This window comes from Ranitomeya variabilis, chromosome 4, assembly GCF_051348905.1.
Source record: "Ranitomeya variabilis isolate aRanVar5 chromosome 4, aRanVar5.hap1, whole genome shotgun sequence".
Taxonomy (NCBI): Eukaryota; Metazoa; Chordata; class Amphibia; order Anura; family Dendrobatidae; genus Ranitomeya; species Ranitomeya variabilis.
Genome location: NC_135235.1, coordinates 65,767,366 through 65,839,454, shown reverse-complemented (window position 1 = coordinate 65,839,454; position 72,089 = coordinate 65,767,366). Strand labels below are relative to the sequence as shown.

General features: G+C 42.9%; 1 protein-coding gene across 2 annotated transcripts; it reads left to right on the top strand.

The window, feature by feature from the left end:
* Window positions 1-21,721: 21,721 nt before the first annotated feature.
* Window positions 21,722-40,799, top strand: SFXN3 (sideroflexin 3). 2 transcript variants are annotated; one of them, XM_077258630.1, is made up of 11 exons: window positions 21,722-21,843; window positions 28,004-28,170; window positions 29,503-29,673; window positions 32,953-33,051; window positions 34,196-34,271; window positions 35,162-35,247; window positions 36,777-36,904; window positions 38,173-38,222; window positions 38,815-38,864; window positions 39,296-39,343; window positions 40,696-40,799. In XM_077258630.1, the coding sequence occupies exons 2-11, from the start codon at window positions 28,007-28,009 to the stop codon at window positions 40,790-40,792; spliced, it is 969 nt and encodes a 322-aa protein (XP_077114745.1). In that variant the 5' UTR covers window positions 21,722-21,843; window positions 28,004-28,006; the 3' UTR covers window positions 40,793-40,799. The 2 variants fall into 2 exon arrangements, with proteins under 2 accessions (XP_077114745.1, XP_077114746.1); XM_077258631.1 differs by lacking the exon at window positions 21,722-21,843 and adding an exon at window positions 23,623-23,641.
* The last annotated feature ends 31,290 nt before the right edge of the window (window positions 40,800-72,089 follow it).

Below are 72,089 nucleotides of genomic sequence, written 5' to 3'. Positions count from 1 at the left end.
CAATACTGCGGTTTATTCATAGCCAATGGTGTAGAGTCAATTCCCTTCAGAGGAATAGGAACTTCCAGAGGCTCCAGACTAAAACCGCAGCGTTTAGCAAATGACCAATCCATAAGACCCAGGGCAGCGCCCGAATCCACATAGGCATCAACGGAAATGGAAGACAGTGAAAAAATCAGAGTCACAGACAAAATGAACTTAGGCTGCAGAGTACCAATGGCAAAAGATTTATCAAGCTTTTTTGTGCGTTTAGAGCATGCTGATATAACATGAGCTGAATCACCACAATAAAAACACAATCCATTTTTCCGCCTATAATTTTGCCGTTCACTTCTGGACTGAATTCTATCACATTGCATAGTCTCAGGTGCCTGTTCAGAAGACACCGCCAACTGGTGCACGGGTTTGCGCTCCCGCAAACGCCGATCAATCTGTATGGCCATAGCCATAGACTCATTCAGACCTGTAGGCGTAGGGAACCCCACCATAATATCCTTAATGGCCTCAGAAAGACCATTTCTGAAGTTTGCAGCCAGGGCGCACTCATTCCACTGAGTAAGCACCGACCATTTCCGAAATTTTTGACAATATATTTCCGCTTCATCATGCCCCTGAGAGAGGGCTAACAAAGCCTTTTCAGCCTGAATCTCCAGGTTGGGTTCCTCATAGAGCAATCCCAATGCCAGAAAAAACGCATCCACACTGAGCAATGCAGGATCCCCTGGTGCCAATGCAAATGCCCAATTCTGAGGGTCGCCCCGCAGGAAAGATATTACAATCCTGACCTGTTGAGCAGGGTCTCCAGAGGAGCGAGATTTTAAAGAAAGAAACAATTTACAATTGTTCCTGAAATTCAGGAAGGTAGATCTATCTCCAGAGAAGAACTCTGGAATAGGAATTCTAGGTTCAGACATGGGAGTGTGAACAACAAAATCCTGTATGTTTTGAACTTTTGCCGCGAGATTACTCAGGCTGGAAGCCAAACTCTGGACATCCATGTTAAACAGCTAAGATCAGAGCCATTCAAGGGTTAAGAGGAGGTAAGAAGCAGCTAGACAGCAATTAAGGGCTAGGCAGCAAAACTCTGAAGGGGAAAAAAAAAAAAAAAAAAAAAAATTTCCCTTAAACACTTCTTATTCTCCTGCTTCAGCCCAAACAATTAACACTTTGTGGGCCGGCTATACTGTCATGAATCCCAATGGCTAAGGATAGCACAGGACAAGCAAGGTACAAATATATAACGGACGAGCTCTAGGGTGATGGAACCTGGGCTGACCGCTGCCCTACGCCTGACAAACGCAACTAGAGATAGCCAGGGAGCGTGCCTACTTTGGTTCTAGACGCCACGCACCAGCCTAAGAGCTAACTAGTACTGCAGAGAAAATAAAGACCTCACTTGCCTCCAGAGGAACGAACCCCAAAAGGTATAGTTGCCCCCCACATGTATTGACGGTGAAATGAGAGGAAGGCACACACATAGAGATGATATATATAGGTTTAGCAAATAGAGGCCCGCTGTAAACTAGAAAGCAGAACGATACAAAAGGGGTCTGAGCGGTCAGCAAAAAACCCTAATCAAAAAACCATCCTGAGATTACAAGAACCCATGTGCCAACTCATGGCACATGGGGAGAACCTCAGTCCACTAGAGCTACCAGCTAGCATAGAGACATAATAAGCAAGCTGGACAAAAAAACAAACAACTGAAAATCAGCACTTAGCTTATCCTGAAAGATCTGGGAGCAGGTAGGCAGGAACAAAACAGAGCACATCTGAATACATTGATAGCCGGCAAGGAAATGACAGAAAGGCCAGGTAAAATAGGAAACACCCAGCCTCTGATGGACAGGTGGAAACCAAAGGCCGCAACCCACCAAAGTCACCCAGTACCAGCAGTAACCACCAGAGGGAGCCCACAAACAGAATCCACAACAAGTACCCCCCCTTGAGGAGGGGTCACCGAACCCTCACCAAGACCCCCAGGGCGATCAGGATGAGCAGCGTGAAAGGCACGAACCAAATCGGCCGCATGAACATCAGAGGCGACAACCCAGGAATTATCCTCCTGACCATAGCCCTTCCACTTAACCAGATACTGAAGCCTCCGTCTAGAGATACGAGAATCCAAGATCTTCTCCACCACGTACTCCAACTCGCCCTTAACCAACACCGGAGCAGGAGGCTCAACAGCAGGAACCACAGGCACCACGTACCGCCGTAACAAAGACCTATGGAACACATTATGAATGGCAAACGACACCGGAAGGTCCAAACGAAAAGACACCGGGTTAAGGACTTCCAAAATGTTATAAGGACCGATAAAGCGAGGCTTGAACTTAGGAGAGGAGACCTTCAGAGGAACATACCGAGAAGACAACCAAACCAAATCCCCAACACGAAGTCGGGGACCCACACCGCGGCGGCGGTTGGCAAAACGCTGAGCCTTCTCCTGTGACAATTTCAAATTGTCCACCACATGGTTCCAAATCCGCTGCAACCTATCCACCACGGAATCCACCCCAGGACAGTCAGAAGGCTCAACCTGACCCGAGGAAAAACGAGGATGAAAACCAGAATTGCAGAAAAAGGGCGAAACCAAAGTAGCAGAACTAGCCCGATTATTAAGGGCAAACTCGGCCAGTGGCAAAAAGGTCACCCAATCATCCTGATCAGCAGAAACAAAACATCTTAAATACGTTTCCAACGTCTGATTAGCTCGCTCGGTTTGGCCATTAGTCTGAGGATGAAAGGCCGACAAAAAAGACAAATCAATACCCATCTTAGCACAAAAGGATCGCCAGAATCTGGACACAAACTGGGATCCTCTGTCAGACACGATATTCTCAGGAATGCCATGCAAACGAACCACATTCTGAAAGAACAAAGGAACCAAATCGGAGGAGGAAGGCAACTTAGGCAAGGGCACCAAATGGACCATCTTGGAAAAACGATCACACACCACCCAGACGACAGACATTCCCTGAGATACTGGAAGATCTGAAATGAAATCCATGGAAATGTGCGTCCAAGGCCTCTTCGGGATAGGCAAGGGCAAAAGCAACCCGCTGGCACGAGAACAGCAAGGCTTAGCCCGAGCACAAATCCCACAGGACTGCACAAAGGAACGCACATCCTGTGACAAGGAAGGCCACCAAAAGGACCTAGCCACCAAATCTCTGGTACCAAAAATCCCAGGATGCCCCGCCAACACCGAAGAATGAACCTCGGAAATAACTCTGCTGGTCCATCTATCAGGGACAAACAGTCTCTCTGGTGGGCAATGATCAGGTCTATCAGCCTGAAATTTCTGCAGCACTCGTCGCAAATCTGGGGAAATAGCAGACAAAATAACTCCCTCTCTGAGAATACCAGCCGGTTCTGAGACTCCCGGAGAGTCAGGCACAAAACTCCTAGAAAGAGCATCAGCCTTCACGTTCTTCGAACCAGGCAGGTACGAGACCGCAAAGTCAAAATGGGAGAAAAACAACGACCAACGAGCCTGTCTAGGATTCAGGCGCTTGGCAGACTCGAGATACATCAGATTTTTGTGATCAGTCAAGACCACCACACGATGCTTAGCTCCCTCGAGCCAATGTCGCCACTCCTCAAATGCCCACTTCATAGCCAACAACTCCCGATTACCGACATCATAGTTCCGCTCAGCAGGCGAAAATTTCCTTGAAAAAAAAGCACATGACTTCAACACAGAGCCATCAGAGCTTCTCTGCGACAAAACAGCCCCTGCACCAATCTCAGAAGCATCAACTTCAACCTGAAAGGGAAGTGAGACATCTGGCTGGCACAAGACTGGCGCTGAAGTAAACCGGCGCTTCAGCTCCCGAAAGGCCTCCACGGCCGCAGGAGACCAATTAGTAACATCAGAACCTTTCTTGGTCATATCCGTCAAAGGTTTAACTACGCTAGAAAAATTAGCGATAAAACGACGGTAAAAATTAGCAAAGCCCAAGAATTTCTGAAGACTCTTAACCAGGGCCGGACTGGGACTAAAATTCAGCCCTGGCATTTGAAGTGACACAGGCCCACTTGTCACATGGTGACTGTATAATATCTTTGTACACTTGTAGGCAGGGCCGGTTTTAGGCAAAGTGGGGCCCTAGGCAAAGTTTAAAATGGGTCCCCAAATGCTAACATATTGCACATCACACAGAAGCCTTTCTGTTGTATTTACGTGCGCTGAGTTCAGGCCGCTAAACGAGTTTGATCGACAATACTGAAGTTGTTCAACGCTTGTTTCCCGGCCTCTTTCCACCAGCTGAGGAATAATGATGAGACAGAACGATCACTAATAGATCACTAACAGATCACCATACAGTATCATGTTTTCAGCAGCACATCTACAGTTTACACTGGCAATGTGCTGCTGACAACAAGGCTTTTTGTTCCAGCAAAAACAATCCGAATATGCAGCATTTTACTTGTTTAGTAAAATACACCCCATAGTCCTCCATATATTATAATGTGCTCCATAGTCCTCCATATAGTATAATACACTCCCTATAGTCCTCCATATATTAAAATACACTGCTCAGTCCTCCACATAGTATAATACACTCCTCATAGTCCTCCATATAGCATAATACAATCCTCATAGTCCTCCATATAGCATAATACAATCCTCATAGTGCTCCATATAGTATAATGCACCGCCACAGTCATCCATGTAGTACAATTCACTTCCCATAGTATAATGCACCCCATAGTTCTTCATATAGTATAACGTATTCCCCATAGTCCTCGATACAGTATAATGCAGCCCACATATAGTATAATGCAGCCACCCCAGAGTATAATGCAGCCACCCCAGAGTATAATGCAGCCACCCCAGAGTATAATGCAGCCACCCCAGAGTATAATGCAGCCACCCCACAGAGTATAATGCAGCCACCCCAGAGTATGTAACCCCCATAGAATATAATACAGCCCACCTCCCCATAATATATAATGTAGCCCCCCATAGAATATAATGCAGCCCCCCATAGTATATAACGCAGCCTCCCCCATAGAATATAATATACCCCCACAATAGTATATAACACAGCCACATAGTACATAACATGGCCTCCCCCATAGAATATAATATACTCCCCATAGTATATAGCAAAGCCCGCATATTATATAGCACAAACCGCATAGTATACAGCACAGCCTGCATACTATAGCACAGCTCGCGTAGTAGATAACACAGCCCACACAGCAGTATTCAGCACAGACCACACAGTAGTATACAGCACAGACCACACAGTAGTATACAGCACAGCCCACGTAGAAGTATACAGCACAGTCCACACAGTAGTATACAGCACAGCCCACAGAGTAATATATACAGCACAGCCCACAAAGTAATATATACAGCACAGCCCACAGAGAACTATATACAGCACAGCCCACAGAGAACTATATACAGCACAGCCCACAGAGAACTATATAAAGCACAGCCCAGAGTACTATATACAGCACAGCCCAGAGTACTATATAAAGCACAGCCCAGAGAGTACTATATACAGCACAGCCCAGAGAGTACTATATACAGCACAGCCCAGAGAGTACTATATACAGCACAGCCCACAGAGTACTATATACAGCACAGCCCACAGAGTACTATACACAGCACAGCCCACAGAGTACTATATACAGCACAGCCCACAGAGTACTATATACAGCACAGCCCAGAGAGTACTATATACAGCACAGCCCACAAAGTAATATATACAGCACAGCCCACAGAGAACTATATACAGCACAGCCCACAGAGAACTATATACAGCACAGCCCACAGAGAACTATATAAAGCACAGCCCAGAGTACTATATACAGCACAGCCCAGAGTACTATATAAAGCACAGCCCAGAGAGTACTATATACAGCACAGCCCAGAGAGTACTATATACAGCACAGCCCAGAGAGTACTATATACAGCACAGCCCAGAGAGTACTATATACAGCACAGCCCACAGAGTACTATACACAGCACAGCCCACAGAGTACTATATACAGCACAGCCCACAGAGTACTATATACAGCACAGCCCACAGAGTACTATATACAGCACAGCCCACAGAGTACTATATACAGCACAGCCCACAGAGTACTATATACAGCACAGCCCACAGAGAACTATATACAGCACACAGTAGTATACAGCACAGAGCACAGCCCACAGAGAACTATATACAGCCCACAGTGGTATACAGCACAGAGCACAGCCCACAGAGAACTATATACAGCCCACAGTAGTATACAGCACAGAGCACAGCCCACAGAGAACTATATACAGCACAGAGCACAGCCCACAGAGAACTATATACAGCCCACAGTAGCATACAGCACAGAGCACAGCCCATAGATAACTATATACAGCCCACAGTAGTATACAGCACAGAGCACAGCCCACAGAGTACTATATACAGCCCACAGTAATATACAGCACAGAGCACAGCCCAGAGAACTATATATAGCACACAGTAGTATACAGCACAGAGCACAGCCCACAGAGTACTATATATAGCACAGAGCACACAGTAGTATACAGCACAGAGCACAGCCCACAGAGAGCTATATACAGCCCACAGTAGTATACAGCACAGAGCACAGCCCACAGAGAGCTATATACAGCCCACAGCAGTATACAGCAGAGCACAGCCCACAGAGTACTATATACAGCCCACAGTAGTATACAGCACAGAGCACAGCCCACAGAGTACTATATACAGCCCACAGTAGTATACAGCACAGAGCACAGCCAACAGAGTACTATATACAGGCCACAGTAGTATACAGCACAGAGCACAGCCCACAGAGTACTATATACAGCCCACAGTAGTATACAGCACAGAGCACAGCCCACAGAGTACTATATACAGCCCACAGTAGTATACAGCACAGAGCACAGCCCACAGAGTACTATATACAGCCCACAGTAGTATACAGCACAGAGCACAGCCCACAGAGTACTATATATAGCACACAGCCCACGGTAGTATACAGCACAGAGCACAGCCCACAGAGTACTATATATAGCACAGAGCACACAGTAGTATACAGCACAGAGCACAGCCCACAGAGAGCTATATACAGCCCACAGTAGTATACAGCACAGAGCACAGCCCACAGAGAACTATATACAGCCCACAGTAGTATACAGCACAGAGCACAGCCCACAGAGAACTATATACAGCCCACAGCAGTATACAGCACAGAGCACAGCCCACAGAGAACTATATACAGCCCACAGTAGTATACAGCACAGAGCACAGCCCACAGAGAACTATATACAGCCCACAGCAGTATACAGCACAGAGCACAGCCCACAGAGTACTATATACAGCCCACAGTAGTATACAGCACAGAGCACAGCCCACAGAGAACTATATACAGCCCACAGCAGTATACAGCACAGAGCACAGCCCACAGAGAACTATATACAGCCCACAGCAGTATACAGCACAGAGCACAGCCCACAGAGTACTATATACAGCCCACAGTAGTATACAGCACAGAGCACAGCCCACAGAGTACTATATATAGCACAGAGCACACAGTAGTATACAGCAGAGCACAGCCCACAGAGAACTATATACAGCCCACAGCAGTATACAGCACAGAGCACAGCCCACAGAGAACTATATACAGCCCACAGTAGTATACAGCACAGAGCACAGCCCACAGAGTACTATATATAGCACACAGCCCACGGTAGTATACAGCACAGAGCACAGCCCACAGAGTACTATATATAGCACAGAGCACACAGTAGTATACAGCACAGAGCACAGCCCACAGAGAGCTATATACAGCCCACAGTAGTATACAGCACAGAGCACAGCCCACAGAGTACTATATATAGCACACAGCCCACGGTAGTATACAGCACAGAGCACAGCCCACAGAGAACTATATATAGCACAGAGCACAGTAGTATACAGCACAGAGCACAGCCCACAGAGAACTATATACAGCCCACAGCAGTATACAGCACAGAGCACAGCCCACAGAGAACTATATATAGCACAGAGCACACAGTAGTATACAGCACAGAGCACAGCCCACAGAGAACTATATACAGCCCACAGTAGTATACAGCACAGAGCACAGCCCACAGAGAGCTATATACAGCCCACAGTAGTATACAGCACAGAGCACAGCCCACAGAGAACTATATACAGCCCACAGTAGTATACAGCACAGAGCACAGCCCACAGAGAGCTATATACAGCCCACAGTAGTATACAGCACAGAGCACAGCCCACAGAGAGCTATATACAGCCCACAGTAGTATACAGCACAGAGCACAGCCCACAGAGAGCTATATACAGCCCACAGTAGTATACAGCACAGAGCACAGCCCACAGAGAACTATATACAGCCCACAGCAGTATACAGCACAGAGCACAGCCCACAGAGTACTATATACAGCCCACAGTAGTATACAGCACAGAGCACAGCCCACAGAGAGCTATATACAGCCCACAGTAGTATACAGCACAGAGCACAGCCCACAGAGAGCTATATACAGCCCACAGTAGTATACAGCACAGAGCACAGCCCACAGAGAACTATATACAGCCCACAGTAGTATACAGCACAGAGCACAGCCCACAGAGAACTATATACAGCCCACAGCAGTATACAGCACAGAGCACAGCCCACAGAGAACTATATACAGCCCACAGTAGTATACAGCACAGAGCACAGCCCACAGAGAACTATATACAGCCCACAGTAGTATACAGCACAGAGCACAGCCCACAGAGAACTATATACAGCCCACAGTAATATACAGCACAGAGCACAGCCCAGAGAACTATATATAGCACACAGTAGTATACAGCACAGAGCACAGCCCACAGAGTACTATATATAGCACAGAGCACACAGTAGTATACAGCACAGAGCACAGCCCACAGAGAGCTATATACAGCCCACAGTAGTATACAGCACAGAGCACAGCCCACAGAGAGCTATATACAGCCCACAGCAGTATACAGCAGAGCACAGCCCACAGAGTACTATATACAGCCCACAGTAGTATACAGCACAGAGCACAGCCCACAGAGTACTATATACAGCCCACAGTAGTATACAGCACAGAGCACAGCCAACAGAGTACTATATACAGCCCACAGTAGTATACAGCACAGAGCACAGCCCACAGAGTACTATATACAGCCCACAGTAGTATACAGCACAGAGCACAGCCCACAGAGTACTATATACAGCCCACAGTAGTATACAGCACAGAGCACAGCCCACAGAGTACTATATACAGCCCACAGTAGTATACAGCACAGAGCACAGCCCACAGAGTACTATATATAGCACACAGCCCACGGTAGTATACAGCACAGAGCACAGCCCACAGAGTACTATATATAGCACAGAGCACACAGTAGTATACAGCACAGAGCACAGCCCACAGAGAACTATATACAGCCCACAGCAGTATACAGCACAGAGCACAGCCCACAGAGAACTATATATAGCACAGAGCACACAGTAGTATACAGCACAGAGCACAGCCCACAGAGAACTATATACAGCCCACAGTAGTATACAGCACAGAGCACAGCCCACAGAGAGCTATATACAGCCCACAGTAGTATACAGCACAGAGCACAGCCCACAGAGAACTATATACAGCCCACAGTAGTATACAGCACAGAGCACAGCCCACAGAGAGCTATATACAGCCCACAGTAGTATACAGCACAGAGCACAGCCCACAGAGAGCTATATACAGCCCACAGTAGTATACAGCACAGAGCACAGCCCACAGAGAGCTATATACAGCCCACAGTAGTATACAGTACAGAGCACAGCCCACAGAGAACTATATACAGCCCACAGCAGTATACAGCACAGAGCACAGCCCACAGAGTACTATATACAGCCCACAGTAGTATACAGCACAGAGCACAGCCCACAGAGAGCTATATACAGCCCACAGTAGTATACAGCACAGAGCACAGCCCACAGAGAGCTATATACAGCCCACAGTAGTATACAGCACAGAGCACAGCCCACAGAGAACTATATACAGCCCACAGTAGTATACAGCACAGAGCACAGCCCACAGAGAACTATATACAGCCCACAGCAGTATACAGCACAGAGCACAGCCCACAGAGAACTATATACAGCCCACAGTAGTATACAGCACAGAGCACAGCCCACAGAGAACTATATACAGCCCACAGTAGTATACAGCACAGAGCACAGCCCACAGAGAACTATATACAGCCCACAGTAATATACAGCACAGAGCACAGCCCAGAGAACTATATATAGCACACAGTAGTATACAGCACAGAGCACAGCCCACAGAGTACTATATATAGCACAGAGCACACAGTAGTATACAGCACAGAGCACAGCCCACAGAGAGCTATATACAGCCCACAGTAGTATACAGCACAGAGCACAGCCCACAGAGAGCTATATACAGCCCACAGCAGTATACAGCAGAGCACAGCCCACAGAGTACTATATACAGCCCACAGTAGTATACAGCACAGAGCACAGCCCACAGAGTACTATATACAGCCCACAGTAGTATACAGCACAGAGCACAGCCAACAGAGTACTATATACAGCCCACAGTAGTATACAGCACAGAGCACAGCCCACAGAGTACTATATACAGCCCACAGTAGTATACAGCACAGAGCACAGCCCACAGAGTACTATATACAGCCCACAGTAGTATACAGCACAGAGCACAGCCCACAGAGTACTATATACAGCCCACAGTAGTATACAGCAGAGAGCACAGCCCACAGAGTACTATATATAGCACACAGCCCACGGTAGTATACAGCACAGAGCACAGCCCACAGAGTACTATATATAGCACAGAGCACACAGTAGTATACAGCACAGAGCACAGCCCACAGAGAGCTATATACAGCCCACAGTAGTATACAGCACAGAGCACAGCCCACAGAGAACTATATACAGCCCACAGTAGTATACAGCACAGAGCACAGCCCACAGAGAACTATATACAGCCCACAGCAGTATACAGCACAGAGCACAGCCCACAGAGAACTATATACAGCCCACAGTAGTATACAGCACAGAGCACAGCCCACAGAGAACTATATACAGCCCACAGCAGTATACAGCACAGAGCACAGCCCACAGAGTACTATATACAGCCCACAGTAGTATACAGCACAGAGCACAGCCCACAGAGTACTATATATAGCACAGAGCACACAGTAGTATACAGCAGAGCACAGCCCACAGAGAACTATATACAGCCCACAGCAGTATACAGCACAGAGCACAGCCCACAGAGAACTATATACAGCCCACAGTAGTATACAGCACAGAGCACAGCCCACAGAGTACTATATATAGCACACAGCCCACGGTAGTATACAGCACAGAGCACAGCCCACAGAGTACTATATATAGCACAGAGCACACAGTAGTATACAGCACAGAGCACAGCCCACAGAGAGCTATATACAGCCCACAGTAGTATACAGCACAGAGCACAGCCCACAGAGTACTATATATAGCACACAGCCCACGGTAGTATACAGCACAGAGCACAGCCCACAGAGAACTATATATAGCACAGAGCACACAGTAGTATACAGCACAGAGCACAGCCCACAGAGAACTATATACAGCCCACAGCAGTATACAGCACAGAGCACAGCCCACAGAGAACTATATATAGCACAGAGCACACAGTAGTATACAGCACAGAGCACAGCCCACAGAGAACTATATACAGCCCACAGTAGTATACAGCACAGAGCACAGCCCACAGAGAGCTATATACAGCCCACAGTAGTATACAGCACAGAGCACAGCCCACAGAGAACTATATACAGCCCACAGTAGTATACAGCACAGAGCACAGCCCACAGAGAGCTATATACAGCCCACAGTAGTATACAGCACAGAGCACAGCCCACAGAGAGCTATATACAGCCCACAGTAGTATACAGCACAGCCCACAGAGAGCTATATACAGCCCACAGTAGTATACAGCACAGAGCACAGCCCACAGAGAACTATATACAGCCCACAGCAGTATACAGCACAGAGCACAGCCCACAGAGTACTATATACAGCCCACAGTAGTATACAGCACAGAGCACAGCCCACAGAGAGCTATATACAGCCCACAGTAGTATACAGCACAGAGCACAGCCCACAGAGAGCTATATACAGCCCACAGTAGTATACAGCACAGAGCACAGCCCACAGAGAACTATATACAGCCCACAGTAGTATACAGCACAGAGCACAGCCCACAGAGAACTATATACAGCCCACAGCAGTATACAGCACAGAGCACAGCCCACAGAGAACTATATACAGCCCACATCTCTTCTCTTCCTCCCCTCACCTCCCCCGAGAATGGCCCCACAGTCCAGAAAAAAAAAAAAACTCTCCTCACCTCTCCTCGTGCCCAGCGTTGCTTCCTGGTTCCTGCTCCTGTCTCAGCAGCTGCAGTCTGCCCGGGACACAGCAGGTGCGCGATGATATGACATCATCGCGCACCCGCAGTGTCAGAGGCAGAGCGGGGAATGATGGGAGAGGAGCGTCTGTAGACGCTCTCTCCTCCATCATTGCATTCAACTGTACCGGCGTCTATACGCCGGTATAGTTGAATGCGACGGCGGGGGCGGCGGATTGAGCGGCCCACCACTGGCACCGGCCCTTCTGGCATTTGCCAGAAGTGCCCTATGGCCAGTCCGGCCCTGCTCTTAACAGACGTGGGCTGAGTCCAGTCATGAATGGCTCGGACCTTGACTGGGTCCATCTCCACCGTAGAAGGGGAAAAAATAAAACCCAAAAAGGAAACCTTCTGTACTCCAAAGAGACATTTTGAGCCCTTCACAAATAAAGCATTATCACGCAGAACCTGAAACACCATCCTGACCTGCTTCACATGGGAATCCCAATCATCAGAAAAAAACAGAATATCATCCAGATAAACAATCATAAATTTATCCAGATACTTCTGGAAGATGTCATGCATGAAGGACTGAAACACAGAAGGAGCATTAGAAAGTCCAAAAGGCATCACCAAGTACTCAAAATGGCCTTCGGGCGTATTAAATGCTGTTTTCCATTCATCTCCCTGTTTAATACGCACAAGGTTATACGCACCACGAAGATCTATCTTGGTGAACCAACTGGCACCCTTAATCCGAGCAAACAAATCAGACAATAATGGCAAAGGATACTGAAATTTGACTGTGATTTTATTTAGAAGACGATAATCTATACAAGGTCTCAAAGACCCGTCTTTCTTGGCCACAAAAAAAAATCCTGCACCAAGAGGGGAAGAGGATGGGCGAATATGTCCCTTCTCCAAAGACTCCTTTATATAACTCCGCATCGCGGCATGCTCTGGCACAGATAAATTAAAGAGTCGTCCCTTAGGAAATTTACTACCAGGAATCAAATCTATAGCACAATCACAGTCCCTATGAGGAGGAAGGGCACTGGACCTGGGCTCATTAAATACATCCTGATAGTCTGACAAAAACTCAGGGATCTCAGAAGGAGTAGAAGAAGCAATAGACACCAACGGAGAATCGCCATGAATCCCCTGACAACCCCAACTTGACACAGTCATAGCTTTCCAATCTAAAACTGGATTATGGGCCTGTAACCATGGCAGACCCAAAACGACAACATCATGCATTTTATGCAGTACAAGAAAACTAATCACCTCCTGATGTACAGGAGTCATGCACATGGTCACTTGCGTCCAATACTGAGGTTTATTCTCTGCCAATGGCGTAGCATCAATTCCTCTAAGAGGAATAGGAATTTCCAAAGGCTCCAGGACAAAACCACAGCGCCTGGCAAACGACTAGTCCATCAGACTCAGGGCAGCACCAGAATCCACAAAAGCCATAACTGAGTAAGAAGATAATGAACAAATTAAAGTCACAGACAAAATAAATTTAGGCTGCAAAGTACCAATGGCGACAGGATTAACGACTTTTTTTAAGCGTTTAGAGCATGCTGAGATAACATGTGTAGAATCACCACAGTAAAAACACAACCCATTTTGACGTCTATGATTTTGCCGTTCGGCTCTGGTCTGAATTCTGTCACATTGCATAGAGTCAGGTGTCTGTTCAGACAGCACCGCCAGAGGATTAGCAGATTTGCGCTCCCGCAAACGCCGATCAATCTGAATGGCCAGAGCCATAGAATCACTCAGACTTGTAGGGATGGGAAAACCCACCATCACATTCTTAATGGCTTCAGAAAGATCATCTCTGAAATTTGCGGCCAGGGCACACTCATTCCATTGAGTAAGCACGGACCATTTCCGAAATTTTTGACAATACACCTCAGCTTCATCCTGACCCTGAGAGATAGCCAGCAACACCTTTTCTGCCTGATTTTGAAGATTAGGCTCCTCATAAAGCAATCCAAGCGCCAGAAAAAACGCATCTACATTCACCAATGCAGGATCTCCTGGCGCCAGTGAGAAGGTCCAATCTTGAGGGTCGCCACGCAAGAAGGAGATAACAATTTTAACTTGCTGAGTAGAATCACCAGAGGAACGAGGTCTCAAAGACAGAAACAATTTACAATTATTCCTAAAATTCGAAAACTTAGATCTATCTCCAAAGAATAGCTCAGGAATAGGTATCTTTGGCTCAGACATAGGACTACGAATAACAAAATCCTGAATGCCTTGCAACCTTGCAGCAAGCTGATCCACACTAGTAATCAGAGTCTGAACATCCATGTCTGCAGCAGAGCTCCAAGCCACTCAGAGAATAAGGGAAAAAAAAAAAAAAAAAAAAGTACTCAGACTTCTTTTTAATCCCGCTTCTGCAATGCATTAAATATTTCCTTTTGGCCTGGTATACTGTTATGATCCTAGTGGGAGAGGATCTCTGGTATTCTGGCTAAGTCTGCAAAAACATAGAACCAGCTCTAGGGAGGTGGAAACTGGGTTGACCGCATACCTGATCCTAACACACAACTAGCAGTAGCCGGTGAACGTGCCTACGTTGTTCCTAGACGTCTCGAGCCAGCCGGAGAACTGACTACCCCTAAAGAGAAAACAAGACCTCACTTGCCTCTAGGGAAATTAACCCCAAAGATATAGAAAGCCCCCAACAAATAATAACGGTGAGGTAAGAGGAAAACACAAACATAGAGATGAACTAGATTCAGCAAAGTGAGGCCCACTAATATAGATAGGCAGAAAATAGAAAGTGAACTATGCGGTCAGCAGAAAACCCTGCAAAAACATCCACGCTGAATATTCAAGAACCCCCGCACCGACTAACGGTGTGAGGGGAGAATATCAGCCCCCTAGAGCTTCCAGCAAGCTAGAAAATCACATTTTGGGCAAGCTGGACAAAAAACACTGATAATGCAAATGATCCAAAGTATGCAAACAGAACTTAGCTTTTCTTGCTTGAGACAGATGGCAAGGAATCAGGAGGAGACCAATTTGGACTGAATACATCGATACCAGGCACAAGACTGAGTTTCCAGGAAAGCTAAATAGGAAAACACCCACAGCTTAATGAAACAGCTGAGTCCAAGCCTGAGGAAAGACAAGACTCATACCATACCGCTTGTGACCACTAGAGGGAGCCCAGAAACATAGTTCACAACAGGTCCTGTGTTTGGCTCCATCCATCTTCCCATCAATTTTAAGCATCTTCCCTGTCCCTGCTGAAAAAAAGCAGGCCCAAACCATGATGCTGCCACCACGTTTGACAGTGGGGATGGTGTGTTCAGGGTGATGAGCTGTGTTGCCTTTATGCCAAAGACATCATTCGGCATTGTTGCCAAAAAGTTCGATTTTGGTTTCATCTGACCAGAGCACCTTCTTCCACATGTTTGGTGTGTCTCCCAGGTGGCTTGTTGCAAACTTTAAACAACATTTTTTATGGATATCTTTGAGAAATGGCTTTCTTTGTGCCACTCTTCCATAAAGGCCAGAGTTGTGCAGTGTATGACTGATTGTTGTCCTATGGACAGACTGTCCCACCTCAGCTGTAGATCTCTGCAGTTCATCCAGAGTGATCATGGGCCTCTTGGCTGCATCTCTGATCAGTCTTCTCCTTGTTTGAGATGAAAGTTTAGAGGAACAGTGGGGTCTTGGTAGATTTGCAGTGGTATGATACTCCTTCCATTTCAATATGATTGCTTGCACAGTGCTCTTTGGGATGTTTAAAGTTTTGGAAATCATTTTGTATCCAAATCCGTCTTTAAACTTCTCCACAACAGTATCACGGACCTGCCTGTTGTGTTCCTTAGTCTTCCTGATGCTCTCTGTGCTTCAAACAGAACCCTGAGGCTATCACAGAGCAGGTGCATTTATACGGAGACTTGATTACACACAGGTGGATTATATTTATCATCATTAGGCATTTAGGACAACATTGGATCATTCAGGGATCCACAATGAACTTCTGGAGTGAGTTTGCTGCACTAAAAGTAAAGGGGCCCAAGAATATTGCATGCCCCACTTTTCAGTTTTTGAATTTCCACAAAAATTCAAAATAACCAATAAATTTCATTCAACTTCACAATTGTGCTCCACTTGTTGTTGATTCTCCACCAAACTAAAATTTACATTTGGTATCTTTATGTTTGAAGCATGATATGTGGGAAAAGCTTGAAAAGTTCCAGGGAACCGTATACCTTTGCAAGGCACTGTATGATTTATATGTTTGGGAACAGCCTAGCATGAGAAGGGGAAAAGTCATATAAAAAGGGGAGCACTTCCTGGTTAGATTAGTTGAGTTGAGAGATTGATAAATTATTAGTAAGAGTTCAAGGCCAGAGTGCTGGAGGTCACAAGACGTACGCATTGTTCTGGCAGAATGAGAACATCATCAGGCCGCAGTGACTTATGATTTATTCACATTGCGGGGCTGGGATTCACAGGCAGGGCGGCCGCGCAGGCGCAGTCAGCTGGGCTGCATATCAGGAAAGACGGCCAGCGCTCACTGCGCCTGCCCAAAGCAGGAGAAAAGAGCGCAGGCGCCGGCTCATTTCAAAACAGTAGTGAGGAGGCGGCGCCCGGCGCCAAGAAGATGTGAGTGGCAGCTGTGTGCTGTCTGAAGCAGGGGGGAAATGCCGGCCCACTTGACTGAGGACCAGGTATTTCAGACAAATTATAAAACTGATTATTTCTCTAGTTACAGCACCCAAAACTAAAGGAGCCACCTTGTCAGAATGCAGCATTACTGCTGCACAAGGTGGCTCTTTTAGTTTGAAACGACTGGGAGGGGGGGGGGCTTTTGACAGGTTCCCTTTAAGTGAATAATGCCACCATACACTGACTGAATAATACCACCATACACTGAATAATACCACCATACAATGACTGAGTAATACCACCATACACTGACTGAATAATGCCACCATACACTGAATAATACCACCATACACTGACTGAATAATACCACCATACACTGAATAATACCACCATACACTGAATAATACCACCATACACTGACTGGATAATACCACAATACACTGAATAATACCACCATACAATGACTGAATAATACCATCATGCATCAACTGAATAATACCACCATACACTGACTGAATAATACCACCATACACTGACTGAGTAAAACAACCATTCACTACCTGAATAATACCACTATACACTTACTGAATAATACCACCATACACTGACTGAATAATACCACCAGGGTTGCCACTAGGAATTTCTGGGGCCCCATACTGGCAAAATTTTCAGACTTGAGACTCCGCCCAGGCTCCACCCCAGCCCCGCCTCCACCCCTCGAACTGTCCACAGTCCCACTGCTCTCTCTTGGAAAAACTCCACTTCTCACCAATCACACATTAACAGTTTCCATCACCAGATCACACACATAGCCAGCAGCTTTTGTTTTGGCCAAAAGATTTTTTAAATCTGCCATGATGACAACGTAGACTCTTTTGGCCGGGCCCTACTCTACTCTAACCTGTACCGCCACACCAGGTCCAGACCACATATTACCACCAGTGACGGAACAATATCACATACAAAGGACAAATACCACCGCACCATATCCACACCACATTTTACCACCACATGGTGACCAACTACGTACAAGGAATAAATACCAACACAACATGACCAGACCACATATTACCACCACACAGTGACCGAATAATAGCACATACAAGGAACAAATACCACCACACCATGACCAGACCACATATTACCACCACATAGTGACCAAGTAATAGCACATACAAGGAACAAATACTGCCACACCATCACTTTCAGTCCCCATCACCCCTGCATCATCATTTGCAGTCCCCATCACCCTCACATCATTTGCAGTCCCCATTACCATCACATCATCATTTACAGTCCCCATCACCCCCACGTCATCATTTGCAGTCCCCTATCATTTCATCATCTGCAGTCTCGCTCCCCCCACCTCACCCATTTAAAAAAACAAAAACTTTTTTTATACTTACCTCAGTCGTTCCCGGGGCGTCTAGTGTTTTCAACAGTGAAGCAGCAGCTAGAATGTATGGGCTGCTGAGAGGACCTGAAAGGAGTCCATACATTCTAGCACACTCACTACTGAGATTGCTAGAATGTGTGGGCTGTAGTCAGGACCTGCAGGGAGCCCATACATTCTAGCTACAGCCGAGCAGGAGCTGTGCAGCCGACTAGGTAAGACAGCTGTGGACAGCTCCAAAAAGGCTCCCGGGCCCCAGCGCCGACGTGTGCGCCGCACTGCACAGTATTTTAGTGCACAATGGGGCCCGATCAGTAGCAGCACAACAGTGGGGCCCCGGATCTGCAGGCCCCTCTGTGTACTGCTGCTGACCGGGCCCCATACAGCAGTAAGGGCAGTAATGCCCTGATGGCGGCCATGAATACCACCATACACTGACTGAACAATACCACCATACATTGACTGAATAATACCACCAAACACTGACTGAATAAAACAACCATTCACTACCTGAATAATACCACCATACACTGGATAATACCAACATACAGTGAATAATACCACCATACACTGACTGGATAATACCACCATACACTGACTGGATAATACCACCATACACTGACTGGATAATACCACCATACACTGGATAATACCACCATACAGTGAATAATACCACCATACACTGACTGAATAATACCACCATACACTGACTGGATAATACCACCATACACTGGATAATACCACCATACACTGGATAATACCACCATACACTGACTGAATAATACCACCATACACTGACTGGATTATACCACCATACACTAAATTGGTTTTATTTATTTTTTACGCCATTCATCGTGCGGTATAAGTGATTAGGCGACTTTATTCTTCAGGTCGGTGCGATTACAGTGATACCAGATTTATATCAGATTTTTATGTTTGGCAGCTGTCACACACTGAAAGACAGTTTTAATTGCAAAAAATAATTTTTGCATCACCATATTATGAGAGCTATAATTTTTCCATATTTCGTCCAACAGAGTCATGTTATGGCTTATTTTTTGCGGGACGAGTTGACGGTTTTATTGGTACCATTTTCAGACACATGACATTTTTTGATTGCTTTCTATTCTGAGTTTTAGGAGGCAGAATGAACAAAAAACAACAATTTAGGAATTTTTTGGGTGGTGCGCTTTATGTCATTCCGCGTGTGGTAAAATTGATAAGGCACTTTTATTCTTCGGGTCCATACGATTACAGCGATACCTCAGTTATATCTTTTTTATGTTTTGGGACTTTTACACAATAAAAACTTTTTTAGAGAAAAAATAATTACTTTTGCATCACTTTATTCTGAGTACTCTTTTTTTTATTTTATATCTTCATACGATGACGTCCTCTTCTTGTTTTCCTGCTTCGGCTCCGGCGCAGGAGTGCTTTAAGTGCCATGTTGAGGGCAGAGCGAAGTACTGCAGTGCGCAGGTGCCGGGAAAGGTTAAGAGAGGCCCAGCGCCTGCACACTGCAGTACTTTGCTCTGCCCTCAACACCCATCGGACCCGGACCACCCGCCCAGGTGAGTATAATCTAACCTTTATTTCTCATCTTTCAGGATACATCGCGGGCTTATCTACAGCATTACAGAATACTGTAGATAAGCACCTGATAACGGTGGGCTTAGCTCAGATACGATTTTTGGGGGTGACAGGTTCCCTTTAAAAACGCCAGTGGGGGGGAGTGACAGGTTCCCTTTAAAGGGAACCTGTCAGCAGGATTCTGCACGGTAAGGCCGGGATCACACACAGCGAGATACGGCCGAGTTTAACAGGTTAAAACCCAGCTCTGGCACCGGCACTCTAGAGCGGAGCGTGCGGCCGCACAGCAATACATGGAGCTGCATGCTCCGCTTCGGAGTGCCGGTGCCAGAGCTGGGTTTTAACCTGCGAGACTTGGCCGTATATCGCTGTAGTGTGACTCCGGCCTAACTTACACAGTGTCAGGTCAGCGCTGTTGTACTGATTAGGCCGGGGTCACACTTGCGAGTGTGATGGGAGAAACTCGCACGAATCTCTCGCATCAATATCAGGCGCTGCTGCCGGCACTGGGACCAGAGCGTACGGCCGCATGTATTTGAACATTTTCACTTTTCCCCCAGACCTCCATCATCCAGCTCTGCTACATCCCACCATCCAGCTCTGCTACATCCCATCATGCAGCTCTGCTACGTCCCATCATGCAGCTCTGCTACGTCCCATCATGCAGCTCTGCTACGTCCCATCATGCAGCTCTGCTACGTCCCATCATGCAGCTCTGCTACATCCCACCATCCAGCTCTGCTACGTCCCATCGTGCATCTCTGCTATGTCCCATCATCCAGCTCTGCTACATCCCACCATCCAGCTCTGCTACGTCCCATCATGCAGCTCTGCTACATCCCATCATGCAGCTCTGCTACATCCCATCATGCAGCTCTACTACATCCCATCATGCAGCTCTGCTACGTCCCATCATGCAGCTCTGCTACGTCCCATCATGCAGCTCTGCTATATACCATCATGCAGCTCTACTACATCCCATCATGCAGCTCTGCTACGTCCCATCATGCAGCTCTGCTACGTCCCATCATGCAGCTCTGCTATATACCATCATGCAGCTCTACTACATCCCATCATGCAGCTCTGCTACGTCCCATCATGCAGCTCTGCTACGACCCATCATGCAGCTCTGCTATATACCATCATGCAGCTCTACTACATCCCATCATGCAGCTCTGCTACGTCCCATCATTCAGCTCTGCTATATACCATCATGCAGCTCTACTACATCCCATCATGCAGCTCTGCTACATCCCATCATTCAGCTCCGCTACATCCCATCATGCAGCTCCGCTACATCCCATCATGCAGCTCTGCTACATCCCATCATGCAGCTCTGCTACATCCCATCATTCAGCTCCGCTACATCCCATCATGCAGCTCTGCTACATCCCATCATGCAGCTCTGCTACATCCCATCATGCAGCTCTGCTACGTCCCATCTTCCTGTCACGCTGTTATTCCGCACAGGGGGAATATTTCGCATTCTTCTCACGTGACACAACAGACTCCCCATATGACGGCAGTGACCGGCCTCCGCCAGCTCCTCTGAGCGGTTATTCTTAGCCTGAGCCCCCGCCCACCGTGCCTGCTCCCCACCCCCCCTGCTCTTCTGTGGTTACAGCAGCCAATCACAGGCCGCCCTCCCGCCTGTGTGCGCGGCATGATCCGTGCATTGGCCGCCTCCCCTCCCCTGTACACTACAAGCCTATGACGTCACGGAGAGGGCGCTGCGATCACTGGATGCTGGGAGCACTGACTTCTGAGCAAGGACGTAGGAAGCGTAAGTGACTGCACCCCCCCCCGTGCACACCGTGACTATATGACTGTAACCCCCCCTGCACACCGTGATTGCACCCCCTTGTGCATACCGTGACTGTAACCCCCCCCTTCATGCACACCGGGGTCTGCTGGCACAGAGCAGTCATATCCTGTAGAAATATTACCATTAGCCTCACTGGTGGATAGCGGCAGCATTGTCTCTACATAGCTGGCAGAGAAAGGGTTACAGGGCAGCAGCGCGGAGTATAGGATCGGGGAACAGGGGGGCGGAGGGTGCAGCAGTGTTATCTCTGCTAAACCGGCACCACTGACCCTTCCCAGACCCCGGGATTATAGGGCGGCTGTATGCTACAGGAGTAATGTATAATGTGCGGATCCATCTGTCCAACTAGGAAGGTGGAATGTTCCATGGGAGCGATCTATCTATTATCTATCTATTATCTATCTATTATCTATCTATTATCTATCTATTATCTATCTATTATCTATCTATCTATCTATCTATCATCTATGTATCTATTATCTATCTATTAGCTATCTATCTATCTATCTATCTATAGATCTATCTATCTATCTGTCTATCTATTATCTATCTATCTATAGATCTATCTATTATCTATCTCTCTATTATCTATTATCTATCTATCATCTATGTATCTATTATCTATCTATTAGCTATCTATCTATCTATCTATAGATCTATCTATTTATCTGTTTATCTATCTATATCTATCTATCTATCTATCTATCTATCACCTATGTATCTATTATCTATCTATCTATCTATCTATCTATCTATCTATCTATCTATCACCTATGTATCTATTATCTATCTATCCGTGTATCTATTATCTATCACCTATGTATCTATCTAGCTATCTATTAGCTATCTTTCTATCTGTTCCATATGTATCTATCTGTCCTTGGCCGGTGCCGCACTACTGACCCTGCGGGGACACATCCTGATGCGTCTCGTGTGCCCTTAGAGGATATTTCCAGGTGATAGATTGCTATTACGGGTGATATAGTCCTTCTACATGGGGTCACCACTTGGGGGCATTATTTCCTTTTAGGCAGTAGTTGGATTGGGCTTGGTCAGGGTGGGTTAGGGTCACAGTGATACTGGAGTCTGCACGATTAGTATCTGTCTATTGGGGGATTAGAATACATTTGGGATTAGGGTGTGTCTACATTTGCAAACCCTGACCCCTATCCATAGTGGCACATTGGCTGAGAATGTATTATGTAACTATATATATATATTACACACTGCATATTAGTAACCGGTGGGATTTTCTCCGGCGTGCTCGCCGTCGTATGCTCGCCATCGTACATTTTGGGTGGGGTCCTGGCACTGCTGCCAATTAATCGGAACGAAAAGAAACCAGTTCTCCATGAGAAAATCTTCTCGGTCCCGGATCCTGTGTAATGTGCTCAGTGTAGCACACGATGCGTTATCTGGCCTATAGGTGAAGATATTGGAGCTTTATAGCATTTCCGCATATATTTCAATTTTATTTTTTGTATATTTCAATATTACAGCAGTAAGAGAATAATATTATGGTCTTCCTGCCTTTGATCTTTTGTATATTTTGTAAACATAGGATTTTCAGTGCTAGTGAGGGAGGTGACGCCTCCATATACCGGCGCAGACGGCAGATTCACCGCTGCAGTTGTCATGGAGACGACACAGGACATAGTGAGCGGCTACCATTAATACCGTACAGGGCACTGCTCTTCGCCTGTCAAATGCTTCTCATTGTACACGGAAAGCAGAAAGAGAATGAAAGAGTTAATGAGTAATCGCTCCCTTTAATTTGGCTTTATATGGAGGTTACAACGGAAAGTTTGAGTGTAAAGTATCTGGGCATAGTCCCAAAAGGCTGGGCTGGTAGGAGACGGAGCTCTGGAAAAAATGATGAATTTGGCTTTTTGTAGAAGGGTTAAAGATTTAGGCTTTTTGTAAAGCTCATAGATATAAAGGTTGGGGATTCAGATTCCAGCATTCAGCAGAATTACCAACACTCAGACATTGTGGGAGGATGAATTGTTTTCCTTGTGACATACAGTAATGTTTGATTACTCATCACAACATGGAGGATTACAGGAATGAAGGGAAAAGGAGTAAAATAAAGAGGTCACACAGTACAGCAGTAAAGGGAACCCATCCTCAGATTGATGCCGCCTGAATCTTCTGACAAGTTCCCTTACTTTGATAATCGAAACGGCGCCATCTGTTGTAAACAGTCCCTCCACGGAATAATCCTGCAGCTGTTGTACACTCCAAAGAAACATTACCTATTGGAACCCCAACATTTTAACGCCACCAGTCCATGCCATTCAGAGATTATATCATCCTCAGCAGTCACAGTGATATTTATGACAAGTGCCTGCTGCTGCCAGTGATTGGCTGCAACAGTCACGTGAATGAACATAATGGTGCATTATGTGGTTTTCACTGTAATGGGAAGCACGGTAGAAATCGTGGTGGACAAAGAGCCTGTGCAAGAACAATATATTGGCCATTTGCAGTCTAATAAGTCATCATAATTCACAATTACAGCTTGGTGAGTGGTAGTGGCCCCCTTACCTCTTGGTCCCCTGTGCACAGGTCGCACCATAGGTATGTTCTCCCCTGGTAGGACTCAGACTCCTCAGTTTCCATGACTTTGTCTCCATGACTCTGACTCTCTCATACCAGGGCTGTGGAGTCGGTAAGCCAAACCTCTGACTCCCAACTCCTCAATTTCCATGATACTGACTCCAACTCCGACTCTACCAAAATGGGCTCTGACTCCGACTCCACAACCCTGTTTAGTAGCATGAGCACGGTGTATACCCACCCCCCACCATTGAGTGGCATCTCTTCCTGTGCAGAGTGTAGGCAGAACGCCGTCCATCATTGTCGCACGGATTAGGCAGAGCTCATCATTGAGAGGATTAGCAGAGCTGCAGCAGATATAATGAGGATTTTCTGAAAACTACAGCAATTAGCACAGTCAGTGACACATGTAATGCTGCCCTTAGATTGGGAACCATAACCCTGGTGGCCTGGCACCTTCCTAGGTGCACCGGGCGGGTACTCATGCCGACCTTGTCTCCAGCCGCAGTTCCCAGCTGTAGATTATGGATTCTCATCTTCAGTTATTTTTAGAAAACAATTGATTAATAACGCTGAATGAGATGGGAAGTTGCATGGATGCAAAGCTGCTTTTCTCTCCTGCAGTCAGTTTAGTGATTATCCGGTGTTGAGATCTTGCAGTATTAGATTTATATCTCGGGAGCTTTTAGACAAGCAGTGTGAATCCATAAAGCAAGCGCCCTATGGATACCTGGACCTTTCCTGGAGATGGTCGTATATACAGTAATAGAACATATATTTTTTATTGCTTTCAGCATTGCACTATTTCACATAACTATAATAACTGGCGCAGCGAATATAATCTGGCCCTGACTGCTATGATAGTATAGCTGTGTGGCTATGTCACTGAGATGAATGCGCAGGACGAGGTGTGGCAGGGTGCGTGTCCACGGTTCGTAATGACGGCGCTTTGGACGGAGCGGAAAACCAGCTCCGCCCAAAGCGCTGCCCCCTTCTGTACGCGCGGTGATTCCGGATGTGTTCATTGCACACATCCAGAATCTACATAGGGCCCTGTGATTTAGGCTATTTTCACACTAGCGTCGGGCTCGGCCCGTCGCTGTGCGTCGGGCCAACGTTCCCGATGCTAGCGTTGTCTCCGCCGCACAACGGGGGCAGCGGATGCATTTTTCCAGCGCATCCGCTGCCCCATTGTGAGGTGCGGGGAGGTGGGGGCGGAGTTTCGGCCGCACATGCGCGGTCGGAAAAAACGTTTACGCGGCCCTGCACTTAGCAACCCGATGTTTACCCTGGTTACCCGGGGACCTCGGCATAGTTGGTCGCTGGAGAGCGGTCTGTGTGACAGCTCTCCAGCAACCAAACAGCGACGCTGCAGCGATCGGCATCGTTGTCTGTATCTCTGCAGCGTCGCTTAATGTGAAGGTACCTTAAGACTTCAGATTTCTGTTTGTGGCGCTGTTGTTGCCTAATGGCATCCTGTGATAATCTAATGACTTTTGCATCAGGGGACTCATGTGCTTGACGCCTACACTTATATGCATTGTTTTGTCCCAGGGATGCTGTTGCTCTTCAAGAGTCTCATTTGTCCGTTGTTGTCTTCGACGTTGTGCCTTTGCTGCTTTCCTTTCATTGTCATTGGCGTACTTTTTAGGAGGAGCCATGTTGGCGTTGATATTCGCTTTTTAAAGGGGTTTTCCCATGAGCGAAAGTTAATTTTAAAAATTGTCTGTGTGTGACCGTGTACAGAACATACCACAGCTCCTGGGCAGGGGAGGAAGCAAAAAGACAATACTGACATTACAGCAGGAGATCGCAGAGGATACATTTTGTGAGGTAAAATGTTGTTTAAAAACAGTCAGTGAAATATTTTACCTCACAAAATGAATCCTCTGTGATCCCCTGCTGTAATGTGCATGCCGGAGGTCACTGGAGCGGAAGTTGCTGGCGCCTGCACAGAAGATCCATGAATACAATGCCAATAGAAGGGAGGAAAAGGTATGGATTGTGGAGGTAGTGCAGGGCACAGGCGCGGGATTGCGGGGCCACTACTGCACATCACAGGACACTTGGACATTTATAAAGGCTCTGTTTGCATAAAAAGCTCAAAGTCTTCAGTAAATACCTAGGAGACCTCCTATGGTCAGAAACATCTTTTTCACAGCAAATTTTTTTGTCGCAAATCACATTTTTGGGAAAAATTAGGCGAATCTTGTAAACTCGAATTTCAAAATGATCCAATCATCTCTAATAAATACAGAATATGCAGTCTATGGTATTCTGCGTACATGTTTGCACCTTTGATATCCTGCATGGCATTTTCACATTTTGTCCAAAATACAGCATATTCCCAAAGCTGGTGTGGAATATAGTTCTTCATAGGACACTCATATGAAACACTTCTGAATTTGCATCTTATTTGCAAAATCTGCTGACAGGTTCCCTTTAAATTAAAATTCCTGGGTAAGAATGACGCCTTAACTGTGGGTTTGTTTAGGAAGAACAGCTCTGGAGCACAGTAGGAATAAAGAGATATTCTTGCACCTATGCAAAGTACATTTTATTACTTAGGCAGATACTGTATATACTCGAGTATAAGCCAACCCCCCTAATTTTGCCACAAAAAACTGGGAAAACTTATTGACTCGAGTATAAGCCTAGGGTGGAAAATACAGCAGCTACCGGTGAATTTCAAAAATAAATATAGATACTCCATACCGTTCATTATTGCCCCAAAGGAGGTTCCATATAAAGCTGTGCCATATAAAATGCTCCATACCGTTGATTATTGCCCCTGCCCCATAGATGCTCCATATATAGCTGTGCCATATAAAATGCTCTGCACCGTTCATTATTGCCCCATAGATGCTCCATTTAAAGCTGTGCCATATATAACGCTGCTGCTGCAATAAAAAATAAACACATACTCACCTCTCTTGCTGCCCGCATCTCCTCAGCGTCCCGTCTCGGCGTCTCTCCGCACTGACTGTTCAGGCACAGGGCGGCGCGCACACTAGTACGTCATCGCGCCCTCTGACCTGAACAGTCAGAGCAAGAGGAGGGGAAGACGGAGCGGCGCCCGGCGTGTGGAACGTGCACAGGTGAATATAAAATACTCACCTAGTCCCGGCGCTCCTGGTGCTCCCCCTGCCTGTCACACTGTCTTCGGGTGCCGCAGCTCTTCCTCTGTCAGCGGTCACTGGCACCGCTCATTAGAGAAATCAATATGCGGCTCCACCCCTATGGGAGTGGAGTCCATATTCATAACTTTAATGAGCGGTCACACGTGACCGCTGAACAGTGGAAGAGCTGCGGCACCCGAAGACAGTGTGACAGGCAGGGGGAGCGCCGGGACTAGGTGAGTATGCGACAATCCTCTCTCCCCCTCACCCGCTGACCCTGCCGCCGAGCGTGACTCGAGTATAAGCCGAGAGGGGCACTTTCAGCCCAAAAATTTGGGCTGAAAATCTCGGCTTATGCTCGAGTATATACGGTAAATTTAGGAGGCAATTAAACAATACTCAGAATTGGCTGTGCCATTGATAAGCTTGTATCTTTGCAGATCATGACTGAGGACCTTCCTTTCAATATTAACATCAAGGAACCTCGATGGGATCAGAGCACGTTTGAAGGACGAGCCAGACATTTTTTTATGGTAACAGATCCTCGCAATATTCTGCTTGGACCCAAAGTGCTTGATGAATCTAAGACCATTATAGAAAACTACAGGTATGCTGTATTAAATATTGGAATTCCAGGTGCTTAGCTTTATGAAATATTATCCCACCTAAAATACTGTTTTGAAATTCCTGTTCCTCCAACTAGTTGTAATTTAAGGTTATGCTATAGCTACAACGCCTGTGGTAATTTCTAATGCACTGATCATAATTATATAGCTTGTGCAATACCGAAAAAATATGTCCTGTTGCCGGTAGTTAAGATTGGAGTTGAGAAATGCTGCTTTTAAATATACAAGTTTTATTTGAATCACTATTTTGGTGATAACTTCTGATGGCTAGGTGGGTCAGGAGCTAATTTCTCTGTAATTGCAAGTTTTTAGTGTAAAACAGGTTATTTTTAAAAGGGAATCTGTCATTTGAGTGGGGTGGCAAATGCCGTGTATTTGCCTTACTACGCCCACTGACAGTGCGCTTTGTTGCCAGCTCGTTATTACTGATCTGAGTCGGAGAGAAAGCGCACTGTCATTGTGCACATCGTCCAGTAACAGAGCAGGGACTAGCCCAGCGTCTGAAATGAATGTCACCAATGATGCCTCGTTTCAGGGAGGGGGCAGGGGCTGTGGCAGTGACCCCAGCCCCCGATGGCGCTTCATTTGAGTATCAGAGCATGCACTGGGACTCTCAAAGTGTCGTCAAAAAGAAAGTTGTCAAAAAAAGAAAGAAAAGCAGTTAGATAGTGTAGTTAGGGATGGATAGAAAACTTTTAATTAAAGTATATTAGAAAATAGATTAGATTATGACATTAAATAGAGATTTGGGATGAAAATGAATTTGTGTTTCGGACCACCCCTTTACACATGGCCTGAAAGTGAGTGTCTAAAACAGAAATGAACAGATTAATTCCCCTATTCATTAAATCTTTTTAAAAAAGAAAACTAACGTAAAACACTTTAAAAAGTTTCAAGTTTTTTTTGTAATGATGGATTCTGAAAAAAAATCTAGCAATTTTTGGCATTTCCATGCCTGTTTCAAACAGGTCCGCCAAAACTGGTGAAGCTGGGGAGGAATCAATATGGCAAAAGTGCCTGCGTTTCCTATACCAGAAATGCTACTCTGGAGTTGCATTTCTGGTACGGTGCAGAAAGTAGCATTTTTGGCACTGAGAAGATGCGCCAAATTCATTAGGTGGTGTGCGCCTTTTAACGAATGTGGCTCATCCTACTCCAGCTAAGGATGTCATGTGCAATGGCGGTCTTATTGAATCAGTGCCATAATTTTCCAATTCTGATTCAACACTTCTTAAATGACTTTTATTAATAATAATAATAATAATAATAATAATAATTCTGTGTTTCATTCGTCTGGTTATGAATCTTTTTAGAAATGGCATTCGAACACCGGGACTCACTGAAGATCAACTATGGAAAGCGAAATACATCTACGACTCAGCCTTCCACCCGGATACAGGAGAGAAGATGGTCTTGATAGGACGGATGTCGGCGCAGGTGCCCATGAACATGACAATCACAGGCTGCATGCTGACGTTTTACAGGCATGTATCAATACATATAATATATTGCCATTTCCAAGCAAGTAGGTGAGAAATCATCAGATATTAGAAAAACAAGTCTAAGCTCTCTAAAACAATATAATAAAGAATAATCTGAATATAAAATCAAACTACAGATAAAATCCTCGTATGAGAACTTGTACCTTGCAGCCACCTAATCATACTTCCTATAAAAGAAGCAGATTGGGGCCTATAGATACATTTAGGACATTTTTGATATCTTGACATTCTAAAAATGTATCACTGCAAATACAATAATATAATGCTACATATACTAATATAAGCAGGGGAGGACGAACCATTGGGGCCCAAGAGGTAAGGGGGTCCCATTTCTACAGTACCTGCAAAGCAGGTGGAATTGTGCACAATTATGAGGTCTTGGACTACACAGGGCCCATAAGCTAAGAAGCAAGTCCCAGATATAGCAGAGCTGAATTTGACAGATAGTGTTGAGTTATCTGTCATCTTTAAAAGATTTTGAATCCGAACCTACGATTATAATGTTTTAGTATAAAGTTGTGTTAGGGATACATTGTCCAATCAGAGGATCAAGTTGTCAGGTCCAGAGAGGTCCAACGGTTTCTTCTCAATTTGATAGAACAGATGTCGCTTACAGCCGGGATTTTATAAAGGACCAGATTTACGATGTCTTGGTGGCAAAAAAGACAAGAGAAAAGGAGGGATCTTAGGAAGGAAACGACGTCTGACTCACTGACTGCGTGAATGGTTTCTATGTATAACGATCAAACACATCCTGCTCCATTTTGCTTATCTCACATTCTTTCTATTAGTAAAATGTTATTCGGAACTAACCAAAGGAATATAATATTTAGTTTAGTGTGTATCAGCATTACATGAGGTGTATGTGTGGTGACTTTTTATGACTGAATGAGAACAAATAGCAGCTAGTATTGAGCGAATGTGCTGGGATAAGGTGTTATCTGAGCATGCTCAGGTGCTATCCGAGCAACTTTGGCGTGCTCAAAAAATATGTTCAAGTCCCCGTGGCTGCATGTCTCGAGGCTGTTCGACAGGTGCAACACATGCAGGGATTACCTGTTTGTTAGACAATCCCTGCATGTGTTGTGCCTGTCGGACACCCATGAGACATGCAGCCGCGGGGACTCAAACATATTCAAGCACGCCGAAGACACTCTGTCCGCACACGAGCATGCTCAGATAACACCTTATCCTAGCACGTTCGCTCATCACTAATAAAATATAAATACAGCAGGTCCCCATTATGGCACCGGTTTTTCCACCCAGGAATGATCTGTTTTTCCCCTTCATATGCCCTTCCCATGCACTTGAGTCCAATATGCACTTGTTGCTCTTTAGTCTATAAAGGGGTTTTGAAGAATAAAGAAAATAGGCTGATGCAATAAAATAAAATAAATCATTTCTTCCCTGGTAAAATCTTCTACAGCATCAGCACAATGACGCCTGTAACCAATCACTGGACCTCATTGCTGTTGTTTGAATTTGTTGCGCAACTAATTGACTTCATTGGTCAAATGTGAATATATAGAATGCTATCACTTCAGGATTGATCAACAAGTCAATTGGGTCATTGGAGCATGAAGGGATTTACTAGTGAAAAATTCTTTTTTTTAAATTTTACCCGCATCAGCAGGGCCGGCTCAAGGTTTTCGTGGGCCCCTGGTGAAAGATTCTCAGTGGGCCCCTGTAACACATACCACAGTTCATGATGCACAGATACAGCAGAGAAATAAAGGTATAGTACATTGATAAAGATTTCACTCCTTACATTACATGAGTGATATCTATTCAGAAACCGGACAGTATAGTCCTCCATTCAGTATTATGGGCACCACATAGTGCTCCATACAGAATAATGAGCCCCTTATATTGGTCCATACAGAATAATGAGCCCCTTATATTGCTCCGTACAGAATAATGAGCCCCTTATATTGCTCCATACAGAATAATGAGCCCCTTATATTGCTCCGTACAGAATAATGAGACCCTTATATTGCTCCATACAGAATAATGAGACCCTTGTATTGCTCCATACAGAATAATGAGCTCCTTATATTGCTCCATACAGAATAATGGACCCCATATAATGCTCCATACAGAATAATGAGCCCCATTTATTGCTCCATACAGTATTATAGACACGACATTGCGTCCCATACAGAATAATGAGCCCCATATAATGCTCCATACAGAATAATGAGCCCCATATAATGCTCCATACAGAATGAGCCCCATATAATGCGCCATACAGAATAATGAGCCCCATATAATGCTCTATAGAGAATTAACCCCATATAATGCTCCATACAGTATGAGTCCCATATAATGCGCCATACAGTTTATGATGGGCCCCATATATTGCTCCATACAGAATGGGCCCCATATAATGCTCCATATATAATGAGCCCCATACGATGCTCCATATATAATGGGCCCCATATGATGCTATATTATTTATATATATATATATATATATATATATATATATATATATATATATATATATATATATATATATATATATATATATATATATATATATATATATATATTTATTTATATTTATTGGACCCCTGCCCTTTGCCCGAGTGTGCCAGGTGCTGATGCTGGCCCTGACCATCAGCATACTTTTTTTTTTTTTTTTCACATTTCTTAAAAAAAACAATTCAGAAAAGTTTATGGGACTATCCGACCTTCCAATGTGTATCAGGTGTCCGGACGCAGTGTCCAGACGTGGTCATCGTCTAATAATAGAAAGAGACTGCAATGAAGCTTGTGATAACCAGCTGATGATGTGGAGTTTACAGTTCTCAAATTGCAATCAAGTTAGCCCTTTAAAGGGTTAATGCCATGTTAATAAGTTATCCCTTCAATAACAATGGATAGGAATAGTAGAGAATCAGGAAGAATCCCTTATTTAATGGATAGTGGATAACTTACAAGCTCGGCACAAACCCATTATTCAGCAGTGAACAGCGGATGTTATTAGCCCCTAATAATTCTATATAATCTCCCATTAGTCTAACATTCCCTTATATCTATGTACATGATTGACTTCATTCTACTTCTCTACATTCCAGCCTAAAGTTCAATCCCGTATTCCCCCAAAGTTTTACCAGGACTTAAAGTCAAGTGTTGTTGTTCTACCACAGAGCTAAATCTTTAACTAGACCAATATAAGAAGTGGAGCGAGCGCCTTTTCATTATGATTTTTCTGGTGGAAAATTCATGAATAATTGAACTATCTGTTTTTGTCTACAGAACTACCCCGGCTGTTGTATTTTGGCAGTGGATCAATCAGTCTTTTAATGCCATTGTTAACTACACCAATAGAAGTGGAGATGCTCCTATCACCAACAGGTAGCACACATTTTGATTCCTCGCCATTAGCTATATATATATATATATATATATATATATATATATATATATATATATATATATATATATATATTTCTGTGTAAATAGCTGCATACGTCTGACATTGATCAGAATCAGATGATTAAAGGGTTTATCCAGAATCGGGGATATTTTTTTCTTAAATGCATGGATTTTGTCTAAAAAAATATTTTTGCCTTTGGGTTTCATTAAAAATATTGAACTTTTTGCCTTTTTTAGCTTCTGTGTTGCACTGCCTGTTGCTGACTGCAGAATGGGTTAACTGAGAATCTGTCAGTGAGCTAATTCTTACAGTTCAATGGGAAAGTTTCTAACACTTTTTTATTTATTTTTGTTTCTGAGCTCCTTTCAGTTGATTTATGACCACAGACCGCATGGACTGTACAGGGAGGCCAAGAACCTGTAAAACTAAAATTGTTAATGAAACCAAATCGGAAAAATGATTTTTAGCCCAAAATACATGCGTTTAACTTGAAAAAAAAAAATAATTAAAATAGTCCTCAGGGGTAATCCAGTCTATGTGCCTCCATTGCAAATAAACAATTATAACATATTTATAAAACACTGAGAAAAACATATTAAAGTCCTGCAGATAGTTTTCAACCTGTAAAGGACTATAAACTATAATTATGAAAGTCCAAATATTTTGGTTTCCAGAGAAGTGATTCAGGATTGAAAATGATAACCACTGGATGTGAGACCCTGGGGCAATAAATCAATGGATAACTGGGCAAAGGGCCTCAATCTTTGTTCTTGGGACATACAAATGGCAATGACTTTATTGGAAATCTTTGCATTAGAATAAATATAGTGAGGTGTTTCCTTCAATATTCTAAGGTCTAATCTTTCTCCTTGTGGAGAGTGACATGTGAAGCCTGGCATGTCATGAGTGAGGAGACTTAAGCCATGCATGCTCCTGGCGCTAGAGTTCACGTCCTCTTCCTCTCTGACGAGACAATTTGCATGCTTAAATGTTCTAATGAGATTAATGCCAGGCTTATGTATGAATATGGCGGGGTGCACATAAATCTTAGATTGATCAGTTGCAGAATCCTTTAAAAGTTATTTTTTTTCATGGTGTTTCTGACATATCCTTATCTTACAGCCAGCTGGGGACAGCCTATGTTAGTGCAACTACGGGTGCTGTGGTCACTGCTCTAGGACTCAAGTCACTGACCAAGGTAATATGATGCAGCAAGCTCCTGCTTCCTGTGACTATGTTCTGCTTTTTTGTTGGACATCCATGCATAGTGATACCCAAAAGTAGTGTGCCCCCCACCGCATCACACCTACACGAGCTTTTCCCACATCCCATCCTAAATCCACATTAATATGGAGTTGGACCCGTCTTTGCAGCTGTAACAGCTTCCACTCTTCTGGGAAGACTTTCTACAAAATTTTAGGGGAGTATTTGGGAATTTTTGTGTGTTCATCTAGAAGATATGACGGATGAGAAGACCGGGCTCACAATCTCCATTCTAGTTAATCCTAAAAGTATTCCATGGAGTTGAGGTCAGAGCTCTGTGCGGCCGGTCAAGTTCTTCCACACCAAACTCCCTGAAACCATGGCTTTATGGACCTTGTTCACTGGGACACAGTCATGGGAAACAGAAAAGGGCCTTCCTCAAAATTTTTCCACAACTTTGGGAGCTACAATTGTCTAAATTATTTTGTAGACTGCAGTGCTAAAATTTCCATTCAGTGGATGCCGATCCCTGCAAATCAAGCCCAGTATTATCCCTCCTCAATCAAATTTTACAGATTTTACATATACGGACCGAGAAATAAGGTCGTCAGAACCCGGCGTTAGAAACACACCAACTAGGACATGGACAATTATCGTCTGTTCAGACATGGATACAAGATCTCTTACTTATTTCCATGAAAAAGGAGACGTCTTAAAAAGTACAAATGAAGAATAATTATAATTTAAGCTTGTTTTTAAAATTAGCTATAGCAACCTAAGTAATCCGAGATTAAATAGGAGCTTTATATGGTGCGGACATTGTGTGCAATATGCTTCCACTTTAATTTACAGTTCTCCTCCGTTCTACCTTTCCATGTATTTCAGCATCTTCCCTCATTAATCGGCCGCTTTGTGCCCTTTGCTGCTGTAGCGGCCGCCAACTGCATCAACATCCCCCTTATGAGACAACGGTAAGTATTGTTACAGTTCGCCAGCATTATATATGGTAGTGATTGCTTTATGACAGCTTTGATCACTATTGGGTTTGGCCTGATCGGGCTGCAGATTCCAGTAACGTTTTAATTCTTCACCCTTTAACCATCCTGGATTTTTTTTGCAATAGATGTTATTTGCAAGCCAGAAACACTGTTATTATTAATTGACCTGGTATGGAGTAGCAATGCAACAACTAGGGGCAGAACCGGCAGCTAGCCTAGTCAGGGATAGCCAAGGGGTCGATACACAGGAACAGCAATGTAGTTTGAAGGAATAAGCAGCAATCGTAGTCAGGAAAGCCAGAGGTCGATATCAGGAACAGCACTGTCGTTTGAAGGAATAAGTAGCGGGTGGAAGGAAGCTTGACTAGAGGCTGGTAGCTCAATCATCACACAAGGAGAGGAGAGCAAGGCCAGGTTTAAATAGGGTATGCAATCAGGATGAGCCAAACAGGAACTCAGAGGGGTGACCAACAGGAAACTCAGGGTGGAGACATCAGCAACAACATAGGTACAAGTATTTGGGTTAGCACGGAACTGTCCAGCAAGCTCAATGGCTCAGAGGGAAGAGTCTGGTGCACAGGAGCTGCTGGGTTAGAATCCTGACAGCTGTAGAATTAGCAGGTAGAACCATAGTCTGACAAAATAGAGATGGGTACTATTTGGTCCAATAAAGGTAGATGGGCTCAAGTTGAGACAGCTACATAGGAAAAATTAGGCACAGAACCTTTTGCTCACAGACCCCATCTGATCCTGGAAATTGTAGCGCATAAACACAAGTAAGTGCTGTGTTCCTTCGACTATGTTGGCATTAGTTGGAGGCTTGAGGCTTGCAGTGTGTGGTAACCAATTAAGTGTCTCTGAGGATCAGCTTACAGCTTGAGAGGTTAATAACTCAACCCATGCCCCTTAAGCTGGTCATACACATGAGTTAGCTGATGGCCCAACATTCATTCAGCAGAGATCTATCTCTCCCGAATATCGAACGTTCATGCATTTGCCAGACATCTTTGCCAGTGACTTATCTCCCCTGAAGACCAAAGGACGTCTTGTGGAAGAGTTTGGAGGCTCCAAAACACATGGTCCTGATGAGATCGGCTGACTTTCATCTAATATTTATGGGGGCTTTTAGTTTCAGTGATCAGTTGTCAGAACCTGGATCCTCATCGGTAAGAACTTCTGGCGTGTCACTTTGACATGTCAGAAGTTATCAGGATTTGGAATCACATTTTTAAGTCCTGAAAGTTGACTTGAGTAGATGATCTAGTCTGGTATTATATGTTCCTGATAATGTCTCGTCCATCATTCACTAGATAACCTTCCTATGATGTTTCTATAAAGCCTTTTCCTTGGTTTACTAATTATTTATTTTCCCATTTTTGCCTTTCATCATCCGCAGTGATCACTGATTGCCCCTTCCTGGTAGGGATGGGCCCTGTTGTTGCTGTTTTTCTATGTTTTTACAAATTCTCTTATAATTTTACTATACCCGATGTATTATACAGAGAACTGAAGTTTGGAATACCCATTACAGATGAGAACGATAACAGACTGGGGGAGTCTACGAACGCTGCCCGGCAAGCCATTGCCCAGGTGGTGGTATCTCGGATTGGCATGGCAGCACCTGCTATGGGTCAGTTTTGTAAGATTTAACATTTCTTATTGTAAAGAACTGCATTGTGTCCTATAGAGGTTTTAATTACTGTGTGTAATTATTTAAGTATTTGATGAACTTTCCGGAATATTTTCTGTTTTTGTTTGAGTTCACTTAATGCAGAGTTTGGCATTTCATAGGAAAATTTTTACTTTCTTATACGGAATGGAGCCTTTACATCTTCTTATAACTAAATAGTAGTATTTATGTAATACCGACGCGTTTCATACATTCCTTAAACTTAGACTTTTACTGTAATTTAAGGACAAACTGCAAATTACCGTATTACAAATAAAACAGGCACCAAAAAAATATTCATAAATGAAAAATTATATTCAGCGTCAAAAACTTTGTGCAAAACCGCTAGGTTTGTGATACAATAGGAACTATTATCAATATTTTCTAATTCTCAGACAGGGTAAAATTAAGGGGGTGAATTTATCATCTCCTCTACACCAGAATATTAACATTAAAAAAGTCACAAAATTTGGTGCGAGTGGCACTTTTTCAAAAAACGTGAAGGCCTTAGCAAAAGAATTGTGGCCTATTGTGACAAATTTACTATAAATTATGCCAGAAAACTGGCTCATTGCTGGTGTTGATTTCATTTTCTGCCTAGGAACAGACTAAAATATGCGCCATGTTTATTAAGAGACACATATTTGGGCAGCGTTAAAGTGCGCCAGATTTATGATGGTGGTTCATCTTGTTTGATGGATGTGGCGCAGCATCTACTAGACTGCCTAGTAAAATGGCACATTTTGTGCCAAACATTGGTGCCAAAGTTTGGCTCGTTTTTTGGCGCTTGGTGTTGATTACAGGACCAGGCACAGCTGCTATAATGTGTAACCATCAGATTCGGGCTGGTTTCCATAGAGGAGCCTGCCTGTTTTCCCCTCCAGTGAGGTTGTGGTACAGGTAGATTTCTATGACATAATTCCCATTCATCCGGTGGATAAGTTGTCTTACTGGATCGGTTCTAGAACTGGATGAAAAAGTGATACAAGCATGATATTAAATCCGACTTTGGCCAGCAGACAAGCAGGGCCTGCATTAGGGGAAGGCAGACTAGGCAGCTGCCTAGGGGCCCCACTTTGCCTAAAACTGGCCTGGCAGACACTTTCTCACCTGTGCATCACTGGTGCTCAGCTCAGAAGTATAGAATTTTTATTTTCTTATCATTTTTTAAGATGATGAGTTTTATTTTTCTATCTAGATAATCAGTACAATTTTTTTTTTTTTCTTAGCAATCCCCCCGGTTATAATGAACATATTGGAGAAGAGAGCTTTCCTTAAGGTACGTCCATGAAACAACCAAAACGTGATATTTGTATTTCTAGAAACATCTTGGTAAAGGAGAGTGCTCCTTCTTTCGATCGCAGTTACTGAGTTAGGCCTCATTCACACGTCCACTGTTCTCGTATCAGCGCTGTCCGTGGTGTTCATGGAAAGCACTAATAGTCTGTTGGGGCCATGATTTTTCATCAGAATATCGCGGAGATATGACTAGTATTAAGCACAGTGTCGGATCAAAATACACAATGTCTACGGGTCAGTGAAAAAAGTGGACTGCACTCGGAAGACGTGTGTGTGCGGTCTGATTTTCACAGACTGTCACGTAGGAGAAGGTGGAGAAACTTTAAGATTTTTTTTCTCCAAGAAAACCTTATGATACTCAGAAGATGCTCTGATCAAAGTCTGATCAAAATAATTGGTCTGTTTTTCTCATACATCAGAATTAACGGATATGTGAATGAGGCCTTACTAAGATGAACTCTCATGCAGCCGTTTTTGTAGCCGGCACTGTAAAACGTTGTGATGGAGGGAGACCACTGAATGTATTCTGTTCACTCTAAATGATTATTGTACTTCTTGTATTCCTGCAATAGCGCTACCCCTGGATGAATGCACCACTACAAGTCGGACTGGTTGGATTTTGGTAAGCTTTTTTTTTACTTGCTTTTTTTTCACTTTTTGCTTTATTTTATATCCCCCCTCCACATAAATAGGGCAGTTTAGGATTAAAAAAAAGAAAATAAAAACCCACAGAGTTGCTTTCCCCCCCCCCCCCAAAAAAAAAAAAAAAAAATAACGGGGGCTCCCATGGTAGCCGAGAACCCTGAGAATTTCCGACGCTGGGGGGCACTATAATCTTATTTTTAACGGCGCTGAGTAATAAGTACCCTTAACTGCGTCGTTAAAAGACATATCGGTGTTCGTTAAGGGGTTAAATAATCTTGTTATCCAACGTAAAATTACTAAATCCAATATGTCAACGTGCAATAATTAGGTTTATAAGGCCTGGAGAGAGATTATAATACTCACATCATCATTGTAAAATGTAAACCTGTCTTTTTTTTCTTATTTTAGCCTGGTGTTTGCAACTCCACTGTGCTGTGCACTCTTCCCACAAAAAAGGTATGTCCTCACCCCGAGAACAAGAGGTTCTAACACATTTTCCAGCCAGTATTACATAACGTATGGAGCAGGTGCTGTATGTCTGGAGAGGTAATGTGGGCTGCAGAATTACAGCTTTCAGCAGAATCGTCAGCGCTCAGACAGAGTGGTAGAGTGAGCGGGTTTACTACGGACATACTGCAAGGATTATCTGTCATCACAAGATGGAGGATTACAGGAAAAGTACAAATTAACAAAAAAAAAAAAAATATCATTCAATACAGTAACGATAAACTCTAACAATGAATGTTTATACAATGAATGTGAATACCTAATCAGAGCACAATGTACCGAGCACAATCCTGCTGACAGGTTCACTTTAAGCATGGCATTGCTTTCTTCTATCTATCTATCTATCTATCTATCTATCTATCTATCTATCTATCTTCTATCTGTCTATCATCTATCTATTATCTATCAATTCTCTATATCTATTATCTATATATCGTCTATCTATCTCTATTATCTATCTTCTATCTGTCTATCATCTATATATTATCTATCAATCTATTATCTATTCTCTATTTATCTATCATCTATCTATCATCTATCTATCATCTATCTATTATCTAGTTTCTATCTATTATCTACTATCTATCTTCTATCTTTTTATCATCTATCATATCTCTCTCTCTAAAAAGTAAAAAAGGTGCAGTACTCCATGGGCTAATTAAAGTCCTCTTTTTCTTTGCATAGTCCATTGGACTATTTTTAACCTATTTATGTTCTTATAACAATAAGCTATATGTTTGGGAGGTCTTGCACCCGAAAGCATTGCTGTTTGGTGCTGTTGCGCTATATTTTCTCTATCTATCTATCTATCTATCTATCTATCTATCTATCTATCTATCTAACAATCACATACACATTAGTTGGCTGTCAGGTGAACAATGGTTTTACCATGAAGCAGTGTAGGTCAGCTCCAAGGCTGAGCTGAGAATAACCCTTTAAATTGTTCTGGAAATGGATCTGTGAAAATGTTGGTTTTGACATTATACCACATAGTCTGGTTTTGTTTGTTGGTTGGGATTTGAGATATTTTGCGAATTTCCATATAGTCCTAATTCAAGACCCCGATCTTTAGCGAGCCGCACTGCCCAGGATCACGATTGCCTCCCAGACCACTGGTTAAGGACCTCTGATCCCGATCTCTGATGTCACATCCATCTATAGTATCTATTTATCATTATGTCTCTCATTCTCTCTTTCCTTCCTTCTTTTCTTGTTATTTTCACTGTAATGCCTTAAAATAAATAATTATTTGACCGCTATGCTCCTAGAAAAGCTTTACTTCTCTGTTATTAACCCTTTAGCTCTATGAAAATATCCAGTCTGGAGCCGGAGATCCGTGATCGCATCCTTGCAAAAAGCCCCAAGACAGAGATTGTATATTTTAATAAAGGACTGTAGACATAGACCATGCGACGTCGCCATACGAACAATTCTACAAGCTGCTACTACACATTGTATTCCTCCATGAGGGCATATCCCCGGTCTTCTCAGGTATAACCAGATGCAATGTATTGTTTTGTGAGGTTTGTGATTTGATATTTTTTCTGGGGAGTTAAATACATTCCATATTTTAGTGACATCACCCAGGACGGGGATTAATAGGTTATACTGGGCTTTAAAAATAAAAATATTCAGAGGGAAATCACTAAGATTAGCATTATATTCATCGGCCTTATTAAAAAGGATGCTGGAGTAAGTTGCGTCTATTGTATTAAGAGGCGCAGAACTCAATAAATTAGGTTAATTTCTGCCCGTATGTGCAGCAGACAATCATATCTGATGGGTGTAAATTAGCACTAAGATTTACCCCAATTTCCATAGTAAAATGTTTTTGCACCATAATTTGCAATCAATAAAAAGTGGAAGGAGCAAACAGAGGACTCACTTACTAATAAATGCTAGGATATCTCTATTACAACTTCTGTAGAATTAAGGCAGAACAAATCCACAGATACAAAAACATTAAAAAACACACTGACGTATGTAAAGTGACCCGTCCGTGTTCCAAATAATGGACAGAAAGGACGACCCCAAATACTCAAAACAGGAGCAAGGCTTACCAGGAAAATCATACAACATCCAGAGAACTATACTCAATAAATCTAAAAATATTTTTACATTGATTTGAAGCAATATAGGATGAGAAAGACAATTGTTGAGATACTAAAGGAAAATAACCCATCAATATATTCGGTGGAGTACATTTCCGATACAGTCTGTAAGAAGAAAACAATAATATGACATCTCCAACCCATAACAGTGACTTGAAAAAAGCAAAACAAAAAAAACCCAGTAAGCCATGGGGAGATGAGAGACAAATTACTGTGTGTTTTACCATCCTAATGTGGCTTTGTCAGGGGGCAATATAATAGTGATATGATCTGCCTGCTAGGTGAATATAACAGGAGAATCACACATAATCGGGACTCACTGGAGACATGGAAAGTGCTACACAATGTACCTAACTAGATGAGAGTATGGTTGACTATAAAACATAATCAAATACTGCTCAATGGCGTCCATCGACTAATAATCATAACACCACATTTAGTGTATGCGAGCACAAGCCATCTCACATTGTGCAAGCTCCAGCATAGATTCACTGCCAGGAGTACACTTTTTTCTCTAGAGCAGAGGTGTCAAACTGCATTCCTCGAGGGCCTCAAACCATGCGTGTTTTCAAGATTTCCTTCTAAGGTGCTGGAATCATTCTGTGCAGGTGATTAAATGATCACCTGTGCAATACAAGGAAATCCTGAAAACATGACCTGTTTGCAGCCCTTGAGGAATGCAGTTTGACACCCCTGCTCTAGAGATTGTTATAAAGATATTCTATTATTATTAGGATGTGATGTCCTCTGTTTAGACAGTGGATATAAAAAGTCTATGCACCCCTGTTAATATGCCAGGTTTTTGTTCATGTAAGAAATCGCACCAAGATGACTAAGTTCAGAACTTTTTCTACCTTTAATGTCACCGATAATCTGTACAAATCTGTACGTCCAAGGTCAGAACCCCCTTCTTTGATGCGGGCTCCGGCGGTGAGCCCGCATCAAAGCCGGGGCATGTCAGCTGTTTTGTACAGCTGACATGTGCCCACAATAGCGGCGGGTGGAATCGCGATTCACCCGCCGCTATTAACTAGTTAAATGCCGCTGTCAAACAACTAGCATTTAACTACCGCTTCCAGCCATCAGGCCGGAAATGCGCGCATCGCTGACCCGTCACGTGACCGGGGGGTCAGCGATGCGTCGGCATGACAACCAGAGGTCTATTGAAGACCTCTATGGTTGTTGATGCCTGATTGCTGTGAGCGCCACCCTGTGGTCGACGCTCATGGCAATGCAGTAATTCTACTACATAGGTGCGATCTGAGCTTCGCTTCTATATAGCAGAGCCGATCGAGTTGTGCCAGCTTCTAGCCTCCCATGGAGGCTATTGAAGCATGGCAAAAAAAAAAAAAAAAATGTTTTTAAAAAAATATGAAAAAAATATAAAAGTTTAAATCACCCCTCTTTAGCCCCAGTCAAAATAAAACAATAAAAAAAATCAAATACACACATATTTGGTATCTCCGCATTCAGAAAAGCCCGATCTAAAAATATAAAAAAGGATCAACCTGATCGCTAAACAGCGTAGCGAGCAAAAAATTTGAAATACCAGAATCACGTTTGGTTTTTTTTTTTGTCGCCGCGACATTGCATTAAAATGCAATAACGGGCAATCAAAAGATCGGATCTGCACCAAAATGGTATCACTAAAAATGTCAGCACGGCCCGCAAAAAATAAGCCCTCACCCGACCCCAGATCACAAAAAATGGAGACGCTACGGGTATCGGAAAATTGCACAATTTTTTTTATTTTTTTTTTTTATCAAAGTTTGGAATTTTTTTAACCACTTAGATAAAAAAGAACCTAGACATGTTAGGTGTCTATGAACTTGTAATGACCTGGAGAATCTTAGTGACAGGTCAGTTTTAGCATTTAGTGAACCCAGCAAAAAAGCCAAACAAAAAACCACTGTGGGATTGCACTTTTTTTTGCAGTTTCACCGCACTTGGAATTTTTTTTCCTGTTTTCTAGTACTTGACATGCTAAAACCAATGGTGTTTTTCAAAAGTACAACTTGTCTCGCAAAAAATAAGCCCTCACATGGCCATATTGACGGAAAAATAAAAAAGTTATGGCTCTGGAAAGGAGGGGAGCGAAAAACGAAAAAACAAAAATACCCTTAAGAACAAACTGAAATCATTTACAGGGGAAAATAAAAATAACAAAATAAAACAATGTGTGTGCAAATGTATGAACACCCTCTTATAATTAGGGATGTGGTTGCGTTTAGAATTAGCCAGTACATATATACTTATATAGAAGTCAGTAGACAGCTGCCATCATTTACAGTGAATCTGACTACCCCCGTATAAAGTTTAGCTGTTCTACAAGGGTTTTCCTGACCTTTTCTTAGTTGCATTTTATAGGTGGTGTTCCCGAGATCTCAATCTGCGCATGCACCACCTATGGCGGCCATTTTCCCGAAGCCCACTGCAGGTAAATCAATGGGAAAGTGCAGGGAATCCGCTCAAAACTGACATTTTCTGACAGCCCAGGGTCCGCAGCGCCGGGACAGCCGCTGCTTCCAGCCTGGGGCCCGCAGCATCGCCCTATTCCTACTGCCGCCGGCCTTCCACATCCGCCTCTCCCGGTAAGCTACACTCTGATTATAAGACGACCCACATTTTCCTCCCAAATTTTTGGAGAAAAAATTGTGTCTTATAATCTGAAAACTATGATAATTCAGGAGAAGGGTAAAAAGTTCCAAGGCAAGGTGAAAATTGGTCTGAGAAGTTACCAAGAGGCCTATTGGTGATATTAAAGGCAGGAAAAGTTCTGAAATGATTCGTCCTGGTATGATTTTTTTTTTACATGACAATACCTGCATTTTATCTGGGGTGTGTAGACTTTTTATATGCACTGTATATACTCTTTTTCATTCTTTTTGTTTGACACTGAAGCTATACATATTTGACTGTCATTCTGATTTCTATTTAGGTTGTGCCCACCCTCCCTTAATATTTCCGATCATGTATGTGAATTATAATTTGCGACTTTTCATGAGAAACATGAACAAATCGCTCCGTGGCGTTCATTGAATACACCAGTATATGTTTCTAGATTGTCTTCTTTTTAGAAAGGGTAGTTACTCCATCAGAATCCTCAAGCGACCTAGTTTGCATTTTTCTACCAGAAATGTAATCTCTTTATATAACCTGATGATAAATGCGCTTTACATATTGTTTGGCTTCTTTTAAAATGTACTATATATTGTTTGGCTATGTACTATATATTGTTGAGTTACGTGACAGGCAAGCAGTGAAGCTTCATTGGGTCAGTCACTTGCACAGTTCCAATGGTGAGGGAGAAGTGATCTCATATTTACGTATATCATGATTTTGCATTTACATTACATCTTATTAAAAATCCTTTCTGTTCTCCAGAATGGAATGGATTACAGTGTACTTCTCATTCCTTATGTCGTCATTTTTCTAGGAAAAGAGCATGCGCTTGCCAGCTGTTTGCTGTACAGCTTGCAATCGCTCCTTAGAACCTGGCTGGATCACTAGATCCGGCCAGCTTTGGTGTCTCTGCGCTTCTCTTATGCTGCAGAGGTAAAATTTGCCTGTACCAGCAGCACTGGAGGGCGTGCAGTTCGGGTCAGCTTCTCAGCCATGTCACCGATCAACACTGTCAGTTTTCAGGAGTGCACTGTCACTTGACAGGCAGTAAGCTGGGAGCAGTGCACTCCCAAAGATAGGAATATGACACAAACCCTTTAAGGTTTTAACTCATTAATTAGTAAGGGGCTGTAGGTCTCTTTATATGGTGCTATTCAAAGATTTAGATCTCCAAGTCATGGGAACGTCATATGAATGTTAGCCAATAAACATATTGGAGGATTGCAGTAATTTGGGCTCACCAGACATTGTTTTAAAATCTTAACTATTCTGTGAGCAATTGTTGTAAAATCTGTTTTTTTTTCTTCGGCCCATCCATACTCGTTTATATAAAGTATAGATGACCTGGAATTTACATGTGGTGGAGTTGGCAACTTCCACGTGTTTGAGTTGCAATGGGTCTTCCATCGATCGCCTCCTGAAAACATGTAGATGGATGGCACAATCACTTCTCATGATAAATTCTGCCTTGTAGTGACCCGTGATTGATGAGAAATTGTTACCTGGAGATTGTAGTTCTAGATTTTAACCAGACAGCGAGGAAAACCCGTACAATGGAACCCTGTGCAGCCTGTGTGGGCCAATATCAGCCTGATATGTCAAAAAGTTTTGTAAAAACTTGCGGTTTGCCATCTGCCTTGAAATAAAGTCTACAGATTAGTTGTGAGATTTGGTTTCTTCTTTAAAAAAATATTCTTGAATATGAATTAAATGTTTATTCTCTGCGTTACATTTTGTTTTCTAGAGAAGTTACTTTACGCATTCTGTTCTAACCAGCGCCAATGCAGTTCTGGTACTGAATATCCAGTATTCATATCCAATATTGAGCAGATCCCAAAGGATCCATGATTAGGATTCCAGACCGAGCAATGTGCTGCCGATAAAGATTTTTATGGTGCTGTTTCCATAAGAAAGAAGCAATGTTTGTTTAATATTATACAACTTTTTTATTTATGTTTTTTGCTCAAAAAACATAATTTTTTTATTTGATGCCGCTCTCAAAACTTTAAAAAAGTTTGTCGGAGAGTGAACGTGGTTAGCTGTGCAAATCGAAGGTTTAAGGAAGAAGTATGAACTGCAACTAAAAAGTTGTAAAATAGTCCAGTAGCGGGATAGTGTAGAAATTGGAGAAAAGGCTATATAGAAAAGTGTTAGATTTAAAGTAACACTCCAGCGTTTTTTTTTTTTTTATTGTGGCGCTGGAGTGGTGACACTAATCTATGTTCCCTGCCCCTAGTGTTACACTTACCAGCCACCGTTGTCATCTGCTATCGGTGCCGCTCCGGTCGGGCTCCTGCAGATTGTAGCCTGCCGTATCGTTCTTGTGTTTGCCGGAAATCACAACTGAACGTTGATCTACGAGGGTCTCATAGACTTACACGGGGAGCTTGTGACCATTACCTCTGACTTCTGGTCAGTCTATTGTTTTTTTTTCCCCCCATTTTTACCGGTGGAGTGGTGCATCTAAAGCAAGTTCCGTGACCTTAGTCCTAAACTTACCACTTGGTATCTTTCGCTGTTCTTGGCGCCGCTCGGGTCCTGATCTGCCAACAGCTGAAGATGTCAAGTGGTAAGTTTAGGACTAGGGTCAGGGATCTTACTTTAGATGCACCATTCCACCGGTAAAAATGGGAAAAAAAAAAAAGCAATGGACTGGAGTGGTGCTTTAATAATTAGCTTTCTTTTTATAAAATTGGATCAAATTAAAAGCAACTCCAGGAAAACTGACTTCAAGAATCAAATCCCCACCACCAGACCGGCCATCTGGCTTCTTTTTTTTTTCCATTCCACCGTGGCGGTGAAACACTGGAGGGAAACTGTTCTGAGCCCGGATTCCCACTGGTTTTTTATTAGACTGTAAATGTTGCATTTTTCGATCCATCTTGACAAATTTTGCATTAGAAACTGGTGAAAAAGCCTAATGAGAACTAGGGCAGTTTTGACATTAGTTGTTAGTGGAGACGCAAGAATGCCGATATGGACAGCCAAAATATATGGAAACATCCTGAAAATCCAGGTGGCATCTATGGCAGTCATAGGAGATCTAGGTCTGAAAACCGATCTGTCATCGACGATCACGTGATCAGGGGCAGTAATGCGAGAAATAGCACTGCACGCCGTGGACACTCGATTAGCATTTGACCATGCTCCGATGACATCTTGTCCGAGCACGTTCGCTCATCATTAATATCTATGAAATTAATTATAATAGCTGGAATTTTGGCATAACGGTATTAACACTAACCACATACGATCACATCTAAACTATCGATATGCCCTATAAGAAATGCTCTGATGTTGGCAGGTACTGTGTTAGTGCGCCATATTGGATTAGCGCTGATGCGCCATTATTATAATACTTCTAGTTTGCATTTTGCGTGTACATAATCATTTCACTCCCCTATGAGTTGAAGATGCAAATAAGGTCGCTGACCACAAGAGGGCAACCTAAACTAATAAAGTTCTGTACAATAAAGTTCTTCGTAGCTCCGTTTTTATAGTTGTGTTTGGAACGATTGATGAGTGATTCAGAACGAACATTATTTACTACTATAAGTGGTAGGTGGTAAAAAAAAAAAAGTTGCCTAATACCTCTATGAAAGATTAATGATGTAGATAAAAATGCAGGAGAGCCTGTGTTGAACATATGACTAATTATTTTGATAAAAATTTCAGAATTGGTCAGAATGTAAAAATAATAAAAAATATCATAAAAATAATCACCATCCAGCATGTAGAAAAGTAAACCCTTTTATGGCTTATGATGTAGAATTGTAGTTCTAATGATGACTCATGGACGCAAAATAGACCTGTTTCTACATAGAGATTAGAAGGATTCAGTCAGTTTTTAATCATGTGATGTCATAGACCTAATGGAAAAGAGAAGAATTAACTGGGTAGAAAGGCAAAATGAGCAATTGTAAGTGCACAGCGCTATATAATATGATGACTGCAATATGTTAAGAGGATAAAAACTTTGATGGGAGGAGGGATTCTTTAAAGATAAACCCCAATGGGGAACACAGTGTATCCTGCCTCCCACCACAAACAAAGCATAATAAAAATAAATTGACTACCATTTTTCCAGCTCTTCTTCCCAGGTGCTTTCTTCTTTTCCCTGGCAGCAGAGCTGCTGGTGGTGCAGCTCTGTCACCAGGTTTTTGCTACCTCATCAGAGAGCTACATGATGTAGGCAAAGAGAATGAATCCAGCGCTGTGTGGGTGCAGCGGTTGTGACAAAGCTTAGAAAGCTGATCCCACTCACACCACAGCTAACCCTGCCCACACCAGGCTCTGTATGTATATTGTCTATAGACCGTGAGCTGCTTATCACAGGAGGGGGCAGAGTCAGCCTAGCAAGCACATGCCAGACGATGATAATCACCAGTTGATAAAACCTTATTTGTATCACAGCCTGATAAGTGACACACAAAGTTGAAATCTTTTTTTTTTTTTTTTTAACCCCTACCTTAGGGTACCGTTACACTAAACGACTTACCAACGATCACGACCAGCGATACGACCTGGCCGTGATCGTTGGTAAGTCGTTGTGTGGTCGCTGGGGAGCTGTCACACAGACAGCTCTCTCCAGCGACCAACGATCAGGGGAACGACTTCGGCATCGTTGAAACTGTCTTCAACGATGCCGAAGTCCCCCTGCAGCACCCGGGTAACCAGGGTAAACATCGGGTTACTAAGTGCAGGGCTGCGCTTAGTAACCCGATATTTACCCTGGTTACCATTGTAAAAGTAAAAGTAAAAAAAAACACTACATACTCACCTTCTGATGTCTGTCACGTCCCCCGCCGTCAGCTTCCCGCACTGACTGTGTCAGCGCCGGCCGTAAAGCAGAGCACAGCGGTGACGTCACCGCTATGCTCTTCTTTACGGCCGGCACTGACAGTGTAAGTATTTGGCTTACAAATACTGAGGTAAAATACTGACCAAATACTGAACGTATGAACGTGGCCTTAAGTGTATCTACACAAAACATGTAGAAAAGTTTGGTCTGGCTATGCTCATTGCCCATAGCAGGTTAAAACTGCTTATGGTGCACATACCAGTCTAAAATCTGACCCAATGCCCATGCTTTCTAACTTTTCCTCCACTCTTTTTGAGCCTCTTCAGCATTCTGCCAGCACTATAGGTGCAAGAACTTCCTTTTACGTGCTAATTTTTCCTTCAATAATTCCCATAGAGGCTGGTAATTATGAGATTAATAAGGGTATGCTATCAATCTAGGTTCTTAAGTAAAATTGAAGGAGTTGTCCAGCATTTTCCTGGTACAAGGACACTCCTGTTGATGGGTTATCTCGGGCATTACAGCTATTTCTCTCTAAATGACATGAGGAGGACTCTAAAACTGGACACCACCTATGAACAGAAGCACCACGCTTTCTGGAATGATGGCTGATCTTCGCAACCCTTGGTTTATACGCTCTGATTTCAATCAATCAATGAAATGAAAACAATCAACTTCCCATCATAATAAATTCAACCTTAGTAACAAACATCATGGGCGATACTGTAATCTCTTGGGAAAAAAATCTGCATAAAAGAAACCTCAAATAAACCTCCTGAAACCATGGGAAGACCATGACGATATACCTTTTAACAAGGAAACTAAAATAAATCAATGAGTTTACTTAGAACTTGGAAGACAAAGTAAATGAAACGTGCAAGAAACCAAAACAACAGCAGCGCCTTCCAATCCATCTCAATCGCCATGGTCTTTATACTGAGGGCGCTGATCAATAAACCGTTTTACAACTTCATTTCCAATTAGTCTTCATCAGGAGGCTGTCTGTTTAGAAGACTGGATGTTTGGGTTGCTGCATTTAGGGTAAGATTTACTGCAGGTTTTTTTTAAGTAAGTGAATAAAGGAAACAAAGAGACATCCTCCACCAGATGGCATTCTTCCAAGACATCTCAGCCTTGTCAAGATGAACTCGAAAGCAGTCGGCTTCCCTCCAGCCCTTACCCTGATGTGACTCCGACAATAATTACCTTGTGTTTATTTTTCTATTGAACTCTAGAAGAAAAAAAAAAAAAGCAAGTGCAGCCTTTTGTGCGATTATTACCCTTGGGAGGAGAACTGATCGGAGTCCCTAAATTGCCAAGTCATCTTGGATTTAAAGGGAAAGAGCCTATTATTACGATACACCAGGTGAAACATGTGGCTATTGAGTGACCTTCCAGAGGGAGAGTCAATTTCTCCGGGTGTCACTCTCCTACTCTGTGATGGGCCAGAGATGAAATGTCACACAAGTGTCGGATATATATTTAAATGCCATCGGTGCCGCAGCTGTAGAAAATGAAATTACACATTAAAGGTCATGAGATAATAATTCCTTGGTGGCTTGAGGACAACTCCTTAAAGGTTCTTCAGAAGTATTGTTACTATGTCTTCAAGAGTTAACTCCTTACCTACCGTCAGTTCATAAGAAGCATTGCTACTATTTCTTTGTGTTAATTCCTTACCTTATGTAGTATTATTGTTACCCATATCAGAGTAATTGGTGTCAATTGGGACATTTCTCTGTCTCGTGTTTTTCTCAAACACAATCATTTATATGATTCAGACTTGTTTCATTGTTTTGACCTGTTGTATCAGATGAATACTGTGACTGAGAACTATCAGGATCTACTGATGACTACTTGGATGTTCTGTGACTGAGGACTACCCGGATCGAACATGACATTTGACTGCTTCGATGCACTAACAATGATGACCGGCTCTATATACCGCAGCAGCGGACACCCTTGCTTTACTTGCTTTTAGCTATTTAGGATGTCCGAGATCATTGGTCCGATCTCAGATCACAATGCGCGGACTATCTACGCATCTCCCAACCCCGATTGTGACAGCGCCATATATTTCTATGATGCTTAAAAGAAGTCTGAGGGCACCACAAAATACTAGGGATCACTAGCCCCACACTTAAAACATGACTACGTTAATACTCAAGAAAAAAAGGAAGTGTGGTCAAAAAATGGCCAAGATCACCATGAATGAATATCAAATATTAGAAACAATACATTTTATTAAAGCATGATTACAAAAAGTACAAACCACATGTTGAAAACCATTGAAGGCATAAACCATAACACCTGAAGGACCGGTTAGGTACCTTCCAGCTATCTCCACTGTGTGCACCAGACTTATCAAAAATAACGCAACACTGAACAAATGAAGATCAACCAATAGTCTAAATCAAGTAAATTACCCCGGTTTTAGCCACTGGACTTGAATATTTTGTCTGTTTTTTGGGGCAATTTACTTCATTTAGACTATTGGATGATCTTCATTTGTTCAATGTTGTGTTATTTTTGATACGTCTGGTGCACACAGTGGAGATAGCTGTAAGGTACCTAACCGGTCCTTCAGGTGGAATCGGTCTGAGCTGCATCAGCGGTTTTGATCAGAGTTTATTTAGAATTTGATCAATTTTTCTCTGATGAGAAAAAAAATATTTTTTCCACGTTCTCCTATCTATGGCACCTGAGTGCTGTCTGATATTTTCACAGACCCGTCTTTCATTGCCAAGATTGATCCAGCACTCGGATAAACAACGGATATGTCTCCTCAATTTTGCACGGACCACGTGGACTGCAATAACACATGGACATGTGAGCAAACCCCTATCATAGTGCTATCGTAAGAAAAACATGGATAGCACTTGCACGCAAAAAACTGACGGGTGAATAAGCCCTACTTTTGGTACTGAAAAGTCTGTGGATCCTGGCAGATGTCTGTGCAAATTGAGAATCCTCAACACATCAACGGGGAACTGATTTTTGGAATATGTTCATACTTTGTAGAATTTAAATTGAATATATGATCATCCTTCACACAATATATAAACATTAATGAGTCTTAATTATGTAAATAATAAAAAAATACAATTCTAATTAAATAATGAATGTCTAATCTGGTGAGGCACAGGTGGCGGCTATCTACATTCACTTGTATAGAAATGACAGAAATAACTTATGGCCGGGATCACACACACGTGAGATACGGCCGAGTCTCGCAGGTGAAAACCCAGCTCTGGTGCCGGCACTCCGGAGCGGAGCGTGCAATCGCACAGCAATACATGGAGGAGCTGCACGCTCTTCTCCAGAGTGCTGGCGCCAGAGCTGGGTTTTTACCTGCGAGACTTGGCCGTATCTCGCGTATGTGTGATCTCGGCCTATCAATAAAAATCTGTGCGTCACATAACCAAGCCTCACACCCAAAAATTTCATTGCAATTCATGGTATAACCATGTGTGGTTCTCAGACACACGGCACAAAGTGTTACAAGTAAAGGCAAAGGAAACAGGTTTCTCCAAGATTCTTCCAATCTGTGCACCTGATTCTAATTTCAAGTCTTCGGGTCTAATTTCTCTGCTTTGTCCAGTGCCGACTTGTTAGGATGCAGTTAGACGTTTGCATAAATTGGAGCAAGAGCGGAATGCCTTGCATGGACTGGCCGGTGGCTCTACTGGCCCAAATATGAAAGCTTCATATATTTCTATGCATTTGTCAAGCTCGGGTCGGGAGCAGATATAAGTGTTCCTACAGATAGTTAGTGTCCAATGCTAAACGCCGAACATGGACTTCTCCCTTAAGTCCACTGCAATGTTTGGAGTTCCGGGTGAAGTCCTTGCAGAGAGAAAGATTTTCCAGATCAAATGTTCAGGTCTCCATTATTTTCAATAGAGTTCAGTTCAGGTACCAGAACCAGAACTTTCTTAGTCTTCTCATCCCTAGTCAGAAGAGCTACTGTCCAGTCCATGCACTGTCAACCGATCTCGCGCTGATTTATATGGCCATCTGACTCGGCCCTTAGAAGGGTCACTTGACAATGAGATGATCAGAAAATGTTTGGGGAGGGGGATACGTCAGTGAGTGCCCAATTTCCCTGCGATGGGAACAGAAGATGAGCATTAAGCTATGAAATTAGGTCATGCAGCCAGTTCTCACCTTTCTGCGACACCCTGGCATGCAGCATTTCAATAAGGGGGTCAGACATTACTCACTCTTAACTGGACAGTGCAGATAAGCACCTCCAGGACCCAAGGAGGAAGAGGAGGAGACAAGCTACTGCAGCAAATATATGCCAGGTAATGGGGGGTTGAACTTAGCCCAACGGCCTTTTATTGGCCAAGTTACACTGGGCCAGGCCACCTTAGTCTGACAGGGAGGGAGAGGGAAAACCAAGCAAGACGAGTGAGCGGATGGGATGGGCGCCGAAGTCAATGTCACGTTCCTTAAACAGTGTCATGCCATCGAATCAATAGATTGTGTAATGTAGGAAAATTCCTCCAGAGCAAGAGACGCTCTCTGTAAGGCCTCATTCACATGTCCGCTTTTCTCGTACGAGTGCCATCCTTGTTTTTCACGGTTAGTCACATGTCTACGAAAACGTCCCATCTTGATCCAAAAGTCGAAGCAAAATTGTCAATACAAGTTTATGGGTCTGTGAAATAATCAAAAAACACTTGGATACTATCTGGGTGCGGTCCGATTTTTACAAACTTACATTGGAAATTATAGAGAATTTTTTTTTCACATACAAGAAAAACTGATGAAAATTGGACTAAACTCTTATGAAAAACACTAATTAATCTCAGTCCGTTTTTCTCGTATGTGTAAAAAACTGACGTCTGAATGAGCCCTAAGTATTCTGCAGAAAAGGCGAAGAGATGAGAGTCCTGAACACTGGACCCCCCCGTTCCATTAACTCATATATCATTTATATTAGAGCTAAAAGTATTTATTTCATACAACTTTGTAGAAAGAATTGGCATATCTGTGAATTCTGGTTAAATAAATTATTGCAAATATTAATTTTTTTTTCAGTTAACTGTTTGAAGATAAAATCTCAATTTTCACATGTTAACAAGATGAAAAATTTTACACATTTTCTTTCTATTTTTCCTTGACCTTCATCAGACTTGGACCTTATGGGGACATAGTATCATGGTAAATGTTGGGTATTATAATTAGCACTGCAAGCTTAAAGGGAACCAGTCACTAGGTTTTCCCAATATAAAGTAAGGCCATCACCTTTAAGCCCTCATTTACAGCATTCTAGTAAGCTGTATACATGTCCTCAATCTTCTGTATAGCTAAAAAAAAAATACTTTTTATTATATTAACTTACAGTGCGGTCCGGTCCGATGGGCGTCTCTGGTGTTGATCTGGCACCTCCTCCTTTCTTGCTTCGTGTGGATGACGCGTCCTACGTCAACCACACACTGTCCCCCATCGCGCTCCTGCTCAGGCGCCCAACTCTCTGCCCTGCCGATGGCAAAGCAAAGTACTGCAATGCGCATGCGCCATGAAAGGCCAAAGAGCATAGATGACCCGGAAGTAAAGCCAGTGCATGTGTCGATTGCAGTTCCAGACCACAGACACCTATCGGACCGGACAGTGCCATCTGTGAGTATAATAACAGGTCTTTTTTGTGTCTTGCAGAGGGAATTGGGGACATACAGACAACATACCAGAATGCTGTAAAAAGATGGCTTAAAGGTGGTGACCGAGCTTTATATTGGGAAAACCTGGTGACAGATTCCCTTTTAATGCTTATTTTGGCAAAAAAAAAAAGTTTAATGGGAATTTGTACCACAAAAATGTAAAAATACTTTTATTATTTTGGTGTACCCTAATAAATATTTCTTAAATACCTAATGCACGACTAACAGACCATGGGCTAAAAGGATTCTTAAACCTAAGGGGAACCTGCCAGCAGGTTTTTAAACCCAGAAATAATATTACCTATGTAAAGTCTGTATAATGTTGATTATGTCCATGCCCTTGTTTTATAAGTCCATGTTTGACTTTTAGTGAAATCCATCTACAATTTTTTTTAATGCAAATGCTGAGGGGTTGGCCCTGTACTTTACGGCTCCCTTCCTTCTCTCCCTGTTGTCCCGCCTGCCGCCGGCCTCCTTTCAGTGACTGACATATTGATTGTCCAGCTTCCATAACGTGATCATGACCTCACTAAGCATGGGCCGCTACCGGAATGACGTCGCCTACGCCAGCTCTCGGGCAGGGGAGCGGATCACAAAGAACAGTCACCAGTCAAGTCAGTGACAGGAGACACCTCCACGTACGGCTCATTTGCATAAACAAATTGCCAATGGATTTCTATAAAACAGAGACTTATAAAAGGTATTGGACCTGGATGTAATCCCTTTAAGTTTCTAGCACAATTTATGACATCAATGCCAAGCGCCATAACCTATGTCTGTGATATTACTCATTCTTCTTTTGGCTAATCCATGCTCCTGTAAAGAAAACCTTCATTAATGAGGACATTTAACCGCCATTGTAATTATCAATATTTAGGCAATGCATAAATGTCAGTGCCATCCCCCCTTGACATGAGGCCGAACCGCAGATTCCTTTGCTTCAATAAATCACAATATTTTTAATCACATGCTAAGCATGGGCAGCCTAACAAATCATTTATCAAGTCAGTGACAGGCTCATCAGATCCAGCGCTCAGGCAGCCAATAACTTATTACATTAAAGCTGTTATGATATAGTGCATCAATTTAACCAAACTCTACACAGAGATGACATTGGTTTATGACAGAACCTAAAGCCAACACTTTGGGAAATTAAACATTTATGAGATGATCAAAAATGCAATTGTACTGATTTCAAAATTCAATTTGTTTTCTCGAAATTTGTTACATGATAAAAAGACACATTTTAGATTTGAGTAATCGCTGCAGGCAATGACTTCATTGCGTATGCAATTCTAATTACGCAAAAAAAAAAAACAACAACTTTAGAATCGAAAAACTGGACCAGCATAGTGGGTGGTATAAGCGCACACTCACACTGCGACTATTAAAAGACAGAACCTAGAAAAAAAATAATAGATACAGATATCCTGTTAAGTAAATAAAAAATACATGTAATAAACATAATAAACGTAGAGTATTTAGTTGAGACCACCACCATGTAAAAAAATAAATAAATGTATGTATATATATATATATATATATATATATATATATATATATACTAGCTGTTTCCAGCCAGCTAACGCTCGGCATGCTCATTGCTATCTAATTAACGCTGCTGGTGATTAACCTAAAGTAAATAATGGCAACATTCAATAGCACTTACGCAGGTGGTAAATTAACTTAAAATGAAGTTAATAACAATAATAATCATTAAAAATCTGAATAATACTAATAATACATTTTATTCACAGTGTAAAATCAAAAACAAGATGGATTCAGTAAGATTATTCATTCCAGCATCTAAACAAATTTCATAACGAAACATAAATTGGTGGGGGGCGGGATTATGTGTGGTAATGGGGTGGGGGGCGGGATTATGTGTGGTAATGGGGTGGGGGGCGGGATTATGTGTGGTAATGTATTATGTGTGGTGATGTGGTGGGGGGCGGGATTATGTGGTGGGGGGGTGGGATTATGTGTGGTAATGTGGGGGGGCAGGATTGTGTGTGGTAATGTGGGGGGTGGGATTATGTGTGGTAATGTGGGGGGGCGGGATTGTGTGTGGTAATGTGGGGGGTGGGATTATGTGTGGTAATGTGGGGGGCGGGATTATGTGTGGTAATGTGGGGGGCGGGATTATGTGTGGTAATGTGGGGGGCGGGATTGTGTGTGGTAATGTGGGGGGCGGGATTATGTGTGGTAATGTGGGGGGCAGGATTATGTGTGGTAATGTGGGGGGCGGGATTATGTGTGGTAATGTGGGGGGCGGGATTGTGTGTGGTAATGTGGGGGGCGGGATTATGTGTGGTAATGTGGGGGGCAGGATTATGTGTGGTAATGTGGGGGGCGGGATTGTGTGTGGTAATGTGGGGGGCGGGATTATGTGTGGTAATGTGGGGGGACGGGATTATGTGTGGTAATAGGGTGGGGGGGATTGTGTGGTGATGTTGTGGGGGGGCGAGATTGTGTGTGGTATTGTAGTGGGGGGGCGGGATTATGTGTGGTGATGTGGTGGGGGGCAGAGCTACTGTGCAGGGGGCGGGATTAGCGAGTAATCACGATGCCTCTTATATATATAGATATATATATATATATATATATATATATATATATATATATATATATATATATATATACACTCACCGGCCACTTTATTAGGTACACCTGTCCAACTTCTTGTTAACACTTAATTTCTAATCAGCCAATCACATGGCGGCAACTCAGTGCATTTAGGCATGTAGACATGGTCAAGACAATCTCCTGCAGTTCAAACTGAGCATCAGTATGGGGAAGAAAGGTGATTTGAGTGCCTTTGAACGTGGCATGGTTGTTGGTGCCAGAAGGGCTGGTCTGAGTATTTCAGAAACTGCTGATCTACTGGGATTTTCACGCACAACCATCTCTAGGGTTTACAGAGAATGGTCCGAAAAAGAAAAAAAATCCAGTGAGCGGCAGTTCTGTGGGCGGAAATGCCTTGTTGATGCCAGAGGTCAGAGGAGAATGGGCAGACTGGTTCGAGCTGATAGAAAGGCAACAGTGACTCAAATCGCCACCCGTTACAACCAAGGTAGGCCTAAGAGCATCTCTGAACGCACAGTGCGTCGAACTTTGAGGCAGATGGGCTACAGCAGCAGAAGACCACACCGGATACCACTCCTTTCAGCTAAGAACAGGAAACTGAGGCTACAATTTGTACAAGCTCATCGAAATTGGACAGTAGAAGATTGGAAAAACGTTGCTTGGTCTGATGAGTCTCGATTTCTGCTGCGGCATTCGGATGGTAGGGTCAGAATTTGGCGTAAACAACATGAAAGCATGGATCCATCCTGCCTTGTATGGAGCATCTTTGGGATGTGCAGCCGACAAATCTGCGGCAACTGTGTGATGCCATCATGTCAATATGGACCAAAATCTCTGAGGAATGCTTCCAGCACCTTGTTGAATGTATGCCACGAAGAATTGAGGCAGTTCTGAAGGCAAAAGGGGGTCCAACCCGTTACTAGCACGGTGTACCTAATAAAGTGGCCGGTGAGTGTATATATATATATATATACAGTACAGACCAAAAGTTTGGACACACCTTCTCATTCAAAGATATTTCTGCATTTTCATGACTATGAAAATTGTACATTCACACTGAAGGCATCAAAAAACTAGATGACCATTCCCAGTGACTACCTCTTGATGCAATTCAAGAGAATGCCAAGAGTGGGCAAAGCAGTCATCAAAGCAAAAGGTGGCTACTTTGAAGAACCTAGAATATAAGACATATTGTCAGTTGTTTCACACTTTTTTGTTTAGTATATAATTCCCCATGTGTTAATTCATAGTTTTGATGCCTTCAGTGTGAATGTACAATTTTCATAGTCATGAAAATACAGAAAAATCTTTATATGAGAAAGTGTGTCCAAACTTTTGGTCTGTACTGTATATCTATAATATAACGCTGGGAGCGTCACTCTGTCCGAAGCCTTTATAGACTGCGCAAGCACCGGCGCAGTCGACCCCACAGAGTGACGCTCCCAGGAGATCGCAGTATGCGTAAGCACTGAACGCACACCGCGATCCAATGGAGAAGCAGGGACGAGCCAGGAGGGTGAGTGTGCTTTATTCACCTGTCCCCGTTCCACTGATGCGCGCTGCTCCGTCCTCCACATCCTCTGCCTGTGACTTTCAGTTCAGAGGGCGCGATGACGCGCTTAATGCGCACCGCCCTCTGACTGAGCAGTCACAGCCAGAGGACCCGGAAGACGGAGTAGCACGCAGCAGTGGATCAGGGCCAGGTGACTATAGCAAGTGCCGGGGGCCTGAGCTAGCGGCGACTCCGGCACCTGACCCCCACAGCGCGCTGGTGTCCCCGCCTGCTCAGGCCCCCCAGCACTCGGCACCCAGCAATGATATGAGTGAGTATGTTATTTTTTTTTTTATTATTGCAGCAGCATACAGGGCATATAATACTATGGAGCATCTTATGGGGGCCTTCAACCTTTATGGATCATCATACAGGGCATATACTATGGAGCATCTTATGAGGGCCATCAACCATAATGGAGCAGCATACGAGGCATATACTATGGAGCATGTTATGGGGGTCATCAACCATAATGGAGCAGCATACGAGGCATATACTATGGAGCATCTTATGGGGGCCATCAACCTTTATGGAGCAGCATATGGGGCATATGGATGGGAGCAGCACATTACAGAACGGTGGCGCAGGATGGGAGCAGCACATGACAGAATAGAGCAGCACATGACAGAATAGGGCAGCACATGACAGAATAGGGCAGCACATGACAGAACGGGGGTGCAGGATGGCAGCAGCACATGACAGAACGGGGGAGCAGGATGCAAGTAGCACATGACAGAGTGGGGGCGCAGGATGGGAGCAGCACATGACAGAATAGAGCAGCACATGACAGAATAGGGCAGCACATGACAGAACGGGGGTGCAGGATGGCAGCAGCACATGACAGAACGGGGGTGCAGGATGGCAGCAGCACATGACAGAATGGGGGTGCAGGATGGAAGCAGCACATGAAAGGATGGGGCGCAGGATGGGAGCAGCATATACCAAAATGGAGGCGCAGGATGGGAGCAGCACATGACAGCATGTGGATGCAGGATGGAGACCATATACCAATATAAATGCTCACCACCCGGGCGTAGAACGGGTTAAATAGCTAGTATATATATATACTGCTCAGTAAATAAAGGGAACACTTAAACAAGACAATGTAACTCCAAGCCAATCACACTTCTGTGAAATCAACCTGTCCAGTTATGAAGCAACACTGATTGTGAATCAATGTCTCTTGCTGTTGTGCAAATGGAACAAGTAACAGGTAGAAATGATAGGCAATTAGCAAGCAACCTCTATAAAAGGAGTGGGACGTACTTGGACGTTCCAACATGACAATGATCCAAAACACAAGGTCAAGTCGACCTGTCATTGGCTACAGCAGAACAAAGTGAAGGTTCTGGAGTGGCCACCTCAGTCTCCTGACCTCAATATCATTGAGCCACTCTGGGGAGATCTGAAGCGCGCAGTTCATGCTAGACAGCCCAGGAATTTACAGGAATTGGAGGCTTTTTGTCAAGAAGAGTGAGCAGCTTTACCATCTGAGAAAATAAAGAACATCATCCACAACTACCACAAAAGACTTCAAGCTGTCATTGATGTTAGAGGGGGCAATACACGGTATTAAGAAATGGGGTGTGTAAACTTTTGATCAGGGTCATTTCAATGTTTTGGGTTGTCATTATGATTTAAAAAGAGAAAACACATTAGTTTGACAATAAATGGCTTCAACCAACAACTAACCATGAGTGGAGAAAAAGTTTTGCTGTTGTCATTCATATTCTCTGAAAAAAGGCCAAGGAAGCAAATATTCTGCAGGGGTATGTAAACTTTTGAGCACAACTGTATATACAAGTGCTTCTCACAAAATTAGAATATCATCAAAAAGTTAATTTATTTCAGTTCTTCAATACAAAAAGTGAAACTCATATATTATATAGAGTCATTACAAACAGAGTGATCTATTTCAAGTGTCTATTTCTGTTAATGTTTATGATTATGGCTTACAGCCAACGAAAATCCAAAAGTCATTATCTCGGTAAATTAGAATAATTGACAAAAACACCTGCAAAGGCTTCCTAAGCATTTAAAAGGGTCCCTTTGTCTGTTTCAGTAGGCTCCACAATCATGGGGAATACTGCTGACTTGACAGATGTCCAGAAGGCAGTCATTGACACACTCCACAAGGAGGGTAAGCAACAAAAGATCATTGCTAAAGAAGCTGGCTGTTCACAGAGTGCTGTATCCAAGCATATTAATGGAAAGTTGAGTGGAAGGAAAAAGTGTGGAAGAAAAAGGTGCACAAGTAACCAGGATAACTGCAACCTTGAAAGGATTGTTAAGAAAAGGCCATTCAAATATTTGTGGGAGATTCACAAGGAGTGGACTGCTGCTGGAGTCATTGCTTCAAGAGCCACCACACACAGGACATGGGCTACAAGTGTCGCATTCCTTGTGTCATGACCAAAAGACAACGCCAGAAGCGTCTTACCTGGGCCAAGGAGAAAAATAACTGGACTGTTGCTCAGTGGTCCAAGGTGTTGTTTTCAGATAAAAGTAAATTTTGCATTTCATTTGGAAATCAAGGTCCCAGAGTCTGGAGGAAGAGTGGAGAGGCCACAATCCAAGCTGCTGGAGGTCTAGTGTGAAGTTTCCACAATCAGTGATGGTTTGGGGAGCCATGTCATCTGCTGCTGTAGGTCCACTGTGTTTTATCAAGACCAAAGTCAGTGCAGCCGTCTACCAGGAAAGTTTTGAGCACTTCATGCTTCCCTCTGCCGACAAGCTTTTTGGAGATGGAAAGTTCATTCTTCAGCAGGACTTGGTACCTGTCCACACTGCCAAAAGTACCAATACCTGGTGTAAAAACAACAGTATCACTGTGCTTGATTGGTCAGCAAACAAGCCTGACCTTAACCCAATGGAGAGTCTATGGGGTATTGTCAAGAGGAAGATGAGAGACACCAGATCCAACAATGCCGACAAGCTGAAGGCTGCTATCAAAGCAACCTGGGCTTCCATAACACCTCAGCAGTGCCACAGACTGATCATCTCCATGACACGCCACATTGATGCAGTAATTGATGCTAAAGGAGCCCCGACCAAGTATTGAGTGCATTTACTGAACATACATTTCAGTAGGACAACATTTAGAATTTTAAAATCATTTTTCAAGCTGGTGTTCTAAAGTATTCTAATTTACTGAGATAATGACTTTTGGGTTTTCATTGGCTGTAAGCCATAATCATCAACATTAACAGAAATAAACACTGGAAATAGATCACTCTGTTTGTAATGACTCTATATAATATGAGTTTCACTTTTTGTATTGAAGAACTGAAATAAATTAACTTTTTGATGCTATTTTAATTTTGTGGAGTGTAGGTGTGGAAAGTGACATGCCTGACATGCCAGTGTAGGGAAACATATTGGCCTTGCAATGCTCCTCTGGGAAAGTAAATATGCAAATTGCCTCTTCAGAGAGGAAGAGGACTTGAGCTGTAGTCGCAACTATTGGAAGTAGCAATTCTAAAATGCCCTCTTCCACTCTGAAGAGGCAATTTTCATATTGTAAGTACACTTTCACACAGTTTTGAAGGAACTAGGCAGTTACAAACATGTTGATGAACTAACCACAAATTTTCTGTGGATGTAGGCTTTTGTAAATTCGAGGGCATTCTTACTTTGCAGAAGTTTTTCAACTCCTGCCTAAAACTTTTGCACAGTACTTTGTATAGTGATATATACAAGGCAAGTATTTGTTTTATGAGGCAACACTGATGCTTTGTGTGCCACACTAGGATAAGGTTTTCAATGTAGCTCAGGCTTCAACTTTGATACAGCACATTTTCATTCAAGACATAAAGGGGCCCCTAACAAGATGTTTCCACAAAAAGAGAGATGTTAAAATGTTTAAGGGAATCTGTCAGTAGGATCAACCCTCCTAAGCCGTCTATATGGACATGTAGCTGATTCAATCTGTCCAGCCCATAGATCTTAACAGCTCATTTACATATAATAAAAATGTGGATTTCTCTGGAATAAGACATCAGATCACAGATATCAAGCTATCATTTTATTCAGCTTCCTATGACCTGTGTGCCCATGTAGACGGCTTAGGAGGGTTGAAGCTAGTGACAGATTCCATTTAAAGGAGGTAGAAAATATTTTTTATTCTGGAAATCATTGTTCCTTTTTTTCAATCTGCCATACATTTCCTGGGATATGAGCATTTTTATTTATTTGATTTATGGGAAAATGAGAATGTCCAGCTTCACGATGGTGCAAAATGTTTATTCAGTGGATGATTACAAAAATAGCCTTGTTAAAATATACAAAGGAAAATGAAAAACATTACATCAACGCGTTTCTGGTGAGTAAGGGCGTTAATGTACCAGAAATGCATTAATGCGATGTTCTAAAATTTTCCTTTGTATATTTTACCTCTATTTTGTATATGGCCATTTTTGTCCTCACGAATAAACATTTTGTGCCATTGTGAAGCTGGACATCCTCCTTTTCCCTCTGAGTCACGTCTTGGCATAAACGGTTCCCGTGCTCCGATTCCTGCAATCATTCATGTGGGTGGGCTGGACACTCCATTATTTTCCACATTTTTATTTAGCGCTCATTTTTATGGTCTTAACCAAGGAGGCGTTTCTCACACAGTAATGATGCAGATCAGTGTGGAGTCAGAGAATCCTGTCTGCCACGTCTACCTGTAAAGGCCGTAACAATTAGCACAAGACTAAAAGGCAAATATCTCTCAAACCATACAGGACACTTACGGCTTTTTTTTACAGTGCCGGAGTGGTGCGTCTAATCTTAGGTCCCTGACCATAGTCTTATAGTTACCAGCCACTGTCATCACCTTGTATTGGCGCCGCTCTGTTTCCATAGCGCCATCTTGAGACTGCAAGTTTTGACTGGAAGTCAGACGTAACGGTCACAAGTTCTCAATACAAGTCTATGAAAGCCAAAATGAAACCCTCATAGACTTGAAAGAAAAGTGACCTCTGGCTCGTCCAGCAAATACTGGAGCAATCTGGCAAGTCACAACTTGCTGGAGAGCTAGAGCGGCAGCGAAAGAAGGTGAAGAATAAGTGTAAGACTTATGGCGGGAAAGTATAAGACTAGTGTCAGGGAACTTAGATTAGAGGCACCTCTCCAGAGTTAAAATTGAAAAACAAAATGCTAGAGAGATGTTTTAACCCCCCCCCCAAAAAAAAAAAAAAAAAAAAAAAAAAAAAAACACAGAATACTCAGAGAATAAAATAAGAGCAAAAATTAAAAAATGACATCTTTGGAATCTGTCAATCAAAACTGACAACTTAAACATAGCCCTATAGGGAATAAACCCCCCATAATAATAATTTCACATTTACTGATCTAATCAGTGCACCCTTGATGTGGCCAAGAGGCACGTAGCAGTGTTTTGCCCTCTAGTTTTGCATGCCCCGCCCTCCACGGATGTCAGGAAGGGGTTAAAAATCCAAAATATGAAATCTTGCAATTTTCACCTTGAACTGTAAACTTAATACTAGACTCATACTTCCTGTCCTGATCATGGGGCAGGATCCACTATTCACAATCGGTGATGTCATAGCACACCTCCTCCTCCTCCGTGCTCAGATTTCAGCATGCACAGTTTCTGCTTCCATACAACTTAGCAGGGTGAGAATCCCTCCATATTTCTGCTGAAAAGAACAGAAAGGAAAAGCCTAAGAAAAATGTCAGAAATGAACATATATTGATATTGTGCAGGGCTGTAATGAGAAGTTCTTATAAGGTCAGTTCATAGCACTAATATTGATATTCTGTAACGAGTTATATCGGCCTTCTGTATCCCAATATCATTTCTGATTGCACAAGATACTGTAAAGGTTGTGTGATCAGCTTCTTATGCATTTGTCCATTTTGTCCAGAAAGAGTCAAAAGAATTGTGGCTTGTAATTTACTTCATTCTGTAATGTTGCCAAATTGATTTTTTTTTATACTTTTAGCTTTATACAGCATGAATTTTGCTGAATAATAATAATTTTCAGCATCATCATTGACATAAAGAAGGTTATAAAGTAATATAATTGTACAAGAGTAGGCATGAGCGGACCCGTGGAAGTTTGGGTTCTAGTACCCGACCCGAATGTTAGTACAAAGTTTGGTTTTGGTACCAGAACTGTACCCTAGTTTGAATATCTCTCTCTCTTTCTCTCTCTTTTTCTCGTAGCTCTGGAGTTCGGCCTATACCCTACCCAGCAAGGAATCACATGGCACAGGAAACAAACCCAAAACCTAAAAACCCATATCGGAATTTCATTTTTTTTTACTTTTTCACTACACTTGAATTTTTTCCCCTATTTCCCCCATTTTATAGTACATTTTATAGTAAAATTAATGTTGTCAATAAAAATCGTCACGCAAAAATAAACCCTCCTATGGCTATGTCCATGGGAAAATAAAAAAAAGTTATGATTCTTGGAAAAAGCAGGAAAAACAAAAGCACCAAATGAAAAGTGGTTATGGCGGTAAGGGGTTAAATGAATAAACTACAAAAAAATTTACAATAATTGTACCTCTTTTAATTAACAGACATAGAGTTTCGTACTCCACATCACTTCTCTAAATCATTTATATACCAAGATGGACAAATAGTAGGAATCATTTATTCTGTATAGATTAATTTTAAAAGAATTAATAGTGGTGGCTTTTTTATTTTTTAACAAAGCCCTCCCATCAACATTTGTAACCTCTTAATATATTGCAGTCATCATATTATATAGCACTGTGCACTTACAATTGCTCATTTTCCTTTCTACCCAGATAATTCTTCTCTTTTCCATTAGGTCTATGACATCACGTGATTAAAAACTGGCTTGTTGAATCCTTCTAAGCTCTATGTAGAAACAGGAGGTCAATTTTCCCTGTATGAGTCATCACTTCAAAAGTCCCTGGCAGGAGGGGGAAGTGGAGCAGCTATCCAGGAGTTGAAGAAGTGGATGACTCATGCAAAGTAAAGACACTTCTTGTTTCTAGATAGAGCCAAAAGAGTGAAAAGAGAATAATTAAGTGGGTAGAAAGGTAAAATGAGCAATTGTAAGTACACAGTGCTATATAATGTGATGACTGCAATATATTAAGAGGATAAAACCTTTGATGGCAGGAGGAGTGCTTCTTTAAGTTTACCTGACTCTTGGGTCCCTGGGATAGTCTACAATCAGTGCTGAATGTAGTGCAGGAATAAATAGGCAAAGGTGAAGGAAGGGCAAAGCCAGAAGTCAAAGATGAGGTGAAATCAGCAGAGGTGCCGCAGACGAGACCTGATAAGTGAATGTCAGACTTAGGAACTCACAGAAACACAATAGGTCAGGACTAGAAGGCGGCACATGGACACCGCGGCGGTGAGAGACTAGAAATACAGGATTTAACCTCCCCCCATGTGATGTCATTGGGAAGCAGTGGCTGACAGCGCTGGCCTACGGATCAGGAAAATATCATTAATGATTGCCCTTTCTATATGAAATGCTATGAAGGTGTTTCCCTTTTATTGCTATAAATAAATGTTCAACCCCACGAGCATTCAATCTGCAGCCATTCCCAAGGAGAGGAAAAGGCAAGTCAGAACAGAAGCCAAGTATTTGACTTTTGTGAGCGCAGCATACTTATCACACAACTGGGGGCCCTTAGGTTATGGGCTTGGCAAATAATGGACCAATTTAGGGGATTACAAACTAAGGGGCAGGTCTCTCTCAGCACTCAATAAGGGAAACTGACACTTGTTAAAAAGTCTTCACTTCCAATGCATTTCTTTTTTTCCGGCAGTATGACGAAGTAGGGATCACTTTATCCAGTGTTTCTACTACCAAGAAATCAATCAACTAAATATAGAAATGAGGATTCTGAGCACTAACTTTTCTATGCAAAAATTAAAGAGGTTTTCCAAAACTTATATTGTCATGACTGTTCCTTAGGATAGGCCATCAACATCAGGTCCATCACCTGTCACCCACCAACAATCAGCGGTCTGCAGCCGGATGTGCACAGTGTACAGAGTCGGAGCAGAACAGCTCCATATACTGTGTAGTGGCCGCTCTTGGGAACTGCAGCTCAGCTCCCATTGAAGTGTCTAGTTGTCTGCTTTGGACAATTCCTTTTTATCAGATAGATATATGACAATATGTGGACACCAAGGTTTGTCTGTACTGGGACCACAAGTGATCAGCTGTAATCCTCCAGGGGACCCTTTAGTAAATGTTTAATGTTCCCATCACACCACCAGAGGTGCAATAAAGTATGGCCCTGTAAGGAGAGGAATGATCCTCGGGTATTTATACCATTTACATCTGCGGTGCCAAAACCATCACACCAGATAAGAGTTTTCAACATGGACCAAGCGTCTGTTAAAAACAAAAAAGTACTAACCTATGGAACTCAATGGGCACATACAAAAGCGGATGCCATATTGACCACAATGGCACCATCCACATGGCTTTGGTTTTTTAGGAGATCCATTGTGAAGATTGAATTCGAAACTAAATTTGTTCTTTAATTTTTTTTTTAAATTGTGGATGTAAAAAATAGATGTAATAGGAATGTCAAAAATGGACATAGCCATGATATACAGATGTGAAAAACGGACATAAGGAACATCATATGGAAGAAAAACAAAGGATTTCTAATGTAGTCTTCTGAACTCAGCCTTAAAAGATTGTTTTTCAACCAACACTGTGTTCAGAATTATTAGGCAATTTGTATTTTTGATGATTTATTGTGTTATTGCACAACTTCAGTGCATTGGGACAATCCAAAAGATTAATAAACCTGAAAGCTGAATATTTAAGTAAAAGTGAGGTTTTGTCTTTCTTTGGAGAATATCTGTGTGCAGAATCATTGGGCATCTATTAGTGTGCAGAATTATTATGCCACTAAATGAAAAACATACTGTAATGCCTGCTGCAGCACAGCAGCACACAACCTCCACCGGGTGAAGGAAAACAGGTACAATCACAGTGAAATCACAGAGCAGCAGGCAGAAGCCACTAGGTGGCGAAAGAGTAGTCAGACAAAGCCGGGTCAGCCACAGAGAGGGAACGAAGTACCAGAGGTCACAGCAATACACGTCAGAAACAAGCGAAAGAAGTCTGAGCCGATTGGGAGCAGGAAAGCCAGAGGACGAGCCGAGTCAAATACCAAGGGGTCACAACACAGAGAACGAGTAATACAACAAGCAAAGTCAAAAAGGAACACAGGAACGGGACCTAGGTAAATGGGCAGAGGACGAATCAGGGTATAAATGGTCAGCTGCTCAAGCCAGAGACAGGAACTATAACTGACACTGCTTGCAGGTAACAGCGGACTGAAATAGCCAGACAGATCCCAAAACGAGGCAAGGAAGATTAACCCCTCATGAACATCCTGGGGAGAGAATAATCAGAAACAAACCCCGGACTGGATCATGACACCTACATTTTCCCATCTCAATTGTTGTTTATTTTCATCTCTTAAAGTGAGAGTAATAACCAACAAATTGGAGCAGTTGTCAGATATTTCGATATATGTAAGACTATGTGCACACAGTGTGTTTTTCAGATGGGTCCTGCTCAGAATCTGCCAGAAAAATAAAAAAATAACAGCTGAGCTCTAATTGGTTGTTTTTTTTGCAAAATAATTATTATTTTCTGAAATTGTTTTGTTTGTGATACAAAGGAAACACATTTTAGACCAGCTAAATATGCATTAAATTTATCACAGTGGCCCATGCTGGACAGAGATGAGAAAATTGATTCAAAGTTAATTTAATTTTCTATAAATTTATAAAAAAAATTGGATTTGCCAGAATCTGAATTTTCTGCAATTCAATTGATAACAATCCAGACACAATTTTACTGGACTTTTGGGGGGCTTTTTAGGGACCTTGATAATGTGCACTAGGCCTAATCAGTGTCGGTGGCATCAAAAATTAAGAGAAGTAGGCAAGAGTCAGAGAGAGGGAGCCAGTGGAGGAAAGGGCAGGGAGCTGTGGCAGCATCCCTTCCTGTCAATTCTTGCAAATCTATCTCCAAATTCAAATTTCAGCACATTCGCTTATCTCTAATCCTGGCTGATAACTTTGCTCATGTTTAGACACTTTTGTCCAACTCTACACCATCTCTAGCCTGGTTACTTTTGAACCATTCTTTTGCACACAAACCCCCTCTTTTCAACTGAAGAGAAACAGTGTTTATGAACCATGAGAAAAAGGTGTAAGTTTTGGAAAAATTGTGAGCATCTTTTCAACCAATAGTAAATTTGCTCTAGTATTTTGGTTCAATTCAGTCCTAGAAGGGGATAAAAAAGCATGAAAAATCGTGTAGTGTCTGGATACAAACATAAGCAATGATGTGGTAGGGAAATGTGCAATTTATATACTAAGCAGTGACATACTGATAATGGCGGCAGACTATGGTACTGCTATATGGCCCATGAACTGGGGAGACCTGAGTAAAATAGTCCTGAGTCTGACCCATGTTTAGGGTCCACGCACTTTGAGTCGCCCGCCAGGGTCATGGGGTACCTGGTACCGGGTCCGGTGTTCACAGAGGGATGTCACGGTGGCGACCCAGTCCGTGGCTCTGGGCGCCCATGTAAAAGGAGAAAGTCTTTAGAAGGGATTTGGTGAATAGAGTTTATGTTCGTGACGCCACCTGTGGTATTCGGTCAGTGGGGACCGACACTGCTTTAAGGGGTCCTCTGGAGTGATGTTATAGCAGCTAGATGGTATAACTTCCCACAGGTGAAGTATGTCCCCAGGGCTCCCGGTATGTAGATGGAATATGGTGAATGGCGCAGTAAAAAACACGGACACAGGTTTGCAGTCTCTTTACCTGGTTTACTGAAGACTTCAGGCAGCCACGGTCCAGGGTACCAGATCACAGGGCAGGCAGGGTCCGGCCGGCTTGGATGCAATCCAGAGTCCCCTTTACCAAGTGGAGTTAAAAGCCTTCCTTTAGTGCGGTGGTGTTGTAGTCCCTTACTGCCCATGGTTTCAGATAAGGTCCTCACAGTTCTTCTCTCTGTCCCCCATATAGGATAGGACATAACCCATATGACTGGTGCTTGAGCCTTTTTACAGGGAATCTAGCAAGCCCTGGGCTCTATATGTGTCACTGTGCCTCCTGGGTATTAAGGCGGACAGGTGACTTGCAGTTCAGCTGTCCTGCCAGTCTCTGATGTAAGTCGTAGATTCCTTACAACCTCGGTGGTCCGGCTACCGGTTACCTGCGCTTCAGAAGGAGGCAGCCTGCTCTTAGCTGGTCTCCCCTGATATGACTCTCCTGTGCTTCGCTCTCCTGCACGCTCACTGAACAATGTTCGGCTTTCTGTATGTCCCTTTCCTGGAGCTGTAGTGCTTCAGACTACACAGCCCCTTCAGACCTTTTGACCCTCTAGGTCGGTCTGCTCCCTTCTGTCTCTCTGACAATCTGATCTCTCTTTCCCTCCAAACCACAATATCTATAGGGGAGTCGTCTAGTAAATAGGATCAAAAGCTCCCCCTTGTGGCCTGGAGTGTGAACATGTTGTGTGTATGGTGATTACCTGATAAAAGATATACTTCATCGCTTCCAAACGTAACATCACTCTCCCCATGAGGAAAGCAATGCTACTGTGACGACCAGGACCCTGGGGCGCCACACACTTCTCCCAACATCATTCATAAATGTACAGAAGAACTCGGGACAATCTGTATGATGCGGGTGCTGAGCCGCCTCCATACCCAGCGGGTACTAGGAGGATCTGCATGATGCGGGCGTTGAGCCATCTCAGTGGCTGCCGGTGAGGGTCCAGTTTAGACTTTCACTATAAGGTCAAGATTTCCATATATGTCCCTGATAATAAGGTTTTGTAAACCAGGGGGATGTTCTTTTCATATTATGGTACAGAGGACCAATCGGAAATAAAAATAAATTAGGTCATATTATATATATTTAATCACAATTTTTATGAGAAATTATGGCATGCAGGCAATAGTAAATGTATAGCTACTACTATTTGCATCTCTTGGGGGTCTAGTGTATATCGTACATACAAATATCCCTCGGTGTTCTATTAAAAGGTATGGTCCGCAATAATTCTACATTTCTAATCAATACAAGCAGTTGACCTTTGCCTAACAGCATTCATAAATCAGGCATTTAGTCATAAGTGGCCTCTATTAATGGAGCATCCACAGAAGACATTGACCGATATTACATATAATCAGCATTTAAAGGGAGAGAGACTGGGAATACAACTCGCTCAGCCTCGTGCATTCTAGAGAAGTGATCTTCCACTTTGGGATCAATTTGCCATCGTCTGCAAAGGAAAGCCTCGTCTTTCAGGATGTTAGGTCTATATAAGTACATAGCACTAACAGGCTTTGTATTGTTACACTAAAATATCGCCTCTTCTTTTTTTTTTACTGGCAAAGGGCAGAAGCGAGAAGTGGAAATCTCATTTTATAATATGTCACTCAGCTGCGGCTCTGCCAGCTTTAAAACCTACAGAACTTGGATTAAACCTGATCTCGGAGGCGCCATAGTTCTCTGGCTTATAGCGCATTTCGGTAGATTTAGAGGACAAGATGGTGATTACAGCAAGTATCTCACACTTTTCTGTTTTACTCTTTTCCTTTGAGATCTCTATTTGCTTTTTTTAAGAGACAAGGAATATCTCATAAATTTTGTTACCTTTACCTGACGTTGCTAATTATTAAAGAATGTGTTTTCCCCTGTAATTTTATAATTATCCACTGGAAAAAAAATAATATTTCAATTATCGCAGTATCAATTACTATGCTTTATTACCTCTGGTTCAGTCTTCTTTGAGTCATATCATTTTGTAATTATTTGATGTGTGGTTTATGTAAAATATTGCTAGAAGAATCCCAACGTCCCTTCAATAATATAGACATGCAAAATTTGGGCTTAAAAAAATGCTTTCAATCCCAATGATAGATTCTTATGTTTTTCATGCCCTGATTTAACAAAACACTTCTATTTTTAACCATCACATATGGATTTTAAACAAAATGCGTGCGAAATTACATACAAGCGAGATGAACAAGAAAAACCTTTATTGTAGCAAAAACTGTACACAATATTAAATATAAAAATTTATTGAACATTCATTCTGCAACTTTATTGGAAATTAATTCTTGCGCCTTTTCCTTTTCTCTTCTAAGCTTCTCTTGATACTTTTTCTGTTATAGAAGACCTGCGAATCATCTCTGTGAAGCATCCAGCAGTAGTCCCCCATCGTGTTCATGTTCCATCTACCTTGGTATTGTCGTTCTATCGCCTTGATATCTTGATGAAATATTTCTATTTGCTCTTTGCTAACAGCAGCCAGGTATTCAGGAAATTAGTCCTAATGGGAATTTAAAAAATGTAACTTC

Coding starts and splice junctions, on each gene's coding strand:
- SFXN3 (XM_077258630.1), top strand. CDS start 28,007: ATGACTGAGGACCTTCCTTTCAATATTAACATCAAGGAACCTCGATGG. Junction 29,674..32,952: donor TGCATGCTGACGTTTTACAG/GCATGTATCAAT, acceptor TTTTGTCTACAG/AACTACCCCGGCTGTTGTAT. Junction 34,272..35,161: donor GACTCAAGTCACTGACCAAG/GTAATATGATGC, acceptor CATGTATTTCAG/CATCTTCCCTCATTAATCGG.